Source organism: Lactuca sativa, chromosome 9, assembly GCF_002870075.4.
Source record: "Lactuca sativa cultivar Salinas chromosome 9, Lsat_Salinas_v11, whole genome shotgun sequence".
Classification (NCBI taxonomy): domain Eukaryota; kingdom Viridiplantae; phylum Streptophyta; class Magnoliopsida; order Asterales; family Asteraceae; genus Lactuca; species Lactuca sativa.
In genome coordinates, this window is record NC_056631.2 from 79,781,140 (window position 1) to 79,853,228 (window position 72,089).

General features: G+C 37.1%; 1 protein-coding gene and 1 non-coding gene across 2 annotated transcripts; one reads left to right on the top strand and one right to left on the bottom strand.

Annotated features, from left to right (window-relative positions):
- Positions 1–29,909: 29,909 nt before the first annotated feature.
- LOC111902140 (uncharacterized) lies at positions 29,910–32,719 on the top strand. Its single transcript, XM_023898009.2, has 3 exons — positions 29,910–30,061; positions 31,241–31,354; positions 31,444–32,719. The coding sequence occupies exons 2-3, from the start codon at positions 31,250–31,252 to the stop codon at positions 32,686–32,688; spliced, it is 1,350 nt and encodes a 449-aa protein (XP_023753777.1). The 5' UTR covers positions 29,910–30,061; positions 31,241–31,249; the 3' UTR covers positions 32,689–32,719.
- Positions 32,720–41,632: 8,913 nt separating this feature from the next.
- On the bottom strand, positions 41,633–41,739 carry LOC111902143 (small nucleolar RNA R71). Its single transcript, XR_002853689.1, has one exon. It is a non-coding gene; the product is annotated as a small nucleolar RNA R71 (small nucleolar RNA).
- Between the last annotated feature and the right edge of the window lie 30,350 nt (positions 41,740–72,089).

Below are 72,089 nucleotides of genomic sequence, written 5' to 3' on the forward strand. Positions count from 1 at the left end.
AGTGACGTGTCCTTTAGATAAGGGATCATATATATTCCTCCATTCTAGATATCGTATAAACATGAGACATGGATTTTGGTCATTCTCTCAGTCTATGTTCTGTTTCCCGATTTCTGATTTATGACGACCATGACTGATTGAACAAATCAAATCAGTCCTGGCTTGGCCAAGCACTTTAGGGTGTCATCACTAAATCATCGAGGGGCCCACATATATCACTTTTATCCCACTTTGGGTAAAAGAAATGTATAAACTTCGACTCAAATTCTCGCTTGAACCTACTGATCGAATCACACACAACAATAAGTTTTATAACACCAAGTTACTGGTGCGTTTACTCATTATCAATGTGCAATTGACCAGCAAATAACAATTCACACGTCTCGGTTTCAAGAATATACAATGTTATCGTCTCACTAATCACCTGTGATAAATCCATGAAGTGATTTAAGTGAGTGTGGGATTAATCCAATACTCTAATCTTATCAAAGCACTCATGAACTCTGCAGCAAACTTGCGCTATGCCTAAACACTTTAGACAATCTACAGACAGATTCATGACAGTCTTCCTTCATACCTACTTCCAACGTATGACCGACTGTGGAGGTTCGAATAACCCGGTTATTCTGGAAGTCAAAACATGCAAAGAGAAACACAATGATAACACTTAATCCCATATGACCCCAAACTTGTGAGTATAAATAAAACACCTTTATTTAATCACCATATTGATTACTCATTATTCATTGATTAATGTTTCAGATAATCAACTTTATACTTGAATTATAGCCACAATTGCCCCATGCTCCAAGCATGCACACTTTGGTTTCCTATGGTCCATACTTTGTGAAATAGATCAATTGAAAAACTTTTCCAATGAAACTCATTTCATAATCCCTAATCCTCATAATTAGTGTAAGAATACAAAACTCTCGCCACTACTAGAATATGTTAGATTCTAACATTTTATGCAACGGTCATTTCGTAATGTCCTGGTTTCCTCATTTATTGTTTTTTTGTTTGTGGTGTTGGCGTTGAGTTGCGCCATGACAGTTGTCACGACAGCTGTTACAACGGCTTGGAAAGTAGCGGAGTCTATCTGCAGAACTGGTGTTTCGCCGGTGTGCTGGTTATTCCCATAGGAAGACATGATTCTATTGCATGATGAAAAGCAAGTTCGTGAGTAACTATGGTCATTTCTAGTTGTATTCTATCTATTTATATTTACATATAAATTTCACGTTTTGTTGTACAATTCTCAATGTTTCAAACTACATCCCTATGATGTATTTATGGTAGAGAATAGAAATAGGTATTGTACAAATGTTAAGTTACCCTAATAGATTATAGAAATCAAATCCTTAAGTTGGCTCGGATTTTATAGGTTTTGGAACGGCGTATCTTGCTTGATTTATTATTACTAGTTGCGATGAGCCTAACACATAGTGTGAGTAGTGTAATCACTAACTCACTATGTTATATATTAATTTGTTAATTATTAGAGTGACGCATAAGGTGTTCTGCTACCTCGTACGCCTCGTGAGTGGTTTCCTCTGCATTTCTGTCCTTGTTATGATTGTCCTAGTTTCAGTTGTAAAGTTTCGTTGCCTCCGGGCATCCGTATGGTGTTCTTGTTTCTCGTAGATATGTTGAATCTTGGCTCCATCATGCTTCGAGTTTTGTCACGGATCTCCATTACTTCATAATAGAGAGCCCGACTCCGGATGTTCGGGCGAGCCTCTTATGTCTGCTCTTAATAGGGTAAGGTTCCTTGATGGTTTCTCCAACTCAATACTCTTCTGCTGACTGTTGTAGTGGAGTGGCTACATCTACCTATGTTGTTAGTGCGAGAATGGGAAGGTCTAAAGAATCTATGAGATTAATAAATGTATCTTTATTGAAATGTTTATGATGATCCTTACCAGGTCCTCCTATATTCACGTAGTGTGTATGGATTATATATAATCTTAACGTACACACTCAGTAATTACAGACTTACCAGTGGCGGTCTTTTAGTTTTCACATAAGTTAATTATGGTGCCTAAAATACTCCTATAGTATTTTAATTATATGTTTGATTCTAATGTCCTTTACATGTGGAGTTGGTAAGTTTTAGACTTGTTGCAACACCACTACCACTCCCAAACACATGTTGGTCGTATCTCAAATAAATATAGATAATCAGGCTATATTTATCCCAGATATGATTACATAACTGTCTAGGTTTGACTGTAGTGTCCAACATCTAAATACTTTTGTTTTGTTCTTATTATGACATTGTTCTAGTATATATATACTTTTATAAAATAATTATATTTTTAAAGTATACTTTTAGTCATAGTGTTTTAGTCCTATTGTATTTATAGTTGTATATCTTGTATGGTTTGATATACTAGTTCACTATAATCAATGCTCTGATACCAATCTGTCACACCCCCGAACCAGGACGACAGAAACGTCCGGGGGCGGATGACGTCATTGTACAATATCATAACAATTGAATATGAATGAATCATAGCATTCCAAGCGACATACATTAAAAATACACACTTACATAGTTTACATTTTTTACTTGTTCACCGGTTACACAATAGTGACAAGAAGTAAAATTTCATAAAGTCGCACCACTTGATCTCATAGCAGAGCTGATTACCTGTTACTGGTTCCCTGAGAATACAAGTCGTTTTGAAAAGTGTCAACTAAAAAGTTGGTGAGTTCATAAGCATTTTGTATAAAAATGGTTTTGTACTTGTTTAGAATAGTTCTCATAGTACTTTCAAAAAATCCGATATTTTCCATGAAAATGATTTATAGGTCTCGTTCCAAAACTGTGAATATATACATGCATGTCCTTTGTTATCTTTTGTTTGTAAAAGTAAAGCGTACGTTCCCATAAAATCCAATATTTTCTGATGTAAGAAAAACGGTAGTCTTAAACCCTAAGACCGAAAGTGTAAGTGACTGAATACTTGAAAAAAATAATTTTCAGTTTTATAGTTTAATAAAACCAATGAAGTGTAAGCTTCCTGTAAACCAAAATCGTATTGTTAATCCCTATGTGAGTCGATATAACCATGCTTGATGTGACTGATATGCTTGTCATGACGTTCTTCAGGCGTCAGTTTCGGTAAGATATTTTTCACCCTAGACTGGCCTCGTCTAGCTGTAGCGAACAACTCAGGTGTAGAGGTGTCAACCCCGTATAGATCTATACACAGTTACCTCGCTCTCCCTCTAGGAGACTCTAGTTATAACAACAGGACTTACGGTGTTCGCTAGGTAGGTATGGTGAAGGAAAATCTCACAAGAGCATTAACATATTTACGTGAACTATGACTCCCTTTTACTTGCAAAATAAGATAATTATGCCTTTAAATAATTATGTGTCATGTCACTAAGTCGACTCTTCTTATTTTTATAAAAATCCAGGTAATTTATAAAAGTGGGGTAATTTTTATAAAAAGATGATATTATTTATAAAAAAAATGTGATATTTTTATAAAGAAATTATGGTATAAATGATGTATAAATATTTAATTTGAATTATAAAAACTCAAATTGTTAATAAAATCATTATTATCAAAAATAATAATATGTTACATGAAAATTAGGTTGATCCTTAAATTCTTTTCGTTAAAAGTTGGGCGTTTTAGGCCGGGTATGGAATTTGTCGTATTTGGTGATGAATTCACAAAAAAATTGTATTTGTAGCCTTTGTTATGAATTTGTCATGTAGTGTAAGGATTATGAATTCCACTACACCGTGTTATGAATATTATTTATACTAAAACAATATAAAATTGAATTATCGAATTGTTATGATACTAACCTTATTTAGGTTTTATGTTCTATAATTTCCAATAAGAGTGGTGCTTTGTATTATAACTTGTCACTCGTACATTGGACGCATTAGGGAATATCACAATTCACCTAAAATTCTAACAATTCACCTAAAATTCTAATACAAGTTGAGTTGACCTGGTTGACTTTTGTTGACTTTCTTTGACCCAGAATTGACAGTTGTCACATGTACCATAGAGTATGAAGAGCTATTGAGCTTTTGATTGATGTTTGGGATGATATATGGTTATTTGGTGGAGTAAAGAGTGCATACAATACCTCTCTTTACTCCATGCATAAAAACATTTCTCTCGTCATTAGCACACTACAACTGTTTTTTCTTGTCAAAATCAGTATCTGTGGTCAGTTGGCTATGGAACTGGAAACTTGATCACCTTAAATTTCGGTATATCAATAAATTGGTTACTGGAGAAATGATGCAAGGAGTGCCTCTCCTTAAATTTGACAATGACACGTTATGCCCTACTTGTGAGTGTGTAAAGAAAACAAAAGGAAGTCATAAGTTGATTGTAGATTCCTCAATATTTTGAGCCCTTATAACTACTTCACATCGATCTCTGTGGTCCATCAACTGTAGGCAGTCTTCATCACAAAAATTAAATATTAATCATCGTTGATGACTACACCCGTTTTACTTGGGTTTTCTTTTTAGACTGAAGTCAGAGACACCACTGACTTTGATCAACTTCATCAAGGAAATTAAATTATAGATCAAGCTTCCCATCAGAAAAATATGAAGTGACAACATAATGGAATTCACAAATCGACTTCTAAATGACTTTCTAGTGTCCAAATGAATCAATCACAATTTCTCAGCATTGTACACACCGCACCATAATGGCGTGGTAGAAAGGCGGAATAGAAATCTAGTAGAAGCTGCGAGGTTTATGTTTAACTTCGCAAACTTGCCGCTCTAGTTCTAGGCTGAAGAAGTTACAGCAACATGGTTTGTCCAAAACAGAAGTATCATTACCAAACGTATCAACAAGACTCCATACGAAGGTTTGAATAATCGTAAAATCAATGTTCGTTTTTTTTTTCATATTTTTGGTTGTAGGTGTTTTGTGGTAAACAACACGGAGAGATTGATAAAGTTCGCACCCAAGTCAGACGAATGAATTTTCTTGGGATATTCTATTAAAAAAGTTGCATATAAAGTTCTGATATGAAGAACAAGGATAATTGAAGAAAGCTTTGACGTGAAGTTTGATAATTTCTATGTCCATAAAACAGTCCAGTCAACGAAACAAATTTGATCATGGATAACGACATTCCAATTCAATATGGACCCCTCAACATCGTTGAAGCTAACTATGATACTCTTTTGATCTTCCAGAGAATGCGAGACTAACAAAAATTCTAGTCTCACTTGCTGCTCAACTACAATACACGGAAGACTCTGGTCCTTCCATTACTGAAGACTCCTTGCATGGGACTTCCACCTTGCTATTTGAGGGGGAAAGCATGCCTACTAATCCGAAGATTATCACAACCATCAAGGTTCCAGTCTTAGAAGAAGTTAATCCAATAGTCAATAATCAATCGCATGCCTATAAAGACTTAGAAGATTTTAAAGAAGAAGACCTTGATGAAATAGAAACTAGAGATGAAGTTCCAAGGATCACCCTTGCATCAATCCAGGGGGAACCACAAATCAAGGGGAACCGTCAACTTTGCAGGGGAAATCTTCATCATCAGTTACGCAACTGATTCCTGCGGTCCAAGATCTATCCGTGGGATGTTCACAAACCGAGGGGGAACAAGTTCAATATGTTCAAAGAGAAGATCCTCCTAAAGTTGAATAAATTCCATCCAATGCAGGTGCTGAACATCATCAATAACGTCTACACTTCTAGACTAGAGATCATCCATCTGGCCAAATAATAGGAGGCTCTTCTGCTAGTATTAGAACTCGATTCTCTGAAGAATTGACCAAACATTGCACTATGCAATTTTCATTTCATCAACTGAGCCCATAACGATTAAAGAAGCCCTTCTGTATCATTACTGGATTGTCGTAATGCAAGAAGAACTTGCAGAGTTCGAGAGAAACAAAGTTTGGAAACTCATTCCTAAGCCAAAGGGACATATCGTAGTAGGAACTCGATGGGTTTTTCACAACAAATTGGATGATACGAGTGTAGTAATAAAAAACAAAGCCTGACTTGTATAAAATGGTTATAGCCAGTTGGAAGGAAGTAACTACAACGAAACTTATGCTCCAGCTGTAAGGCTTAAGGCCATACACATCTTCCTGGTGTATGCGATGCATAAAAGTGTTAGAGTACATAAAATGGATGTAAAAAGCGCTTTCCTCAATGGTGAAATGAAAGAAGAGGTATACTTACAACAACCTCAGGGTTTTAAGAATCTTGATATTCCTCATTATTGTTACAAATTGGAGAAAGTTGTTTAGGGCTTGAAGCAAGCACGAAGGATTTGATATGAAACTCTATCTATGTTTCTTGTCGAGTCTGAATACAAAAGTGGGGTCATTGATCCTACCCACTTTCGACGTTCAAGTGAAAAGCATCTAATGCTTGTGCAAATCTATGTGGATGATATTATATTTGGATTAACTGATCAAGTTATGGTAGATGACTTTACAAAGCTCATGATGAGCATGTTTCAAATGAGTAAGAATGGTGAGATAAATTTCTTTCTAGGATTACAAATCAAGCAAGTCCCACAAGGAATATTCATTCATCAAGAAAAGTATACCACCAAACTATTAAAGAAATATTCCATGGATATTTGTTCTTTGAGAAAGGTCCCATTGGCCCTCGGTTACAAAATCACAATTGATCCCATCGGAGAGTCAATTCATCAAAAGATATACGAGGAATGATTGGTTCACTACTTCACTTGACCGCAAGTAGGCCAGATATTGTCTTTGCAACAAGTTTGTGTGCCAGATACCAAGATGATCCCAAGGTATCTCAACCGAATGCAATCAAACAGATCTTCAAATACGAAGATACCTCAAAGGGAGTAAAGCATTGTGTCTTTGGTACCCATCAGGAAAGAACTTCAGTCTGCAAGCCGTTACAGACTCAGACCATGTGGGATGCATGTTAGACCACAAAATCACTTCTGGAGGATGCCAATTCCTTGGTGTAAGATTGGTGAGTTGGTCATCACAAAAACAAAATTGTGTATCACTTTCCACTACAGAGGCAGAATATGTTGTTGTTTCTTCTAGTTGTTCACAAATCTTATAGATGGAAACTCAAATCATGGATTACGACAACATAATGATTTGCATACCAATTTAATTTGATTTCAAGAGTGGCATTGAAATTTCTCACAATCCCATCCAGCACTCTAAGATGAAGTACATTGAATTGCGGTATCACTTCATAAAGGATCACATTCTCAAAGGTAATATTGAATTAATTTTTGTTCCTTTAACATGAATAAATAGTTGATGTTTTCACCAAAGCAATTGATTCCACAAAACTTAATGGAATTTTAGAAATGTTATGAATGATGAATCCTAACCCTCAGTTTTTATTGAAGGGATAAATGGAGCAGACTGCAAAGTTTTCACATCTAACAAATAGATATGCCTCGCTCATCTTGTTATCACAAAATATTTGAAGCACATTTAGTTGTCTATTCTTTAAAGTTTATCCATTTAAGTCTAACTATTGAGCACAAACTTCATAAATTATTCATCGCCAAACGTTGTTCATCGAAGATTATTTATGATCTATGTACTCTTCAGGTCAATTTATTATTTTTATCATTAACCTCGCCATCAAGTTGCTTGTCGGTACAAGATTATACCGCAACTGCAGTTGACACATCATATCACAATTCTTCCTTCAAGAACGAAGAAGTTGTCTTTCCTATTGGTAATAAATAAAATTTCAAAGGATGTGTGCTATTTAATGAATTGAATCAAATTAATATGTTTTCAAAAGAAATGTTTTTAGTCTGATTCATTTAATTCATTTAATGCATTTTATCCTTTTGTATCTTTTCAAAACTGTCATGGACACATGTTTGTCCACTTTTGAATAAAATAAGGAGATTTTCTATTTTAATAAATGATTTGCTCACCAAACCTCTGTGATAAGACTGTGCTCCTATCAAATTGTCAACCGGTTTTTGTCCTATTCCCCCATGATCTCTAACGGTTACCATTAGACTTTACCACGTTTAAAAGAAAACATCATCATGATCATTTAATGCACCCATTCCTGCATTTAATGACCATTACTTCAAAATATCACGTTTTAATTTAAAATAATTCAAACGGATAAAACTCTTGTTTTTTCACAGTTGTAAAAAATATTTCCGTTTGAAATTCGGAGGTATAAAACCCTCCCTTTCCTCCCCAATAAAGCTTTATGCTTTCTGAGCTCTTTGACGATCTACATCTCATTCTCCTCTTTCTAAAACCCATTTTCTCGTAAGTTCTTCAAAATTTCTTTTTTTGCAACCATGGTGAAATTGGGAGTCTCAAAGAAACAAGCCAAGCCAACTACCTCCACCTCCACCATCAAGAACACTGGTCCTTCCATTGCTTCAAGTAACTATAAAGCAATCTTCAATGATCACGATCACTATAATGAAGCAATCAAACTGATGATCAGATACCTTCCAAAGCACCCCCATTTTGGTCCATTTGATGTTATCATTGATGTTATTCGAATGCCTTTTTTCTTCAAGTGTGTTTTCTCTACATACATACCTGAAGAAGATCTTGATCAGATTTGTTTCAAGTTAGCCAATGATTCAATGGTCGTTCTTACAAAATCCAAGTTCTTGGATGCGATCAATTTAAGGGTTATGTCATCAAATGTGCTCAATAAGCCTAGCAACGATGATGTGTTTAAAGTACTCTACAAGATGAGGTACCGGAAAAGATTGAAAGGTGTTGCAGATTTTAAGAAAGGAAAACTTCCGACGGTGTGGCAATTTGTTTGTCATTATCTGATTTGTTGTTTATCTGGAAGAACCGGTGGAACAGGTGCGATGGGAAAACAACTCTTAGATCTACTTTGGAGTATCTTCACTGGAGAGGCCGTCAACTCTGAAACCATCCTTTGGGATGATTTCATCCAATACATTAGGAGGAAGACGCCAAGAGAAGGTCTGACTAAAGTAACCTCAACGAGGTTCTGGTCACCATGCATCCGCAATTTGCACAACGAGGCTCACGTCAGCATCAGTAATGATATCAATCTCGTCGCTTGCAGGGATCTCAAAAGGTACACTCTTATAAAAGATCAACCTATTTTGGACATATTAGGAAGCTCCTAGAGCATATTTTATCTGAGATAGGAATGTTTGACCATGCCATAATCGATCATATTGAGGCTATGGGCAATATTCAACCTTATCGCTCTACCCCACCTAACCTCACACCGCAAACTATTATACCTATCTGAGATCCTAAGTCCAAAAAGACAAAGACCAAATCTATAGCGAAGAAGAAGTCAACATCGAAGAAGATTGTGAAAAAAGGCACTAAGGCCCAAAAGAATACAAAGAAAGATACCGCAAACCATATTGGTACCGAGGATCCAAGGCCGACTAGATAATTAATACACACTAAAGAACCTAGGCATCTACCAAAGAGCCCATCAATGTGGTCGATCCTATTGACACCGAAGATCAATCACTATCTGCTTCACAAAATCTTTTTTGCAAAAGAAAGTTAAAAATCTCCATCCACCTAGCGAAAAGCGACCCAAACAAACCACCAGAGTCTCTCAAAAGACTCCAAGTGTAGTTGGATTCAACATTGAATCACCTGATAGAACCCCATCCATCCACTCTGTTACAAAATTGTATCGATTTCACCAACACATGGAGACAAAACCCATTCATAATTCCAAGTGAATTCTGAAGTCGATAAAAATCCTAAGGTCTCCAGGATTAGACAGCTGCATGTATTTACTCTTGAGGAGTTGCACTCTATTTTTCTTCACTTTCACATATACTGAAAAACATCTCATGCACCGCAGGGTCCCTTTTAGAGACCCTAGCCAAAAAAGGACCGATGCCAAACTGGGTTTTAGACTAAGGAGACCCACGAAATCCTAGAAATCCAACATTAAAACTAAGAGGATTAGGCACGGAGAGCACCAATGTGCAAGGATTCGTGAACCAGGGGGACACCCCGATGGTAACTAGTTTCGATTCACATTTTTAGGTCACAGTTGGGAAAATTATCATCCCTCAACGGAGGAAGGAAGAAAGAACTTATAGCATTTCAAAAGGCAGTACGGGCTGTGGTTGATCTAAACGGTCCACATACGTCGGTATGTATTAGGTCCAATAGACCCTCACCCCTTTCACACGTACTCGTGAAGGGTGATTTAGTCATCTTTCCAAGCAAACAAGACTCGCATGTGTCATCTTCCCTAAGGTCGAATGACTCCAACACTCCATCATTTTGGAGTTGGGCTATGCGTTTCTTGTTGACATGTCCAAGACGACAATGCCACAAGGATGCTCTATCCATACTATTGGAAGAATCTATGTTTAAAACATCATTTCCTAAGTTATCAACAATCATAACAATTTCATAAATTCCATTACATGGTATAGCTTCAAAAATAAAAGACACCATTTAGATAAGCCAAAATAGAACCATTCTCATTATTAAAAGAAAATCTAAAACCTTGTCTAAACAAACCATGAAATGAAATGATGTTTCTAGCCATTTCTGGCGAATAGCAAATATTGTTCAAATCTAAACATAAATTATTCCTAAGCACTAAAGAATACACTCCAATCTTGGTCACAGGCCACGATCTTCTGTTCCCCATGATTAGATTGATCCTTCCTTGCTCCACATCCCTACTTCTTCTTAGTCCCTGCACATTAGAACAAATGTGATAACCACAACCGGTGTCAAGAACCCAAGAAATAGCATGATTAGAATCGTTAGATTTAATTGTGTATATACCTGCGAAAGACGACTTGATCTTTCCTTCCTTGATGGCTTGCAGGTACTCTGGGCAGCTTCTCTTCCAATGTCCTATCTTATGGCAGTGGTGACACTCTGCCTCCTTAGGGTTAGGACAGGGCTTAGCAGGATCAACTTTGATCCCACTAGAAGAGGCACCATCTCGGGCTTTAACCTTGCGATAGTCCTTTGACGAAGCCTTCCTCTTCTTTCCCTTTCCTTGACCAATAGCCAAGACAGGAGCAGCGGGTGGATTGGGAGTTGGTGCAACAGACTTGTCTTTGAAGTTGCTCTCAGCGACCCTCAAGAGACCTTGGAGTTTGCTTAGGGTGACCTCCTCTTTGTTCATGTGGTAGGTCATCCTAAATTGATTGTACATCGGAGGCAAAGAGTGAAGCACCATGTCGATCGCCAAGTCTTTCCCAAAGTCAACATTTAACTTGCGAAGGCGGTCGACATACCTTTGCATCTTTTGCAGGTGCACGGTAAGAGATTCTCCATGACCCATCTTAGCGGAAATCATGTTAGTGAAAATCTCATAACGCTCTTGTCTCGCGTTTTGGTGGTATCTCTCCAATAAGTCTTGATGCATTTCGAACGGGTACATGTCCTCATAGGAATTTTGGAATTCAGAGTTCATGGTGGCTATCATGATGCAATGTACCTTCGTTGCATCGCGCTCATGAGTTTCAAAAGCGGTTATTTCAGCCGGAGTAGCGATTTCAGGGTTGATCTTATCGAGCTTCTCATCGAGGACATACTCCTTATCCTCATAGCGAGCAATTGTGCGAATGTATCTTATCCATTCGCTAAAGTTCGTTCCATCGAAGGTGACCTTTTGGCAAAGGCTCATCAATGTGAAAGAACTAGCAACAGCGTTGTTTGCGTTCGACATCTAAAATTAGAAAGGACAAAGGTAGATTAGAATATGAATCCCTAATTATTACCCAATAAGAAAAAATTAGGGCTAGGATCCAACAACAATATTTACATATTAGAAAAGGGATGCCGTAATCCAACATGCAATTAATATGAAGGTAAGTGAATGACGATTCACTAATTCTCCACTATAAAACCTAACTATAAGACCTAAATGTATTGAGAATTCCTAGGTTCGGATGAGATTCATTGAAACTATTCAATGGCATGTTTAAATCTCGATATGCCCCTCTTGTTTGTGACTGAGATACCGAGGATCACAAAGCGGCTGTGAATTACCATGCAAATTCACATGGTGCCTTCATTGTAACGATCACCTATTCGATGTGCCGGTAAACCACACACGCTCCATCGAACTATGATAAACAATGAATCACCCTTTGCCACCTTTGCTTAGAACCAATTAGTGTGCCGGTAAACCACACACGCTCCACTAACTTCTTAGCAAGGGTGCAAAGTGTAATTTCATGGGATTGCATCAATTCACTTTTCCTAAAGTAACTAAGATTGGGAAATTTTAAAAATATGTAGTTACTTTATATTTCTTATTATACTTTTAATGAGAGGATAAGGTTGCCCTATCCTACCTGTTCGGCTAACGACCCTCCACCGATCAAGCAAGCGGTGGGTGTGAGTGTACACCCATTAAGCGCCATTTTATAGGCCGCAACCTTATACCCACCTTATAGATCGGCTTCGTGAATGAGGCCTACTAACGGTAAAACTAGCATATTTAGTCATATATATATATATATATATATATATATATATATATATATATATATATATATATATATATATATATGATCCTTGTAATATTATATTAGTATAGGGTTGTATTTTAAACCTTTTAAAATCTAGGGATTGAAATTTAAATTGTCTAAATTAAAACTTTTAATCACAAAATATAAATTTCAAAACTTGAGGATAAGTTTTAAACATTTAAAACATGGAGGATCAAATAACAAATAATTTTAATTAACAATTAATTCCCTAATTATCTATATTTGATTTATTCAAGATTTCATGCAAGATAATTACCAAATAAATCAAAATAATTAATTAATTATCATATAAGGAAATTAAATATTTTATTAGTTGATAAATATCTTTAATTAGATCAAGATTATAGTCATATATATCAAAAAATCGGATTAGAGTTGATCTAATATGATTAAGGTAAGTTGCCATAAGATAATCATGAAAAAATCCCGAATCTGGCCATTCCTGACGCTTGGACTCGCCGAGTGCACCAAGGGACTCGCCGAGTCAAGCCAACTCGCCGAGTCCACTATGGAACTCGCCGAGTCCATGACTCGGAAACACAAAAATCGAATTTTGCAGTTAAGTTTCAAACAAACAAGCAACAATTTAATAGAAACCAAGCTAGGCTCTGATACTACTGATGGGTTTTAGCCATAAGAACTTTCCTATGTGCGCATGCAAAACCCTAATGCTTGGATCTACGCTTTCTAATTAAGCATGCTTTGAATCCAAGACTTCTAATGACTAATTAGGTGTAATAGCAATACTAAATCAGATCTAGAATCATACCTTTGAATCTCTTGTTTGATCTTGTTGTCTTGGAGCTCTAGAGTCACAATTGTCACTCCTCTAATGGCTTACAAACACCAAATAGCAAGGAGGATGATTTTGAAGAGAGGAGAGGGGAGGGAATTCAGCTAGGGATTCTTTACTTTAGATCAAGTGCCGATTTCCCTTTGCCATAGGGTCTATTTATACTTGTAGACTCCTTAAGGGTTACAGCTTAAACCCTAATTGGATAATCTTCTCTTAAAGCTATCCAAATCCATTCCTTAGATAGTCTTGGACGATTTGAAGCTATCCATAGCTTCTAGAATCCGTCCACTATCTATCAATTATGGATTTACAGTCTAAGGTTTAACTATCAAACAATTGACAGTTTATACCCTCTTATTTAATTAACCTCTTTAAGTCACCAAATTAATACCAATTAATTTATGACTTATATTAATCAAATAACAATATTATTATTTTTTATATTATTCTCATAATATATTAATAATATTTATTCTCTCTTAATAAATCATCCTATCAAGTTGCTATGGTGAAGGCAACCCAAAAGGACCATGCACAACCGGGTAAAATACTTGCCTAATATAGTTGCAGCCTTAGACACTATTCCAACAATCTCCCACTTGGATAAGTCTAGTAACTATATGCACAAGTACAATTCGATTTGCAATCGTAGCTCTCAAAGACGCTGTCAAACTCTGATCTAATCAATCTTGTCCTTTAGATAAGGGATCGTACAGTCCTCTGTTAGATATCATGCTGACAATTCTATGGAATGATTAGTCAAGCACTTAGGTTTCTCGATCTCTGATTTATTTGAAATAGAACTTAATCGAACACATCAATTCAGTTCTGACCGGGCCCGACACATAAGTCAAATCAAATCATCGAGCGGCCGAGATATCGCTTTTACCTTCCTAGGATAAAAGTTACAGATAAACTTCGACTTATATGCATTTACTTATTCATTAACCAACTCTACACAACAATGCGTTTTATAACACTGAGTTACTGATGCGTTTTCGCATTATCAATGTACAATCAATTAATAAATAACAAACCATATATCTAGGTTTTAAGACTATATGATATTATCGTCTTGCGATCACCCTTTTATATCATATTCCATAAGGTGATTCCAGCAAGCGCGGGTTTGTTCCAATGCTCAAAACCAGTTCATAAGCACTCATGAATGTTGCAGCAACCCTTTGCTATGTCCAACACCATTTAGACAATCTACATACCAATTCATGACAATCTTCATTCATATCTACTTCCAACATATGAACGATTGTGGACAATTTGAATAATATGATTATTCTTAATAAACTCAATTATTCTGGAAGTCAAAACATGCAAAGTGAAACAATAGTTAAACAATTAACATAAGATAGTAATATTACTCATAAATAAAACTCCTTTATTTAATCATCAAATGTTAATTACATTTATCTATTACATGTTTCAAATACAATCTAATCTATGCTAATATCATCCTTCAGCCCAATACTCCTAGCATGCTGCAAGTGCTTAACCCTACTCAGTCCCTTCGTAAGCGGATCTGCTAGGTTATCTTATGATGATATCCTCTTCACTATGAGTTGTCGTTCTTCTACACGATGTCTAATAAAATGATATTTTCTGTCGATATGTCGTGATCTACCATGATCCCTCGGTTCCTTGGTCAAGGCAACCGCTCCTTCATTATCACAGAAAATCTCCATGGGCTCCTTTATGACAGGTACAACTCCAAGATCACCGATGAAGTTCTTCAGCCATATTGCCTCCTTCGACGCTTCGCTCGCTTCAATGTACTCTGATTCACACGTTGAATCAGCTACAGTTTCCTGCTTGGAACTCTTCCATGTCACTGCTCCTCCATTCAGGGTAAAAACCCAGCCCGACTGCGAACGGTAGTTGTCCCTGTCGGTCTGAAAGCTGGCGTCACTATACCCTCGCACCTTCAAGTCATCACTCCCTCCGAGGACTAAGAACCATTCCTTTGTCCTCCGAAGGTACTTAAGGATATTCTTCACCGCAATCCAATGGGCTCTGCCAGGATTCCCTTGATATCTGCTAACCATGCTCAAAGCAAAGGCTACATCAGGTCGAGTACAAGTCATAGCATACATGATTGAGCCAACTGCGGAAGCGTATGGTACTCGGCTCATTTCTCCTATTTCAGCTTCGGTACTCGGACTTTGAGTCTTACTCAACTTGGAATTACTTTGTATCGGTAATTCTCCCTTCTTTGAGTTTTCCATACTAAAACGTTTTAGTACCTTCTCTAAGTAAGTGTTCTGACTAAGTCCTATTAGTCTCTTACTTCTTTCTCTTACTATCCTTATTCCCAAAATATAAGAAGCCTCTCCGAGGTCCTTCATAGCGAAGCACTTCCCGAGCCAGGACTTAACTTCCTGCAGAGTCGGGATGTCGTTTCCTATGAGTAATATGTCATCGACATATAGAACGAGAATGCTAACTATACTCCCACTGGCTTTGACATATACACATGATTCATCTTCGCTTCGTACAAATCCAAACTCTTTGACTTTCTCATCGAAGAAAAGATTCCATCTGCGAGACGCTTGCTTAAGTCCATAAATGGACTTCTCAAGCTTAGACACTCTATTTGGAAGCTTCGGATCCACAAACCCCTCTGGCTGAGCCATGTAAACATTCTCAGCCAACTTTCCGTTAAGGAAAGCGGTCTTGACATCCATTTGCCAAATCTCATAATCATGAAATGCGGCAATCGCTAGCATCACTCTAATAGATTTTATCTTCGCAACCGGTGAGAAGGTCTCATCATAGTCAACTCCGGGAGTTTGAGTCAAGCCCTTTGCAACCAATCGCGCTTTATATGTGTGTACGTTTCCATCCACGTCGGTCTTCTTCTTGAAGATCCATTTGCACCCAACGGTCTTACGTCCGGTGCACGGTAAGAGATTCTCCATGACCCATCTTAGCGGAAATCATGTTAGTGAAAATCTCATAACGCTCTTGTCTCGCGTTCTGGTGGTATATCTCCAATAAGTCTTGATGCATTTCGTACGGGTACACGTCCTCATAGGACTTTTGGAATTCGGAGTTCATGGTGGCTATCATGATGCAATGTACCTTCGTTGCATCGCGCTCATGAGTTTCAAAAGCGGTTATTTCAGCCGGAGTAGCGATTTCGGGGTTGATTTTCTCGAGCTTCTCATCGAGGACATACTCCTTATCCTCATAGCGAGCAATAGTGCGAATGTATCTTATCCATTCGCTAAAGTTCGTTCCATCAAAGGTGACCTTTTGACAAAGGCTCATCAATGTGAAAGAACTAGCAACAACGTTGTTTGCGTTCGACATCTACAATTAGAAAGGACAAAGATAGATTAGAATATGAATCCCTAATTATCACCCAATAAGAAAAATCAGGGCTAGGATCCAACAACAATATTTACATATTAGAAAAGGGATGTCGTAATCCAACATGCAAATAATATGAAGGTAAGTGAATGACGATTCACTAATTCTCCACCATAAAACCTAACTATTAGACCTAAATGTATTGAGAATTCCTAGGTTCGGATGAGATTCATTGAAACTATTCAATGGCATGTTGAAATCTCGATATGCCCCTCTTGTTTATGACTGGGATACCGAGGATCACAAAGCGGGTGTGAATTACCATGCAAATTCACATGGTGCCTTCATTGTAACGATCACCTATTCGATGTGCCGGTAAACCACACACGCTCCATCGAACTATGATAAACAATGAATCACCCTTTGCAACCTTTGCTTAGAACCAATTAGTGTGCCGGTAAACCACACGCGCTCCACTAACTTCTTAGCAAGGGTGCAAAGTGTAATTTCATGGGATTGCATCAATTCACTTTTCCTAAAGTAACTAAGATTGGGAAATTTTAAAAAAATTGTGTGTAGTTACTTTATATTTCTTATTATACTTTTAATGAGAGGATGAGGTTGCCCTATCCTACCCGTTCGGCTAACGACCCTCCACCGATCAAGCAAGCGGTGGGTGTGAGTGTACACCCATTAAGTGCCATTTTATAGGCCGCAATCTTATACCCACCTTATAGATCGGCTTCGTGAATGAGGCCTACTAACGGTAAGACTAGCATATTTAGTCATACATATATATATATATATATATATATATATATATATATATATATATATATATATATATTATTCTAGTAATATTATATTAGTATAGGGTTGTATTTTAAACCTTTTAAAATCTAGGGATTGAAATTTAAATTGTCTAAATTAAAACTTTTAATCACAAAATATAAATTTCAAAACTTGAGGACAAGTTTTAAACATTTAAAACATGGAGGATCAAATAACAAATAATTTTAATTAACAATTAATTCCCTAATTATCTATATTTGATTTATTCAAGATTTCATGCAAGATAATTACCAAATTAATCAAAATAATTAATTAATTATCATATAAGGAAATTAAATATTTTATTAGTTGATAAATATCTTTAATTAGATCAAGATTATAGTCATATATATCAAAAAATCGGATTAGGGTTGATCTAATATGATTAAGGTAAGTTGCCATAAGATAATCATGAAAAAATCCTGAATCTGGCCATTCCTGACGCTTGGACTCGCCGAGTGCACCAAGGGACTCGCCGAGTCAAGCCAACTCGCCGAGTCCATGACTCAGAAACACAAAAATCGAATTTTGCAGTTAAGTTTCAAACAAACAAGCAACAATTTAATAGAAACCAAGCTAGGCTCTGATACCACTGATGGGTTTTAGCCATAAGAACTTTCCTATGTGCGCATGCAAAACCCTAATGCTTGGATCTAGGCTTTCTAATTAAACATGCTTTGAATCCAAGACTTCTAATGACTAATTAGGTGTAATAGCAATACTAAATCAGATCTAGAATCATACCTTTGAATCTCTTATTTGATCTTGTTGTCTTGGAGCTCTAGAGTCACAATTGTCACTCCTCTAATGGCTTACAAACACCAAATAGCAAGGAGGATGATTTGGGAGAGAGGAGAGGGGAGGGAATTCGGCCAGGGATTATTTACTTTAGATCAAGTGCCGATTTTCCTTTGCCATAGGGTTTATTTATACTTGTAGACTCCTTAAGGGTTACAGTTTAAACCCTAATTGGATAATCTTCTCTTAAAGCTATCCAAATCCATTCCTTAGATAGCCTTGGACGATTTGAAGCTATCCATAGCTTCTAGAATCCGTCCATTATCTATCCCATATGGATTTACAGTCTAAAGTCTAACTATCAAACAATTGACAGTTTATACCCTCTTATTGAATTAATTTCTTTAAGTCACCAAATTAATACCAATTAATTTATGACTTATATTAATCAAATAACAATATTATTATTCTTTATATTATTCTCATAATATATTAATAATATTTATTCTCTCTTAATAAATCATCCTATCAATTTGCTATGGTGAAGGCAACCCAAAAGGACCATGCACAACCGGGTAAAATACTTGCCTAATATAGTTGCAGCCTTAGACACTATTCCAACAAAAAGGACCGATGCCAAACTTGGTTTTAGACTAAGGAGACCCACGAAATCCTAGAAATCCAACATTAAAACTAAGAGGATTAGGCACGGAGAGCACCAATGTGCAAGGATTCGTGAACCAGGGGGACACCCCGATGGTAACTAGTTTCGATTCACATTTTTAGGTCATAGTTGGGAAAATTATCATCCCTCAACGGAGGAAGGAAGAAAGAACTTATAGCATTTCAAAAGGCAGTACAAGCTCGAAAAACTAGATCCATTCAACTTCAACAGAGAAAAGAAGAGGAACTACGTCAAGTTGCAATTTATTGGACCAACTGGATCAACAACTGCAAAACAATTTATGACTTGGAGACTACTCAAAATTATGATGATGGAGGAGACGATACAAAGAGTTCATGAGGAAACAGGAAATCAGGTTGAATGAGCAAATATAGTTGATGAACCAATTTTTAATGCAAATTCTAACTTAGTTGGCACTAAGGTTCAGATCAGTGATGAACCAAATTTTGCGTATGACCTGAGTGAGGATGAAGTTCAAAAGCAAACCAACAACACAAAATTTCCTATGTACCTCTTCGATGATGAATTGATTGGTTCACAACACTCCACTTCCAAGCCTAAGCCAAAAATGAAAAAGAAGCTTATAGTATCAAGGAAAGAGTTCCTTGATCTCAAAGGGAAAGTTGATAAAATCCTTACCGTAGTCACTAGTGTTCAACCACCGCATGCACCAAATTTCAATCAACTACAAAGTTTAGAGCAAAGAATGACGGAGATGGAAACAAGAGAAACGTTTACTGTAGACAAAATCTTGTTGCGAGTTTAAATGGGACTCAAGAAAATGGATGTTTAAATATAAACAGACCATGAAAAGTTCATAAAAAAGGAACACGAGTTTTTGCAGGAAATAACCGCGTTAAAGGAGAAGCTCGTATCTGAATCTTAAGCGCATAAACAAAAATGAACTTCCTCGTCGATGAAACCCACAAGGCGTATGAAGCAGGATATATAGAGTTGCAACACATGATACAAGGACTGAGAAGATTTGTCTCTGTAAAGGAAACAATCAAAGAGATCCTTTGTATCTACAAGGATATTTATGATTACATCAAGAATCCCAATATGATGAAAACAAATGATGTGTGTAGAAAGATGCAGATTAGCTTCCTCAAAGTCTGTAGGAAGCTCGATGAATTAAAAGCAATGTTTGAGGAGAAGTCTAAGCCTTCTTCCTCAAAAAAGGGATAGGTCACTATAGAGTTAGATGAAAGCTCCACTAAAGAAAGCTCAAAGTCACCTTCCCCTCTGCAAAGAACTCCGACTCCTCCTCACATAAATGCAACTCATCCCGCCAAGTCTCCATATTCTTCTCCAAAACAAAAAATCCAACTCCACCATAATCACCCAAGAAAACCTTGCCTCCTAAAGAACCAACTCCAGAAGCCTCCATGTCAGATGACAACTCTTATGACACTCAGGTGAACAAACAAAAACTGAAAACCCTAAGCACGAATCTTAGTCAAATAAAATGGAAATCGTGGTGTGTACGATGCGATCATCCTGAGCTCTTCCCCTTCGATCCGGAAGTACCTGAAACATAAACCGAAAACCCTAAGCACGAATCTTAGTGAGTTCCCCAAAAAACCACATACCATACATACAATGGGCCTTGCCCTACAATCATCAGGCCCCGCCTGGAACAGATCTGTCTGTAACATGAATTGGGCCCCGCCTAATCATAATCATCAGGCCCCGTCTGACATCAAGCCCCGACCGATATACATATATACACATAAAACACATGCAAGAATCACTAAGATAAAAACATGCATTACACTCCTCAGGCCCCACCTGGCATCGAACCCCGACATGTATACATATTACATACCATACATGCAAAAGTCACACAGACCACTATCATACTAGCCATAATAAATTATGGGCCCGCATTGGTGCCTTCGACCCGCCAAACATAGTGAGGAGACTCACCCTAACTGCCGAAGAATCAGATAAATGATTGGGCTGTCGGACCAGAGGATCCTCGCGCTAACTAATCAAATAAAATCGCAGTTAATAACTGGGCCATAAAGCATATCTAGGAATCTAATTCATTAGTCCCAATATCCAGGGTAAAAGACCATTTTACCCTTCCCTTACTTGGCCCAAAACCGAGACCCAACTCAATGGCACTAAAAAGCCCAATAGTGGCCTAAAATCCTAAAGGGCACCCAAAGCCCAATACGAGCCCAAATCCAAGAAGGACCAAAACCAAACAATGACCCAAAATCAGAAAAGCAAATGGCCCAACAAGGCCCAAAACCCTAATAGCCCAAACGTGGCCCAAAACGCAAAATTCCATTACTAGGCCTAGTACGCTACGCATACCAGGAGTACGCCCGAGGTACTGGGTAGCTTGCCTGGTCAGGGACTCGAACGCGTACGCTTGCCTACGCCCAACGTACGCATCCATTAAACAATTTTTTCTTATAACCAGACTTCTAAACTTTAGATCCAAGCCTCTGGGGATGTCTTAATCCATAAAGTCGAAGACTTTAAGCCTCTTCATGGCTCAAATGAACCCAAACCCTACTTTTAGCATTCTACTTTCACCAAATGGACCTAAACACATGCATGGTTGATCCACAACCATCAAAATGCTAACTTTATGGACTAGGAACCTCAGAAACATCAAAAGAAGCAACTTCTAACTTATGGAGTGGAAGAAACCTACTAGATATCACCATAGAACCAAAAAGGTACCAAAACTTCATAAAAACTAGATCTAAGCATACAAGGAGAAAGTTCCAAGCTTTATAACTCAATGAAGCTATAAAATGATGTGTGGAATCTAGATCTACAAGCTCTCTTTTGATCAAAGCTCCTTCTTCCAATCTCTTCCTCCTCAAATCTCACCAACACACACTAAAAACACACAAAAGAAGGTCAAATCTCCTTAAGAGGGGCTAGGGTTTCAAAATGGGGCTCAAAGGGCAATGGAGGCTGAGAAATGAGAGGATAATGGGTCATAATGTTGTTTAAATAGGGTCCAAACCATAAATTTAGGGTTTGTCCCTTGAGTGCGTACGCCATGCGTACGAGAAGTACGCCCAACATACTCCCCTCTTTCCGAAAATGGCAACAATGCCCCATAGGGACCAAATTTGCAAACTATTTACACACTACGGGTCAAAAATAGGAAGTACCTTGAAGCTTGTGTTACAGTTGGGGCCCAAGACGAGCAGCCACAGAGTAAAAATAACAATGAAAAATACAAGAAACAAATAACTGGTGTACTCAAGACAACCAGGATCTCCCGTAACTACAGCTAAGAAAGAGATATAGAAGGGAACAAGAAAATCCTCATAGAGCAGACAAAGGAGAAGAAGATGGATCGACCCCTTAATCCATTCCCTGCTAGGGTTTATTGGTGATGAAATCTAACCCCTAGAGAGTTATTTCAGACAAGGGATTGGCCGAGCGAAGACCAGGAAAAATCCAATGCTCGCGAATAGCGAGTCAACACCACAAATTGAGAGTGAGTCAAAAAATCTACAAAGATCAAACAGGAACCTTGTAGTACCAAAATCTTAATCGACAACAAAGAACAATTTCGATTTAGGAAAAATATGCGGAAACCCTATATCGAAATGTAGAACCCTAGATTTTCACAAATTGCGACCCTAAACTATAGATTTCAAAAGAAACTCCAGATCGACGAAATCTGCAAAGATTTACAAGGATCTATAAAAGAAACAAGGAAAAATGAAAGATACCTTTCAATCAGACGAACCGCCGGACCACCGCTAAGAGTCAGAAAAGAATAATTAGAGCCCTAATGCTCTAATACCATGTAAAAATTATAAAAACCAAACATTCACACAACATCAATGCTTCTTATATCATTTTGAGGACAAAGAACCAAAAGGTTTTCAAGTACTTACACAAGAAACCTCACTACAAAAACACCTACAGTACTCTCGAAATATGAACACTCAACTTAATTTACTACTCGATCAAAGATTATAAAAAATAAATAATGAAACCCTAACTGTACAAAGTTTGATACAGATGAAGGAAAACGAAAGAAAGTTCAACAAGTGTGTGTGTGTGTGTGTATGTGTATGTATGCTTTGTGAATAATAAGTAGAAAACACACACGATATACATATATATATATATATATATATATATATATATATATATATATATATATATACCCGGGTCAAAATCCGACCCAGTAGCTGAAAGATCTGTGTGTTTATGAACCATATTTAACTCCCCAGTCCACTAGTATCACCTCAAGTATGAATTATCTCCTCAAACAAAAACTCCATCATTTAGCATCCTAAACATATTACAAAAGTAACCCTGCAACATAGAAAAATATACAATACAAGAACTATCCAGGAAATGTTAAGTTCAGTACTTTAAACCTTATATTTTCAACACATATTACATCCACGACATTCTTATGTATCAAAACAAGATAGTTTCAACTTGAGGATAAGATTGGCTTAATTATTTAAAGATAAAATATACTATAGATCAAGTCAAGTTCAAAGGTTTAAATTGAAGTTAACGATGAGATGTCTAAAGTCAATATGTGCACCAAAGTATCCTGATATGCTCAAGTTATTCTGTTATGCTTATCTCCTGATTAATATTATTATGATGTTTAGCCTAAAGATTTATAAACTTCCATGTGTGTTATAATTTATAAGGATAATTTGTTATAGCCTTAATAGATTACAACGGTGTGCAGATAAACTAGGTGAGTATCAATTTATTCTTTATATTCTTTGAAATTTTTTATCAAATATGATTTTGGTTTGACCATCTTTCATATTTTAGGGTGTTAAATTTACTACATGGACCAACAACTGTTATCCTAGCATGTTGTAGATTAGTTTATTTCTAAGGACATGTCTCTTAAATGTTTTTGCTAATCCCACTCCATAGTCCGCATGTCTATAGTTAAACAAAATCAATCAAAAGCAAGCATCAAGTGTCCCCTTTTTTCAATGAAAAGAACTTCACTATGTTGTTGAGTAAGACTATGATGGTTTTTGAAACCATGGAATAAAACATACTAGAAGTCCTCAATAATTCTCTTATCCTTTCTTAATTTCTAACTTATATACTAAAGTAGTCATGTTGCTAATGTAAGAAGAATCAACTTACCAACAATTAAAATCATTGAAGTTGATAAGAAAAAACATCAAATTAGATGTTAGAGTAAAATCTGTTATACATAATGCACTTCTATATGGTGTTTTACTTCAAGTGGAAGGATGAAACTCTACCACAAAGATGTTGGAAATTCTAATAGTATCTTATAATGGATCAGACGAGGTAAATTCTTATTAATAGAATAGCATAAATCAAAGATATGAGTTTTTCTTTGCATAAAAAAATGAGTCTTTTACAACTACATTTAGTTTATCCAACTATCGTGTTAATGAATTAAAGAAATTCAAGATTGATAAGACTTGAAATACTTTGGTTCACAAATCAATCATGTCTATGTGCTTAATAATAATGAGAAGGTCAAGTTTATGAATCTTCAAAGTTAATTTGGAAACATAAGGAAACATGAGCAGTCTAAGGTTCAAACCTTTACCATTGTAATTGCGGTTTATTACGCATTACTGTCTTCTTTTCAGGGTTGAACAAGCACATAAAAAGGGAGCATTAACGACATAAAGGAAAATCCAAGGATAAATTTATTGATTTGGCAACTCAAGTTGCCTTTCTAATTAAATAGTTAAACGAATTTTGTACTAAAGGAAGCTGCCCAAATCTAACCGAAAAATATTTGAAGGTGGTTAATCTTCAAGGAATGAAAAACCAAAGCAACCTCAAACGATGCGGGCTACAAGTAAGGATAAAACATCAAACTTTGAAAAAGATTGCATGACCAAAGTTTTTGGCATAATAGACTTTTTTGAAGCTAAGTACAAAAGGATATTAGCTTCTTTTAAGATAAAAAAGTAGTGGATATAAAGTGTTGATTATTATGGAGGAAAACCGAAAGTTAAATTTGTCTCATTTAATGATGAAGAAGTTTAAACACAACTTTCCAACTTGTGTTTGATGGCTAAGAATGATGAAACTAGTGACAAATCAAGTGCTTTTGAAGATACTCTAGCCCAAGTTGTTAAGGTTGTTCAATAGTTAACTGATATCCATATTCTATTTATCAACTTTCAAAGTTAAAATTTCAATTATTTTAATAATAAATATACCATTTTTTTATTATATGTATGTTGATCTTCAAAGGTCTCATAAAAGTAAAATTCAAATTCAAAAGGAACTTGATAATTTGAAAATAAAATTTATAAGTAAAACTTGAACTTGTAACTATAATATATGAATTAATTAAAGTAAAGGTTTCTAAATGACATTCTTGTATGCGAAAAGGAAGTTACAATTTTTAAGAGTCCATCAAAAAAGAAATTTGAATTCACTAGGGACATCATGAACAAAAGTAATAAAGCTAATACTTGAAAGATACAAGTTTTGTTTAAGATAAAATTAATTTTAAGATGGATCACATTGCCTAGCCAACTACGATTGCAAAACAAGTTGAGTTGTCTTAACAAATCAAGTAGATAAGCATGTCAAAGCTGACAAAGTAACCAAATACTTTATAATTATAGTGAAATAACATACTTAGCCTTCAACTATACATTTAGAAAAGGATCTAAAAAGATTAAACAGTTTGAGCCCTAAGTTTGTCAAACACAAATAGATTGCCGAAACTGGTATAAAAGTGTATGATGACTGTTTGTCCTAAAAATATCACCACATTTTTCCTCTGCCAGGTTATAAAAGTGAAAATGTTACAATTAAACCCATTTCAAAATAGGTTTCCAAAGGTTTTTAACTTTTTGTTATATGAGACATGGTGATAAACACATAAGGTACTCAGATAGTGGTTTCTTTTATCACATAACTGAGCTAAATTCCCTTATAATATAATATGTTTAGGAAGATGGACATGATGTTACCTTCAGATATGAGATTAAGGACAAACCATAAGACACAATGTACTTCAATGCCAATCAGTTGTGTTTAACAAACTATCATATGTCAATGGACTTATATAGAACTTGATCTCAACTAGCCAACTAAGTGATGCTTAATATGGAATTAATTTCAATAAGGTTTAAGGGAACATAAACGATGCAAACAAGAAAGTGGTAGCTCCTTCTCAGAGTAACATCTGCATACTTAATATGTTGGTATTTATAAATGGTGTGTAGGTTTTAGTAATGTTTTTAATTTGGCAAATTTCATGAAAGACACTAACATTAATAAAATTATGATTTTGACATCGTGTTTTCTTTGTTCTCAATTAAGTTACTAAGTTTACAATTTTGTTGTAAATTTAATCAATCGACCGGTTTGCTTCGGGTGTTACATGTTTTTCACTTACTGATTAGGCAAAAAGTTGGCGTGGTTTCCATATATGATTTTAGTTGGCAAACATATATATTACATTAAATTCGTAAGGAGATTTGTACTCACTTTCCTTTATTTTTTCTTCTTTTCTTCTCTCATAGCATCACAATTTTGTGCAATGACTTTCCAATGTTGCTCAAGTGGTTCATCACCCCAAAGTGGTGTAAGCAAGACAATTAAAGTTTCCTTTAGGAGACATTACTATGGACAACCCACCTTGTCTTAGGTGCTGTTTGTTTTTTCGAAGAGAAATTGCTTGAAGTCTGCGGACCACCTTTTCAATCCTCTGTAGCAGAAGAGGTGGAACAAACGGCTGCAGCATGTAATAAAAAATATGTTTGTTTTTTAACGTTTGCAGACTGCTGCTGTAAGTTAAACTAAGGCGTGAAGAGGTTTGAAGCAGTTGGTTTAGTGCTGCGCCACGCAGCACACGCGCATCAGTTTTTAAGTCAGAAGTCTTCTGAAAAACAAACAGCTGCGAATGGCCAAGTGCTGCGCGTGTGCTGCGCGACGCAGCAATAAGTGGTTTGAAGTGGTTTTTTTAAAAAAACAAACAACACCTTACTTACACTACTTTGGGATGATGAACCACTTGAACCAGCTTGGAAAACCAGTGTACAAAATCATGATGTTGTGAGACATAAAAAGAAAAAAGAATACATATCTACATTAGGGTTCAATTTAACATAAATATTTGCCAATTAGGAACATATGTGGAAGCTCCATCAACTTTTTGTCTAGTTAGCAAATAAGAAATATTAAACATCCGAAGCAAATCATTCTATTAGTTAAATTTGCAACAAAATTATAAAGTTAATGAATTCATAAAAAATACGAGATTAAGATCAAATATTTATATAAACTTAATGTGTTATCTAATTTGTCCTTTTTTTTTTTCAATCACTACGAGGCATTTTGAGTCTCAACAAAAGAGATATTGCCCTTCACTTATTTTAATAACTAAGATCAAAAATTGTAATGATGCATTATTTTAACATGTACATAACTTATTTTCAAGAAATTAGATAAAAAGTTAATAAATAATAATTTATATATTTATTAATTTTTAAATATAGATATATAAAAGTTATAGTATTCATCATTTTATTTTGAATACTTATTAACTAAAATACATAATAAAGAAAACCATTATATTATATTTCGACTTTTTTGTGGTCTAAAGTTTAAACCACGAAATAATCAATATATAGTGATTTTTTAAAGTTAGAAAGGTTAATGTCATAAAAACCTTTAAGTTTCAGGGTTTTTTCGGTTTTACCCAAAGTTGAATTTTATGTCCGTTTTTACCCTAATATTTTCGAAAAAATGTTCAGTTTTACCCTTTTACCGGTAATAACAGGTTTTCCAGGTTACCATTAAATTAAATTTACAAAAAAAAACCCCTTAAGTTTACCCTTTTTTGCGCTTTTACCTTTAAGTTTATAATTTTTTTTTTACACTTTTACCCTAAGTATTTTTTTCAAAATATATGCATTCATGTAGAAAAATCGTATTTATATACGAAAAACTGTTTAATTAAAAATTGTATTTATATTTTTAATGTTATATATATATATATATATATATATATATATATATATATATTTGTTTGTTTGTGTGTGTGTGTTTGCAAGGTTATACCATTTAAAAAGATAATTTATATTTTTAGAATTATAAATACGTGTTTTATAGATATAGTTTTTAGAAGTATAAATACACATTTTTACATTATTATATATAAATATGTATCTATACTTCTATAAATATATTTATATTTAAAAAAAAACATATATCAAAATACATAGTTACACTTCTAAGAGTATATGTATATATTTATATAAACATGTTTATGATTCAACAAGTTTTTTTTATTGATATGTATATTTTTAAATGCATAAAAATATATATTTGTAGTTCTAAAAACATATTAATTTGTGTTTTTTTTACATCTTAAATGGTTTATCCAAGAAAAAACCCATACACACACACACACACACATATATATATATATATATATATATATATATATATATATATATATATATATATATATATATATATATATATGGCAAAAATGAATATATGGCTGTCATATATATAAAGATATGTATAGAACCAATAAAATAATATCGTTTCAATAGAAAAATCACTGGTTATATTATTCCAATTTTTTCATATTGTGTTCCAATCCTATTTTATCTATTTCCTGATGCAACCCTACCATATTTCGTTTGTATATGCGTACTCTATAAGCCTTCACGTATGTATATCTATATGGTGTTTCAGTGAGTCTTGCATAATGGTTTTTTTTTCATTAATAATAATGCCCTCGGGTTTATAATCAAGAGTGAGATTGTCGTTGGTTCTCTTAATCCATTAGTTTTTAATCACTATAAGATTCCTTTATTCATTTTCCACAATGGGTTCAAGGAGTAGCAACTGTTGGTGAAATATCATGATATACTTTCAGTTTGAAAAATTAAATTTATAAACTTAAATTAAAATGATTAACAAACAAAATTTCAAATAAAAGATGCACGGAAAAAAAGATTTGATTCATTTGAGTTAAACTATATATTTTTGGTGGTTCTATACCTAACATTAGGTACATAACAGCCACATATTCTCCATGCCATATATATATATATATATATATATATATATATATATATATATATATATATATATATATATATATATATGAAGAAATAACATTAAAAAAAATGTAAATACGATATCTAATTAAAATTTTTTCGTATATAAATATAATTTTTCTGCATGAATACATATAATATGAGAAAAAAATACAACAGGTAAAAGTGTAAAAAAAGTATAGATTTAAGGGTAGAAACCCATGAAACTATATTCTTATAAAGTTCAAATGTTGTATTTTAATTGTCATCGTACAACGAGTGAAATGACAAACGGGCAACAAGCTGTGCCGCTAAGCCTTTTTAAATGGTAAAACTAATTCTTTTAAAGAATAAATCCGAAGATCTAGGGGATATAACATTACTATGCATGATTCGTTGTACTCTTTTAAGAAGCTCTACCGCATCCGGTGCGAGAAAACCAAACGTATCAAATGCAAATGGTATGAACACGTGTTGATTTTCCACGCACGATCTCTCATGTTTGGTGACTTTGTCTGTGGCTGTTTTTAAAGTAACATGTCCCGCTGTTGTCACCGATAAAAGGGTAGAAACGTAAAAAACTATAAACTAAAGGGTTTTTTTGCGAAAATAATATAATGGTAACCTGTTATCACCGGTAAAAGGGTAAACCATATATTTTTTGAAAAATGCTAGAGTAAAAACGTACATAAAATTCAACTTTAGACACAATCGACAAAACTCTGAAAACTTGACAGTTTTTATAACATTAGCCCAAGTTATAATGGATTACATACAATGGAAAAATATAAAACGTAAGTGGTTTATTAACGAAAACGAATAAAAATTAATACATAAACTGATTAAAATATACCATATGTTTTTTTTGGATTTTGACAAATTACCAACCATCAAATTATAATCTGGTCAAAAAGTAAAAATCGTATTTAATAATTTCAATTTTCAAGATAATGGGCGGAAGAGCAAAGAGTCCCCGCACAAAAAATAAAAAGCCACTCAAATACACAATTCAAATTGCAAATAGCAAAAAAAATCCCCGCTTCCGCCCTCCGCTCTACTCTGCCCCACCGCCGTCGCTCCTCGTCGCTGCTGTGTTCTGCCGGTTGCCAACGTTTTGACTGAGGATGCCATAACAAGGTAATTTTCTACTTCTAATATCGAAATCTACCATCTGTCATTTGTTAATACTTAAGTTAGGGTTTATTTCAAATGTCGACCCATCTACAATCTTCCATTCTTCATTTCTTCGAATCTACTATTTTTTTGTTGTCGTGTTAAACAATCGATGTTCATGGTTCTGTTAATCTGCTAATTTTTGTTAATATTTTGTGGAATTATTCGAATGCCTAATAATATTTTGTTCGATGGAGGTGTTCATAGTGAAATTTTCTTTCACTTTATCCATAATTTTTTTATTTTAGTTAGTAGATTTGTTTCTAATTACCCATTATATATGTTTAAAATTTAGATACTACTTTGTTATAAAAATTTGGATAAAGGTAATTAAATCTAGTGATTGACTTTAAAATGTGGGTTAATCTATTCCCACCCCTGCTTTCTATATATCGTGAATACTCCTCTTTTATACTTTTATTAATATTAAGATTATATATTGCCACTAAATTTATATTATACGAAAAGAATCCCTTTTATTTAGTTATTATGAATACATAAAACCACACATCAGACAAATGTTGCTTTGTCGACAAGGTTAAATATGTCATAAAAAATTTTCAAAATTTAAAGTGGCCAGAACAGAAAGTTATGAAAATTTAGTTGTTTTAGTGGAATGTTTGATGTCAAAATTTTCACTAGTCATAGTCGACATTAAATAATTTTAAAAATGATTATTTTTATTGTCGAAACTAAAAGATGATATGAAACAAAAAAAATCAAAATATGATGGATTTAGGTAATTTGCCCATCGTTATTATTATTTTTTTTATTATGTCAAATATTTCTTTGTAGTATATACATAATACAAAATATTAATCGGACATAACAACACTACGATTGTATACAAAATATAGCTAACAAACTATTTGTTTTTTTTTTTTTTTTATAAAATACTATTTTCATATAGAAACGCCATAAATTGATTATGAACACAAAGTTCCAGATACTTACCTTACTTTCTAATAACATTTTTATAAATTAATAATATTATGGTGAAAAAACAAATAATTTGTAACCCATTTACGGCATTAACCCAATTAGCTGTTATATAAAACAAATATGACTGACCAATTTCTGCAATCACTATTCGCTTTTATCCTTCCTTATTCATCACTTACAAATTGTAATATTTATCAACAGTTAAAACAAATGATGGATTTCCACATAAATGAAGTAAAAAGTGAAGAAAACGAAGTAAACAGTGATGAAGGACATTCTGTTATCAACACTACATCACCATTTTCCACCAACATGGTATGTTATACAAAGCTCATTATTAATTATCATATCAAGTTCATTATTAATTATTTTATTTTGTTAACGAAAACAAATGTAAATTTCAGGTGTTCAATACTAGTGAAGATCTAAAGAATTGGGCCCAAAATGTCGCACGCTCTCTAGGTTATGTTATTGTTACAAGAAGATCCAAGCCTAATCTAGTTGTACTAATGTGTGATCGTGGTGGTATATACACAAGTAAAAATTCCTCTCGTAAAAATATATTTTCAAAAAAAATAAATTGTCCGTTTAATTTGGCGGCAAAATACTCGAAGGCGAATGATTTTTGGACGTTAAGGGTGATATGTGATGAACATAATCATGAACCTGCAGAACGTGTGGAGAGTCATGCATATGCAAGACGACTGTCTGATGAAGAAACTCGTTTGGTGGAAGAATTGACAAAAAAGAATGTTAAACCGATGGATATTCTATTAGCATTGAAGGAACAAAATAAAAATAACGTGTCTTCTTTACAAACTGTATACAACGCACGCCAAAAATTTCTAAGAAGTTTAAAGGAGAAAGATGCATCACAAACTATGGTTTGTGATATCGATGCTCATACGTATGATGAGTGTTTGAGAAATAATCGTGTTGATCCACCGATTGAAAAACTCTTTAGACAAAGTTGTTTGAAAAAGGAAAATGTTTTGGGGAATTTTGAACCTTTGAGACATGGTTCTTGTTCATGTTTGTGTTCGTACATTAATCAATTCCCGAATATGTTCGAGAGGTACATAACGGAAGTACAAGATGTAAAAAGTGATGGAAATTGTGGATTTCGAGCAATAGCTGTTTGTCTTGGTTTTAATGAAGATGCATGGCCTACAATTCGATCTGATTTAATGGATGAGTTAAACACACACAAGGAAGAATACGATGAGATTTTTGGAAGGGAATGTCGATTACAACTTCATGACTCTTTGAATTTCTTTCGTACAGATATTGATGCGACATTTGAGTATTGGATGACTTTGCCTGATATGGGTATCCTGATTGCTTCAAGATATAATGTGGTATTACATTGTTTAAGTGTTGGAGATAGCTTGACATATTTACCACTTTGGTCTACTCCACCAACTTGGCATGAACGTGTTGCTGTTGCAATTGGACTTGTTAATGGAAACCATTATGTCAAATTAACATTACAAGCAGGGTACCCTATGCCTCCTATTGTGCCTCAATGGACTCATTATAGATATGAGTGTGCATCTTCATGGGTTACTCCGTATATTACTCAACTAGACATGTATAATCAATGTTATCATTCTCATTGTAATTTTGAAAAAATTACTAAAGATACTTAAAGGCGTAATATGAGATAGCTTCTATTTTTAATTATCTTGTTTGTCTTATTTTTGTAAAATGTTTGAGTACGGTGGATTAAACATACTGCTTACATGTTTAAAGCAATGTAAGAAAACTATTTCATGTTCATAAATAAGTTGCCAACAAAAAACTTAATTAATGACCAAGTTTTGATTTTAACCAAATAACATCCTCACAACTTGATAATACAACAAACTTGTTGCAAATATAATTATAATGTAATGCCCACTATAGAAGAGTTTTTTCACATTGTTTTTTTATGGCCCACAATAGCAATCATATATTTAAAATAATTTTGTATAAAACAATCTACAAAAAATTAACTAAATTAAATAATAATTAATTTCTTTAATTGTGGAAAGGTTAATCACAATCATCAAGAAGATCGAGTATTGGAAGTGAAAAAATGGTTTTTAATGCAGTGTCACGGTTCATTAAAGTGGGCACAAAGTTGGGACACGAGATGAATGGATGAATGAGAATATGTCATATGTCATCAATAATAAAGGAAATGGGTGTGTCTCTTGTTAATAAATGAATATTTTATCTATCAACGCTTGTAGTATATTGAATAAGATGAAAAGATACAATTGGGAGTGTCTTTCCTTGTTATACACGTGACTCGGGTTAGCACGATAAATTTGTTTCTTTTAAAGAGTTGTGGAATTTCTCTTTTGATATAGCTACAATAGTGCTAGAGGGTTATTAGGTGGAATTTTGTCTATTTGGGATCCAATGGTGTTTGAAAAAAATAAAATTATTGGTACCGATAATGTATTGATAGTAGAGGGGAATGTATATTTTATAAATTCCCGTGTTATTTAGGGGGTGTTTGGATAAATAGTTTTTAACTTATTAGTTTATTGCTTATTTGCTTATTGTGGTGAGAATAAACAATTTTTTAAAATGTGTTTGGATTAGCTTATTGCGGTGGGAATAAGCAATAAACAATAAGCATTTGAAGTGTTTGACAAATAAAACAACTTATATGACTAAAATGATCAATAAGCAATAAGCATTCCTTCCATTGCTTATTAAAATCAGTTTATTTAACTTATTCCTACCGCAATAAGCTGATTTTTAAAGACTCCTATGTTGGTGATTTTAGTGTCACCATGTCATTTTAAGTAACTGGAACTAACATGTGAGCTAAGGGGCTTCATGATTTGTACTCTGATACATGTACGGGGTTGTGCGGAGTGCACGCATGTATAAGATCGAGTCAGAAGCCGGTTCGACGACTAGTCGAGGGTCCGGGGGCAGCACCCTTGGGTCCAGGGTTTCCAAAGGGGCAGCGGCCCCTTTGGCGGGGTTTAAGGGCAGCGCCCCTAGCGGGGTCCAAGGGACAGAGCCCCTGGGTGGGGTCCCGCCAGGGGAACTTAATGGAAAACTCAATTTCTTGAGAGTGATTATGGTAAAACTAACAAAACTCGTTAGTTTTGGTAACCCTAATCCGGATTAATATTATTGACTTCCAATGCAACTAATGACGGCCCAACCCTAATGAAACCCTAATCGTGTTTAGTATATAAACAACTCTTCTTTTCAGAAGGGGGCCACGTTCTTTAGCTCTCGTTTTTCATCACACATTCACAAAACCCTTTAGCATAATAGCTTACGTTTTCTGTGCCTAGAAACGTAAGTGTCCGCTTGGATTATCCTAGGCTGAATTTCTTGTAACCCAGGCATAGGGTAGAAATATTAGTTTGGAAAATGATATCACGATCCAAGCTGGTATCCAGATCTCCACCGCAAACCCTAATTTTCCCAACATCCTATCCAAAACACTTAAATTTGCTTATTGCGTTGGGATTAAGCAATAAACAATAAGCAGCCTATTTTTCCCTTATCCAAACACCCCCTTAGTGAATATGTACGCTCCACAGGATTCGTAGTAAAAGTTGGTATGGGAGTAATGAGTATACAATGTTTATGAGAAGAAATAAGGGTGCGTATATCGTCTTTGGAGATTTTAATACAATTAGAAATGAGTCTGAAAGATTTGGTTGTGTGTTCTTTCAAAGAGTTAGCACAAGATTATAATGATTCTATTAATGATAGTGAGATTCTTGAAGTGGCTATGGGGGCTTTTTTCTTTTACTAAGGTGAGTCCAAATGGAACAAAACAAAGTAAATTAGACCGGTTATTTGTTTCAGAAGAGGTGTTTACTCATTTCTCTCATTTTTCTGCTTTGAATCAAATATTTCGGATCATAGACCCGTTTTAATAGTCAAATGTTGTGTTGGATTTTGGACCTAGACCGTTTAAAATGTTTTCCTCTTGGATATATGAGCTAGATTTTGATCATATTTTAAAAAATTCTTGGGGTTTGGATTATAGTGCTACTAATGGAGGGGCTAGTATTCGGTTCAAGGATAAGCTAAAAAGGCTTAAATAGACTATAAGGGGATGGTGAGGTTTGGAAAAAACTAAAAGAAATTCTTCCTAAGTTCAATTTTTAAATAGATTAAAAGATATTGATAAAGTAGTGGATGATGGGTTACCTTCGAATGAGATTATGGAAGAAAGATGTTTTGTATCAAGACTCAACTATTTGAATTAGAAATATATACAGATGAAACATGTGGCTCAAGATTAAATGGAGTATAAAAAGATGATGAAAACTCTAAAAAAAATCATGGTATATAGAATAGAAAACTTATGCAACTTGATATTTAAGGTGTGGACGTAGGTTTGGATTGGATGACAGAGGTTACTGTAAAAGAATTGTTTTTCGAATTTTATGAAAAATAGTTTAAAAAGTTTGCGGTCATCCTGAAGGAGAGGAAGAGCTCTGGTTAAGCAATCCCTTTTTCTTTTTCTTGAAGCCTCGGTTTTTCAGGAAGAAGTAAAAATGGCAGTGTGGGCTTGTGGTAGCGAAAAAGCCCCGGGTCCATATGGTTTTAATTTTGAATTCATAAAGCGGTATGAGATTTGCTAAAATCGGATATTTTATAATTTATGGCTGATTTTTTCGAAAATTCTAGAATACCTGCCGGTTGCAAATTTTCTTTTATTACTTTGATCCTGAAGGTTAGTAGTTCGGTTGTGGTTAATGATTTTAGGCATATTAGTCTTATATTTGTTCGATATAAGATTTTGGCTTATGAAGTAGTTGAATGGTATAAAAAGAAGGAAAAAAAGATCGATGACTCTAAAATTGACTTTGTAAAGGCTTATGATTCGACGAGTTGGGAGTATTTAGATTGTGTTATGCTGTTTTTGAACTTTGGATCCAAATGAAGAACTTGGATACAAGCTTGTCTTTAGTCGGCTAGGGATTCTATTATGATGAATGGTAGTCCTACGAGTAAGTTCTACAGAGGGGGTTAGACGTTACTGAGACATGGAAATCCTTTATCGCCTTTTCTTTTTCATTCTTCTTATGGAAGGGTTAAATATAACCATTGAAGATGCAAATGATGCGGATATTTATTCCGGAGTGCAGATTGACAGACGTGATTTAAAGATTTTTTATTTTCTTTATGCAAACGATGTGATTATTCTTGGCGATTGGGATAGTTAGCAAAATTTGATTTTTTTTTTTGAATTGGGGTGTTATGGGATGAGGTTAGTTGTTTTGCAAAGGCCATGGGATGTAAACCATATAAACTGCTTTTTTTACTTATCTTGGTTTACCGGTTAGTCAAAACATGTCCAAATAGGAAGTTGGGATCTAGTGAAATCAAAGCTTCATAAAAATTGTCAAAATGGAATGTTACAACTTTATCGATTGGTGGCCGAGCTATGCTTTTGAAATCGATTATGGGTGCTATTGGTATATATATTATATTTCTATATTTCTCCTTTCGTTGGTGGTTGCTAAAGACCTTGAATCGAGTAGATCAATTTTTTGGGGGTAGTGATGATGTTGTTAGTAAAATGCACCAGGTCAAATGGGTCTTAGTGCTAGCAGAAAGATGCAAAGGAGGGTTACGTGAAGCTTATCAGCTATAAATGTTAAGTTACTACAAAAATGAAGATGGCATTTTCTGAATAATATTTCTATGATTTGGGTTGAAGTTATTAAAGCTTTGTATGGTGATCAAAGAGGTTTCGAGATGGGTCAACATAGGGCTAGCAGTTATGGGCTGTGGGCTCATATTATTTTATCTAGTTCTCGGTTGGTGGAAAAAAAAATTATAGATCACTTGGTTTGAAGAGGTAGATTGGTAATGGTTGTTTGACTATAATTTTGACAAATTCTTGGGTAGGGATCAAACTTTATCGACTTCTTTCCCTCAGCTATACCATATCGACACAAACCTAGAATGCTCGATTTTTTATATGTGGTCTGATGCTGGATGGAAATGGCAATGACATCGGGATATTAGAGGAGGAGTCGAGTACATTCAATTAAACGACTTGTTGGTGGTGCTACAAGTTATTGTTCTTTCGGATTGTGAAGATAAATGGTGGCGGGATATAAGGGATTGTGGAACTTTTTTGTTGCTGATACTAGAAGATGGACTGATAATCATGTTCTACGATCTATTGACTTACATACGAGATGAAACATTTTTATACCTAGAAAGGTGAATATTTTTGTTTGGCGTGTCCTGTTAGATCGGCTTCCTTCTAGTGATAATTTAGACAAAAGAGGTATCAATATTCCTTATACTCTTTGTCATGTTTGTTCAATAGAAATTGAGCAACTAGACCATTTTTTTATCTGTGAGGTGGCAGCTAGAACGTGGAATGCAATGTTTTTTTGCTTGAGTTTTATCCAAAAAATGTTGCTTCAAAGAGCTATGTTTGATGCTTTTGTGACTATTCTAGTTATATGTAAAAAAATGAATCATTGATGCGGTGACATGTACTACCCTCTATTGATGACAATTCTAGTTCTTTGTAAAAAAAGGAATCATTGGTGCGGGGATATGTACTACCCTCTGGTATTTGTGGCTATTTTGAAACGATCAACTTTTTGTAAGTAAGAAGATTATAAAAGATCAAATTTTTGATGCGATAAATGAATTTTTTTCTTATGGTTTCGTGATAGAAATAGTAAATGTTCTGTAAATTGGGTTTGTTGGTTACAACAATGTAACATCCAAATGCAAGTACTCGATCCAACAACATTTTGAATTAAATAAAAATGATAAACCCCAAATTAAGGAGGGTCACGACGTGAGACATAAGGTCTAATGACGTGACATTCGACTGAAACGCATGACCATTTTTTAGGCACACGACGTGACACATATATGTTCACGTCATGAGATCAGGCTAACCCTAATATTGTGTTTTGCTCCATATTTAAGGGAAGTAGGAGGCTAGGGTTTGCACACCCTCATCCTCCATCACCCCCTTCCTGCCCAAATCGTTTTTAGCATCCATTGGTGACATTGAAGAGCTCATTGAAAGATCTAGTATGCTCAAGAATCATATTAAAGTGATATTGCTAATTAACATAGGATACTAATGGGCCACACTAACAACAACTTGATATAATTTATTATTTATTAGAAATTGATTTTAATAAATATTCAATAAACTCTTATAATTAATTGGCAATTATATATTTCTAGGAAATAATAATTTTTATTAGCAAATAATATTACATAATTCATATGGTATGAATTATTAAGTCATGTACAACATTTTGGACTAGATAAATTGTTTTGTCTTTTACAAAAAATTAAAGTCTATATTTTATAAACTTTGTTTATAAAATATAAAAGTTATCTATTCTTTTAGGAAGATATGGATGAAACTAACTAGGTTAGTCCAGACATGGCTATTTAAATAATCAAAAGTAAAGTCTATACCATACAAGCATGGGATTCATTCTATCTAGTAGAAGCATGGGGTGCTAATATTGCCATATTTATACATATTTTTAGGCAATATTTGAATACATTTTGATTAATATTTTGGTTATTTTCATAGATAAGTGGTACTTATAAGATGTAATTGTATTTGCAGCTAAAAGAAGTCACCTTGAAGAATAAGGACTAAAGGCGACAAGGATTGGAACTTTGGAGGTTTAAAGCTTAAAAGATGAAGAATTCAGCAAAAAGACGACCTCACGACGTAATCAAGCCTCACGTAGTGAGTATTAATGTTTTAGAAGATAAACATCCAGAGGCAAGAATCCTTGTTCAATACGGATAAATACTAAGCTCACGATGTGAGAATCCTTTTCTCACGACATGAGGAGGTTAAAATCGAAATTTATAAATAGTCTTGATGCTTACAGATTTTAGAGGTTGGTTGGAGAGAAAATAGTTTCCAGAAGTCGTTTTTCATAGAAAAAGAAGATGGGAATCTAGTAATTTCAACCAAGGAAGAAGAAGAAGATCATACTTAATTCTTAGTTTGGTACATTATTATGCTTTTAATTATGAAGATTGCTTGTTTGATTGTTACTATGAGTAGCTAAATCTAGCTGCTTATGTTAGCTAGATGAAGCTGGAACTCATGGTTTAGTTATGTTAGTACGGATTTTTCTATTTGGTTAATGGCTTATGTTTGATTGTTTAAACCTAGCATGCTGAATTTGATACTAGATTGCTTTAATTCAAATACTTGTTCTTCAATTATGAACTTCAAAAATCGCACAACTTCTTCAAATTAAGCTCATTCACTGCTTCACTTTCGTTCAAGACTACAAAATAAGATCAAGAACTAGAGAAACACATCTTCATTCGGTTAAAGTAAAATAAAACTAAAAGGAAAAATAAAACTAAAACTAAAACTAAATAAAAAGAAAAGAAAATGCAAACTCTAAAAACATTTGGTTGCCTCCTAAGAAATGCTTCTTTTTAAACGAGTCGTAAGTCAGACTCCTTCCCAATCTACGTTGCGCCAGGTGGAACTGTAACCTCCATGTTCTCCATCATCTTGAGCCTTATTCTCTTGTAGGCAACCCATCCATTGAATGCCTTTCTTGAGCTTTCTTGCATTGTTGAGTTGACATCTTCTTTGTGCTTTCGCTTGGGTACTTTCCTCATTCATGTGTCTTTAGCTTTTGTCTTGTCTCTTTCTAGGTTTTTATTATCAAAATTGGACTCATCACTCTCTTCTTCTTTTTCTTCAATCAACTCTGTTACTGGATTTGGTGGTCTTGTAAAAGCAAACACCTCAAAAATCATTGGTGTTGACATTAGAGGTTTCGAAGGCTTTTCTTCTTTCCAATTGCTCTTTAAGTTCTTTATGCTCCATGAACATTGTGTTTCCTTGATTTATCAAATTTTCCTTGGCACAAAATAGGAACGGAAGAGGTGGTCGATACGGCTCAACAACAGAAAAATCATAATAGCTTAGGTAAGTAGGGTGTCGATCACAGGTTATACCTATCTAGTTTTAATTCATATTCTGTGTAGTTTAGTGACCATTAATCTGCATGAATTTGATTACCTAGTAATTTAGTGACCATTAGATTATTAGAGCTAAGATCGAACCAATCTTAGATAAGTAATTAAAGTATTTGAATTTGGATGTGCTAGAGAACACATATTGTGAACGTAATTGTGTTTTTTAACTCAATCTTACATAGCTCCAATCCTGTTTAATAACTGATTATGTGTTAAATTAAGTATGACCATGCATAGCTCTACATGAATTAATTTAACATTGGTAAAATTGGACTCAAATTGCTAATAATATATTAATTGGTAACCAACGGAAATTATCCATAATAAATAGCTAACCATTGAGGGAAAGTGGATTTGAACTAACATAAGTGTTTTGAATATTGATCGAATAGTTGTTAAGAATTTAAGTTTGTCTAAACTTGCAAAATTAGATAAAAAAAACCATTTTACTTTTGCTTAGAATTTTAGGTTAATTTAATAGTAAGTAGCTTAAACAATTCATTTCGTTCCCTGAGATCGATACTCGACTGTTTGTGCTATACTATTTGTGAAATGGTACACTGCCCTGGGTCGGATAGCTAGTAGGATAGGAGGTAAAATTAGGTGTAGCTATTAGAAAACATCGAGTTTTTGGTGCCGTTGCCGGGGAACGGCTTATTTGATTTTTAATTTATTTGCTTTAGGTTAATCGATCCTTTTTGTGGGGTAAAACCTAAAAAAAGTTAAGTGTTTGGATTAGTTTTCATTTCAGAACTGAACTCATGATGCGAGCTTAGTAAGTTACGTTTTATTTTGTTTTTCGTTTCTGTTTAGTTTAGCTGCGACAACATGACGTGGTGCTCTATACCACGTCATGGTGGACAATCTGTAGGTAGTCTTAAGCAGTTTTTGTTCGTTTTTATGTTTTTATTTTTGCTTTTGTTACAGTAGTTCATGACCCGTAGATCTAACACACTTTTGATACCACCACTTGAAGATCCAGAGTCATCCCTTCACAAAATGACGGATAAGAATGTAGGAGAAAACCAACCACCAAAGAAGTCGCCTTTCAAGGATCTTAAATCAGTTTTTGGGAAGAAGAAAGAGAAGAACGTGGGAGAGTCGAGCAATCAAAAGAAAGAAGAAAACAAGATTGAAAGCTTTGAGCAAAATCCTAATCCAAAAGATTCGGATTACGAGACCGAACCCGAATTCAAGTTAGAACATATTGAACCCGAAGACAAGCCGATAAACTTGATGGCAAACATTGCTGATATGTCCATGGAGGCATATAAGAAGAGAATCCGAGAGGACACCGGTCCAGGTCTTGTGTAGCCCGCCATTCCGCTGAAGGGAAACATTCTGTCCGCACTTAAAGAAGTACCATTTTCCGGGAAAGACCATGAGGATGCATATAAACACCTTGATGTTGTAAACGACATAGCGGATTACTTTAACTTCCCTAATGTTCCAAGAGAGACGACGCTTTTGAGAATGCTTCCCGTTACTTTCAAGGGAGCTGCTAAGGATTGGCTAAACGCACTTCCACCTGGTGTAATTACTACTTGGGCACATATGCACGAGCAATTTTTGGAACACTTTTTCCCACCTTCAAGGGTTGCTAAATTCAAGAAAGCTATAGCAAATTTCGAGCAAAAACTGGGGGAGTCACTTTATGAAGCATGAGAACACTACAAGGGGTTGATAAGGAATTGCCCCCAAAATGACTTGAATGAGAAACAAGAAGTGTTTATATTTTATGATGGGGTTAATGCCATGACGAGACAACTCCTTGATTCTCAAGGAACCTTAACTAAGAAAAATCTGGCTGAAATCAAGGAGTTAATTGAAGAGTTTTCCAAGCATTCTCGTGAGTACCATAATCCTAGACATGATGGGGCAAAAGGAATAGGTAGTGGGACTTCTGAAGACATGGCTGTTGTTTTAGCTATGCTAAACCCGATGGACTGAAGGATGACAAAAATGGACCAATCAATTCATACTATTAGAGTCGGTTGTGAAAGATGCAATGGTCCACACTTGACAAAAGAGTGCCACTTAGATGATAGTGAAAATAAGAAGGCTCAAGTGTTTTACTCGTGTGGAGATAAGTATGATGAAGATTGGAGGAAACCAAAGAAGGAGTGGTTACCATATGAAGAATATAAGAAGCAAAAAGAAGAAAAATATAGGCAGAATGCCCAAGGCTTCTACCAAAAATAACAACTGCTACTGGAGGCTTCAGAGAAAAGACACGATGAGACCGATGCGGTGATAAGGGAACACCAAATTCTCAGGAAGGATCAGCAATCCTTATTAAGGAATCACGAAGCATCGATTCAAAATATCGAAGCTCAACTACGTCATTTAACTACTTTGGTACATGAAAGATTATCTCCAAAAATTCTCGAGAAAATACCTCAACCACATGTTATAGTAATAGAAACCAAAGAGGATACCATCTCTGAGTTCCTTGAAGCACTTGAAGTCGATCCACACCCGTACAGACCAAAGCCGGAGAAGTATAAAGTTGAAGAAAAAAATGTTGCTGAAATATCAAACTCACGACGTGAGCATTCAAAGCTCACGATGTGGGCAGGGTCTGATCAGAAAAATTTTAGTAATGTTCAAGCTTATCGTCCTCCGTTACCATTTCCGTCTCGAGCTCATATTCATCCACTGGAACAGGAACACTTGAAATTTATGAAGCAAGTGAAGGGTATTTCATTCAACACCCCTTTCATTGAATCATTGTCTAAAGTTCATGAATATGCTAAGTTCTTGCAAGATCTACTTGACACTCGCCAACAATTAGAAAAGAATAGCAAGGTAATCCTTAGTGAGCAAAGTTCTAAAGTAATATTGGGAGAGTTACCAAAGAAAATGGGAGATTCTGGACGCCTCACGCTTCCGTGTGAATTTGGAAATAATACACAGACTTATGTTTTAGTTGATTCTAGAGCTAGCATAAATCTAATATTTATCAAAAGCTAAATCTTTCGGATTTGAAGGGTACAAGAATGGCAATTCACATAACCGTTCAATGACACATCCAAAGGGGCATTGTGGAGGATATTTTAGTGAAAATTGGGAAATTTGTTTTTCCAATTAACTTTGGTGTTTTGGATATGAAGGAATATGTTAATGTCCCAATCATTCTTGATCGCCCTTTATTAAATACTGCTCGAGCCTTCGTCGATATTCGCGAATCCAAACTTACTTTAAGAGTGGGAGATGATGAAGTTACTTTTGGAGTTGAAGAGTGTAATGCCCGTAGATCAAGGCTAGTTAATTTAGAGACGATAAGCGTCAAAAATGAATTTTTTGACGAAAGATTATTTAGAAGGAGTAATCTTAACTAAGTTGTAGTATATGTTACAAGGATTATATACATATAAAGAACGCCGAAATCTGAGTTATAACGAAGAAGTTATGACCTGTCGAAGTTTTGCGACAGAACCGGCACGACATAGCGCGACGTAAATAGTGAATTTATGATAGAGCGGCATTTGGATTTATCGATCTAAACGAAAGTCGTACAATACGTTAAACCGAGAGTGTGCATGAAAAGAACGCCCAAATCTGACTCTGTATGAGGAAGTTATGATTTTTCGAAGTTTCGGTTTAGCAGTGTACTACCCGAAGTTCGAATATGAGATTGAGCGATATTTAGCCGAAACAATCTAAACGAGAATTGAATATCTCGTCGATAGTAGTCCAACGGTGAAAAGACAGACGAAAACGGACGTCAGACGATGGAGTTATGATTTTCTAACAGAGCTTTCCTTTCTTGGCCTACTAAAAATAATATAATAAAAATAAAGTCAAAACTAGCCGATGAAGTCTAAATGAAAGTTATAGATCGTGTTTTTACCTACGCTTCGATATAAGAAACGTCGAAAACGGAGTTAGTATGTGGAAGTTATGAATTTTTGAAGTTCGGGGTGCAAAACCCCAAAACTGTCAGAGACCACGACGTGAAAACAGTGTTCACGACGTGGACTGGCTTCTGACGCCTTCTGCAGCCTGACAAAGCAAGTGGACGATGACGCATGCAATGACGTTTATGCCCACGATGTGGGAGCACTATTCACGACGTGAAAATCGAGAAAACAACAGATTTGAGGGGGCAGTCGTTTGTGGTTGCCAAATCTCTTTTCTCTCACCCGTATTACATTGATTTACGTGCAAAAAATACCCCCGAAGCCCCGGTATCATCCTGAGACCCGAAGTAAGTCCCAAAGTCTGAAGATCCCGAAAAGAAAAGAGTTTCCAAGCACAAGCTCTACCCGTGAGAAGCCCGGTGTGTGAAGATATCCCGGTTTCACCGGAGAATTGCTACTTGAAGAGCCGTAGTGTGTCCGAGCATAGTCTAAACAAGTGAGTGTATAGTCCCTTTCATAAACACGATTTTAATACAAGTATCGGTTGAATGTATTACATCTATGTTATGTGTGAGTGTATAGTCCCTTTCATAAACACGATTTTAATACAAGTGTTGGTTGAATGTATTACATCTATGTTATGTGTGAGTGTGTAGTTACTTTCTTCTAACACATAGATATGAAGTATTTGCTATGAAATACGTGTTATGTGTTTATATATTGTTTGTTTATTTGAGATGGATGTTGGATGACTGTTTTATACATGTTTGTATATGATTTAAACTATATATGTAATTTATATCTACAAATATGCTGGGTAGAGCATGGGTAGACGAAATAGTTGGTGTGTAATGAAAGATGAGTTTGAGGATGAGACATAAGATGATATAGATCATGAGATGAGGGTGACAGGTGAAAATGAGTGAAACCTTTACCCAAACGATGACCCTGTCATTCAGCAGAGTAGGGATGACAACCACGGATAATTCTAGACAGTCTAGTGGAATGCTGGCAGGTTCATAACCTGTAGGTGTTGCGAACGATGTGTTCACCGGTGTACTCTAAAAACCATGGCAGCTATAGATTTAGGCCCCATTTTATACGCATCTTTCCAGGTCCAAACAGATCTTTCTGTCTTAATGGACCGGAAAGACTGTTTGATTTGCACAAAAGATAGGGTCTTTCCCGATAAGATATGTCTTTCCCAGAAAGCCCCAAAATCATATCTTTCTGGCTGAATGGGCTGGAAAGACAATTATACACCAAACCCGCCTCTTTCTTTCTTTATTGGATTATTAATTTTTTTAAATAACTTTTTTTAAACTAATATTTTTTATTGAAATATTACTTTTTTTTTCATCATTCAGCACATTCAATCAGATGTACAATCAAACAGCATGGTTTCTTTCCCAGTCAGAAAACTTTCCCAGATAGCACTTTACCAGACATCACTTTCCTAGACAGAAACTATCAAACGGGACCTTAGTGCCTTATATAAATACAATGGTAGCTAGGGATTTAGTACTATGTAGATGAACCTTGGTAGCTATGGATTTAGTATTGTGTAGATGAACCTTGGTAGCTATGGATTTAGTACCGTGTAGATAAACCTTGGTAGCTATGGATTTAGTACTTTGTAGATGAACCTTGGTAGCTATGGGTTTAGTACTATGTAGATGAACCTCGGGCAGCCATGAACTTTGTGCCAATTCCTTAGGTCAATCCTTAGGAATGAATGAAGGAATGATAGTTGATTCTTAGGGTAAAACCTTAAGAAATAAAGAAGATAATGGGGATGGGTAATTGGGTTGATTGTTTGATGATTAAATATAATAATTATATTATTGTGGGTTGAAAATCCTATATGCTCACCAGGCTCCCAAGCCTGACCACTCAGTTTTCTTTGCATTACAGGTAATGGCACAAGAGTATAAGTTGGTGGACTTATCGAGAGATTTTGGATTATAGATCAGTAGTTATAATTAACTGTTGTAAGGTCTATTTTATACTGTTTATGCTTTTGGTCTGTATCGGAACATGACATCCCGAGATTTTATTATTTAATGAAAAGTACATTCTCTTTGAGAAATGTTTTGATAAAGTTTTATCATATCTTGTTTGGGAACAAATTCCGCAACTATTTTCTTTAAAAGATTACTCTGATTTATAAAACAAAGCATAAACAAATCGGTCTTTTCTGGCCATGAAAAAAGGGGATGTCACTATTGGTATCAGAGCATTAGTTTAAGCGAACTAGGAATTTGTAGGAAATTTCTAGACTTAAACTTAGGATACTAAGCGATGATTGTGAGTTGAGTGTGTCTTTTATATTTTGGGTAGTACATCTAAATTGACACAAGAACTAGTTTATTTAGTAATGATGCCTAAAATGCTTTTATGTGCTAAATGCTATATGGTTTCCACATATGAAATTGTTTGTTCGGACCTATGGTTTGTTGTCGACCGGATCTGGAAACCTTATATGTTTAGGATTCTAAGCGTACGAATACGGTATTAGAACTAGCATGTATTTTTTCGGAGTGATAAGGAGATTTATACGTCTATCGTAAATAAAACTTTCTTATCTTAAATTCTCACTCGACACACCGAACGTCTGCTTTGGTGTATAGAACTTTATGGTGAAGACTCGTAGAGAATTGAGTAAATGGAGGAAATGAAAGGCTTATGATAGTGAATGACACCTATCGGAAGATATCGTAAGAGTGGTATCTTGCCTGTAGAATATGTCTGATAAAACAACGGAACGTTTAGAGGGGTACGGTATGTCTGAAGTACACCTTCGATTGGCAGGATGATGGAACGATTGGTGTAATTCTTGAAGTTGTCCCATCGTCTGGAATTTCCATCACCAACCGAGTTGAAGTAGAATTCATGATTGAAGATACGCATGGAAGAAGTCCTAGTAGAGTCTAGGAAAATTTTATGATTAATTGGACACATTCGTATGTGTTAAATTTTTTTGTGATTTTAGGACTTGGGGAGTGCGAGACAATACTTGGGACGAGTATGAGTAGGTGTGAATAGTAGTAGAGATCTATACTACTGGAAGCACAGGACTCATGCTTGGATCAGGGAAAGTCACAAGGTTACCAAGAAGCTAGTAATTGGTCTCCTTTTATTCAAGTATGTCATTATCATCATTTCGGTAATGACTAATGAGATGATTGTTATTCCGACCCTAGTGGTCATATCAAATTGAGTCTGACTACGATGAGTTTGTTACATGGTTCAGAGGACCAAGTTCGATGTAGCATTTGACTAAAGTCAGAAGATTAAAATCAATGCGGTCATTGGTAACACGCTCGTTATTAAGAAGTTAGTAGCTAGAAATGCTACATGCTAAAAGGTGATTATATCACATTATAATATTAAGGAAGGTATATTCCATTCTGGAATTTGACTCTAAAAGAATTGAGTCTAAGCGTTGCATCATACGATGAGAGGTCATTAGAGCACGACCCATCGATCTGTTACAATAGATAAAGGAAAGTATTTATCCTAAGAAGAAGGAGTCCTCAATAAGGATTCATTTTGTAACTCATATGTTACGATTGAAAGTCCAACATAGTACGAAGAGCAGGTGCAAGATTGAGCATCACCTGTGGTCAAAAAGTCCAAGAATTAGATACTCATTCGAAGAAAAATAGAAGTTACAATGAAAATATATAACGTATGGAATCATTATACAAGCCTTATTTTCGTTGATGATTCTGGGAAGTAGTCATCATAAGGGGGAGATAATTGTAACGCCCGTAGATCAGGGCTAGTCAATTTAGAGATGATAAACGTCAAAAATGACTTTTTTGATGGAATATTATTTAGAAGGAGTAATCTTAACTAAGTTGTAGTATATGTTACAAGGATTCCGTACATATATAGAACGCCGAAATCTGAGTTATACCGAAGAAGTTATGACCTGTCGAAGTTTCGCGACAGAACCGGCACGACACAACGCAGCGTAAATAGTTAATTTACGATAGAGCAGTATTTGGATTTATCGATCTAAAAAGAAGTCATAGAATACGTTAAACCGAGAGTGTGCATGAAAAGAACGCCCAAATCTGACTCCGTATGAGGAAGTTATGATTTTTCGAAGTTTCGGCTTAGAAGTGTACAACCCGATGTTCGAATATGAGATCGAGCGATATTTAGCCGAAACAATCTAAACGAGAATTGAAGATCTCGTCGATAGTAGTCTAACGGTGAAAAGACAGACGAAAACGGACGTCAGACGAAGGAGTTATGATTTTCTAACGGAGTTTTCCTGTCTCGGCCTACTAAAAATAATATAATAAAAATAAATTCAAAACTAGCCGACGAAGTCTAAATGAAAGTTGTAGATCTTGTTTTTACCTACACGTCGATATAAATAATGTCGAAAACGGAGTTCGTATACGAAAGTTATGAATTTTTGAAGTTTGGGGCGCGAAACCCCAAAACTGTCAGAGACCACGACATGAAAACAGTTTTCACAATGTGGACTGGCTTCTGACGCCTTCTGGAGCCTGACAGAGCAAGTGGATGATGACGCATTCAATGACGTTTATTCTCACGATGTGAGAGCACTGTTCATGGCTTGAAAATCGAGAAAACAGCCCTATAAATAGATTTGAAGGGGCAGTCGTTTGTGGTTGCCAAATCTCTTTTCTCTCACCTGCATTACATCGATTTACGTGCAAAGAAATACCCCTGAAGCCCTGGTATCATCCCGAGACCCGAAGCAAGTCCCGAAGTCCGAAGATCCAGAAAAGAAAAGAGTTTCAAGCCGAAGCTCTGCCCGCGAGAAGCCCAGTGTGCGAAGATATCCCGGTTTCACCGGAGAATTGCTACTCGAAGAGTCGTAGTGCTGACCGAGCATTGTCTAAACAAGTGAGTGTATAGTCCCTTTCATAAACACGATTTTAATACAAGTATCGCTTGAATGTATTACATCTATGTTATGTGTGAGTGTATAGTCGCTTTCATTAACACGATTTTAATACAAGTATCGGTTGAATGTATTACATCTATGTTATGTGTGAGTGTGTAGTTACTTTCTTCTAACACATAGATATGAAGTATTTGCTATGAAATACGTGTTATGTGTTTATATATTGTTTGTTTATTTGAGATGGATGTTGGATGAATGTTTTATACAGGTTTGTATACGATTTAAACTATATATGTAATTTATATCTACAAATATGTTGGGTAGAGCATGGGTAGACGAAATAGTTGGTGTGTGATGAAAGATGAGTTTGAGGATAAGACATAAGATGATATAGATCATGAGATGAGGGTGATAGGTGAATATGAGTGAAACCTTTACCCAAACGATGGCCCTGTCATTCAGCAGAGTAGGGATGACACCCACGAACGATTCTGGACAGTCGAGTGGAATGCTGGAAGGTTCATAACCTGTAGGTGTTGCGAACGATGTGTTCACCGGTGTACTCTAAAAACCCTGGCAGCTATAGATTTAGTGCCTTATATTAATACAATGGTAGCTATGGATTTATTACTGTGTAGATGAACCTTGGTAGCTATGGATTTAGTACTGTGTAGATGAACCTTGGTAGCTATGGATTTAGTATTGTGTAGATGAACCTTGGTAGCTATGGATTTAGTACTGTGTAGATGAACCTCGAGAAGCAATGGACTTTGTGCCAATTCCTTAGGTCAATCCTTAGGAATGAATGATGGAAGGATAGTTGATTTTTAGGTTAAAACCTTAAGAAATAAAGAAGATAATGGGGATGGGTAATTGGGTTGATTGTCTGATGATTAAATATAATAATTATATTATTGTGGGTTGAAAACCAAATATGCTCACCAGGCTCCCAAGCCTGACCCACTCAGTTTTCTTTGCATTACAGATAATGGCACAAGAGTATAAGTTGGTGGACTTATCGAGAGATTTTGGATTATAGATCAGTAGTTATAAATAACTGTTGTAAGGTCTATTTTATACTGTTTATGCTTTTGGTCTGTATCGGAACATGACATCTCAAGATTTTATTATTTAATGAAAAGTACATTCTCTTTGAGAAATGTTTTGATAAAGTTTTATGATATGTTGTTTGGGAACAAATTCCGCAACTGTTTTCTTTAAAAGATTACTCTGATTTATAAAACAAAGCATAAACAAATCGGTTTTTTCTGGCCGTGAAAAAGGGGATGTCACAAAGACCGGTTTCAAAATGGTGATGCTCAATATGAAGTCTTCAACACAGGAGAAGGAAATGAGCTTGAAGAGTTGGAGAAGTTAATGGAAGATGAGATTCAACACGTGACACGTACAAAGCCACGCACATCGATTCATATGGTTATAGAAGTGATTGCATATAAAGCTCCAACATCTTGGGTGAGTAAGGAAAGTGAAGACCATCTAGTTGTAACATCCGGATTCCCTGGTATGGTCATTTGATTTTTTATTTTGAGATATGAGGAGTGATTCGACGAGTTGATGCCCTAACTCGTCGAGTAGGATCGTGAATGATGACTCGGATTAATGAGTGGACTCGACGAGTCAGTGAATGGACTCGACGAGTCCATGCTATTGGCAGAAACCCTAAATCCTTGGGCCTGTGCCCTATTTAAAGTTCCTTATGGCCTTCATTTACAGCTACCCTTCCAGAGAAAAGAACCCTAGCACATTGGAGCATGTGAAGTGAGAGAGAGCCATCTTGAGCCATTTTGTTGTGATTTTGTTAAGGAGGAGAAGTGATCCAGCAAGAAGGACCAAAGGAGGTTGTTGTTCTGAGACTTTCAAGCAAGGAGGCTTCACTTTGAGGTAGCAATTCGGACCTTTTCTTCTTTATTATGTAGGTATATTGAGTCAAGGGTTTCTTTACCCTTTCTTCAGTTGGAATAAGAAGCATGAGAAGTCCCAATGAGAAATAGACCTTAGATCTGGACCTTGAGAGGTCCAGAGAGTCCCAATCATCCAACTTTATGGAGTCCCTTTTGGGTTTTGGACCTTGGTTGTCATATTAAGAGCTAAATCATCAAATAGATCCATATGAGTGTTGCATGAGCATAAAGATTGGACCTTTACGTGACTTTTGAGTGTTTAAAGGTCAGATCTATAAGTTAGAGAAACATATCTGACCTTAGAAGGTCATTTGGGAGTTGCCATGGAGGAAACTCGCCGAGTCCATGAGAGAACTCGACGAGTCGAGTCGGGTTGCCCCGCGATTCATAATCAACAGTAACCCGTCGAGTCGAGTGAGGCCTTAGAAGGATTCAGAAGATGTGCATGAACTCTCCGAGTCCCATGAGTGCACTCAATGAGTCTGGTCAAAGTTGGACAATTGACTTTCGTTGACTTTTAGGGTTGGTCAACATTTGGGCTTTTGGGTCTTGAAGGGGTAAAATGGTCTTTTACCCTTCTAAGGAATTAAAAGGTGGATTATCTTATCCTTTGAGAGTCGTTCTTAATTATATGAAATTTTTATGTGATTAGGCAGAGGCTAGATCAGTATTCGAGATTCAAGATTTATCCGAGTTATCCAAGGTGAGTCTTCGATCAGACCGGACTTGAGGGTCCAACGAGTTAGACCGGATCGGAGGGTCCAACGAGCTACGGGACTGGAGGGTCCCGCTGAGACACATTGACTGGGGGGTCATACCGACTTATAGCCTCAAGTGACTTATGTGCTATATGTGGTGTTTTGGGGAACTCACTAAGCATTTATGCTTACCGTGTTATGTGATATGTGTTTTAGGTGCTAGCGAGGATCGCGGGAAGGCGCACGCCTGATCTGTATACACTAATGGAGTCTTTTGTATTTGAGATTCTAGGATGTTTTTTTTATTGTGATGACATTTAATACATTGAGTTTTGAAATCTCTTATGTGATGTGAGATGTTTTAAAAATGAAAAAATTGTTTTTCGAATTTATGTCGTTACAAGTTGGTATTAGAGCCTTGGTTTGAGGGATTCGGTTGCACCTTCGGGCGTATCTGAACTCAAACTGAGGATTTGAGAAAGTTTTTCATAAAAGAAACAATTTTTCTAAGAAAGTAAAAGATTTTGAGAAAAACATAACGGAGCAGTGTGTATGATCATCCAACGCCCGAACGGTCATTTCCCATAATACCCTTACCCTATGTGTTATGAGATATTATGTGATATTCTATGCATGCTTGAGTAGGCTAGGTATTCATATCTAGGACTAGAGTGACCTGTTTTGTGATGCCTTATCCTAGGAGAGTACTGCTACTATGAGCTCTTTGAGAGTGAGTAGGTAGCAGTGAGGAACTTACGAGTGGTCTACTGGAGGGTAGCCTGTGCGTAGCGAGATATAGAGTACTTGTGATCTGGGATCCTAGGACGAGGACTTGGAGTGAATGCTGATACGTTGTGGAAGGTAGTATAGGGCTTGTACTATTGGAAACACCGGATCAGTGGGGAGTCCAAGTAAGAATCCTTAGGGTACTAAGGATTCTTGTAGGGTTGAGTGATCGGGTGCGAGAATACTCGAGCGAGTCTTTGATCTCTTTTATGTTGTGTTTCAGAGACATCATGGTGAGTACGCGCCACGCTCCAGAGAGCAGTGGTGCCAGCGATGAGGAGATTTGCATGATGATTCATGAGGAGGTGGTTGCGGACATTCGAGCTGAGATACCAGAGATGTTTGGGTCTATCAAGTAGGGATGAAAGTGGGTCCAAACCCGGACCCGATGGACCCGGACCCGGAAAACCCGGAACCGGTTAACGGGATTTTATAGAACCGGAAACCGGACCAGTATATAGGAACCGGTTCCGGTTCGGTTCCGGGTATGGTTCCGGGTAAAGTGGGTCTAGAACCGGAAAACCCGGAAACATCAAAGTGGGTAGGTTGGAACCGGATAAAGTGGGTTTAGACCCGGAAAACCCGAAAAAACCGGAATTTTTTGGTAATTACTTAGAACTTAGTGGATCGAACTTTAAAAATTTTCATATTGATATCCCCACTTTGGGGGGCTGTAACTTATTGATATGAAACCACAATTAACAAAATTAGAGTCTAAAATCATGTACAAAATCTAAAATACACTCTGTAAAAACCCGCATGTCAATCCGAATTTAAACGAATGAGATATACTTGTGTTAATATTTTCACATAATACAAAGTACAAAAACAAATAGCTGAAAAGTTGAAAATTTTCAGTTTTGATATCCCGACTTCGGAGGACTGTAAATCATTGAATGTTAAACCAAAAATGACAAAATTATAGTCTAAACTCATGTACAAACTGTAGACTAGAAGTTGGAAAAAACCACATGTCAATCCGACTTCAAACGAATTAGATATGCATGCTTTAAAACTTTCACCGAATACAAAAAAACTAAAAAACTAAAAACTTTCAGCTTTGGTATCTCAACTTTTGAGGATTGTAAGTCAATGAATATAAAACTAAAAATGAAAAATTTATAGTCTAGAATCATGTACAAACTCTAAACTACATGTTGGGAAAAACCGTATGTCAATTGGAGTTAAAACGAATAAGATATGCATCTTGTAAATGTTTCACAAAAAGTGGTTCCGGCCCTAAAAGTGGTTCCGGTTCCAAAAACCGGTTCCGGATTTTAGACCCGGTTTACCCGGACCCAATGGACCCAAACCCGGATTACCCGGAACCCGGATAAAGCCAATTTTTAAACCCGGAACCGGACCCGGTTCTATATATTCCGGTTCTAACGGGTCCGGTTCCGGTTCGGTTCCGGTTCCGGTCCGGTTTTCCGGTTCTAAATCTCATCCCTACTATCAAGACCATGATGATTGAGACCTTTGACGAGCGGTACGCTGCTCTTACTGATGCTGCTGTTGCTACGGCCACCGCAGCCGTCAGCGCTGCTTGGCCGCAGGTGGTGACTCGTTGCTATACCGGGAGTTCAACAACACGAAGCCACCAGAGTTTGATGGGACTCAGGATCTGATAGTAGTGATGAGGTGGATCTCTGACATTGAGGGATGCTTCTACACCTGTTCTTTTCCGGAGCATCTGAGGATACGGTTCGCGCTGAACCAGCTTTGCTTGGGAGCGAAGGATTGGTGGAAGTTTGTGATGGTTGACTTCACTCCTGCAGAGATTACAACGGTGACCTGGGAGAGGTTCACCACCATGTTCCGAGATGAGTATGTTCCCCATATGGATAGGGAATGTTTAGCCCATGAGTTCTTGTCCCTCAATCAGGGGACGGAGTCCGTGACTACGATTACACAGATGTTTCATGAGAGGGCGTTGTTTTGCCCTGAGCACGTGTCTACTGAGCAGGCACGTATGAGCCGATATCTGAGCATACTGAGGAGGGACATCCGGGAGTTCATGGCGAACTCGACATACCGAACATTTGCCGAGCTCCAGCAAAATGCCCGAAAGAGGGAGATTAAGCTAGAGACTCAGGCCAGGGAGGAGGCCGAGTCTTAGAGGAGGGACAGGAGACTGGTGCAGTCTCATCCGGCAGCCAAGCGGGCAAAGCCTGCTGACGCGAGATTTGGGGGTCAAAAGGGCTGCACTTGTGGGAAGTGCGGCAAGAGCCATGAGGGAGTATGTAGACCAGGGGTGTGCTACAAGTGTGGCAAGGAGGGGCATTTCACAAGGGATTGCCCCAAGGGGTTTGCAGTTTGTTTTCACTGCAATCAAACCAGCCATTGAAAGGCGGAGTGCCCACAGCTTCTTCAGGGATCAGCACAGGGATCTGCACCTGCTTCTAGAGGTACTGAGGTCCGGCCAGCGAAGGCAGAGGCACCGAAGGCTCGCAGGAGTGTAACGACCCGTCTCTGGTATGTTGTTTCCATGTTATTTATTTAGAAGTTTTCAAGAGGGACTCGGCGAGTCTATAGCCCGACTCGTCGAGTAGAGACGGGATTTCGAGCACGTGTAAGTCGGCGACTCGACGAGTCCATATTCGGGACTCGGTGAGTCCGCCTGCCAGGAAGAAACCCTAAATCCCCGTGTTTGCTCACTATTTAAGCAATGTTATGTGCCCCAACTCGCCTCCTTCACCCTCAGAGAGCTTGTGAGAAACCCTAAATCATTCCTTGTGTGATTAAAGTGTTTTTGTGTGGATTCTTGAAGGATTGAAGAGGAGAAAGAAGAAAGGACCCAAAAGAGGAAGTGTAGAGCAAAGATCCAAGGCCAAGTCAGAGTTCATTGAGGTGTGTCTCGGAATTATTCTGTTTTGTGCTTAAAATCTCCATTAGAACACCTCTAAGGCTAGTTTAATGTATTTTCCAAACTTATTAGTTGTATGGATGCCTTGTTGGGTCGAGATATCCCCAGATCTGTTCATTTAGGAGTTTTAGAGCCCTGATCTATTGCCTTTTTCGAAGTTGCCTTGCATGAGAACCCTAGATCTAGCCTTATTATGCCTTTTGAGCCTTTTAATCTTCATGGATGCTTATGGGCACGTAAAGATAGAATCTTTACGTGTTAATCGAGCATAAGAAGCCCAGATCTACAAGTTATATGCGCTGGATTCAAGCAGAATCGAGTTTTTAGTAAATGCATGCATGCGACTCAGCGAGTCGTTCTTCGGACTCGGCGAGTCGAGCCGCGAGTCCCCGATTTTTCCCCTTTTGAGTGATTCCGAGTGTGGACCAGTGAGTAGTAGAATGGACTCAGTGAGCCGGAGGTCAGACTCAGTAATGGAGGGACTCGACGAGTTGTTCATACAACTCGGCGAGTCCAAGGCAATCTTCATAGATTCAAGAACAACTCGTCGAGTTGTTCATACAAATCGGCGAGTCGGATGCAAATAGCCTGAGTTCTAGAATCGAAAGGGAACTCGTCGAGTTGATGCCATACTTGACAAGTAGCAGCGAACAGGGTTGAGAAGTGAGAGTAGGGACTCGGCGAGTTGGCGGCCCAACTCGGCGAGTCAGGTCAACTGTAAGTTGACTTTGACCGGGAGAGTTGACTTTAGCCAGGGGTAAAAGAGTCGTTTTACCCCAAAGCAGTTATTAGTATTTGATTGAGTGTGTTTGTGGAATTGTAGCCGGGGAGATACCGGAGCAGCAGTAGATAGCTTCCAGAGCCATACACTCAGCAGCCAGTTCATGAGGTGAGTTTCCTTCCAGTAGGAACGGGTCTAAGGCCACAATGCCGGCCTGTTTAGCTAGCAGTAGTTTCTGGACCTCGGTCCGATGCAGTAGTTAGTATGTTTGACGCCTTCGTGGCTCAGACAGGTTTGCGTGTTATGTGTTCCGGGTTATGGCCCAAAGTAGTATGTAGTATGTTTTGTTGAGTTAGTTGATATGTTTATGTTATGCTATGTTCAGTAGTTCCAGACTTCTGTCCGATGCAGTTAGTTCCGGACTTCGGTCCGATGCAGTTAGTTCCGGATTTCGGTCCGATGCAGGAGGCAAGGCCTCAGTAGTTCCGGACTTCGGTCCGATGCAGAGGGCAAGGCCCTGGTTAGTTCCAGACTTCAGTCCGATGCAGTTCCCGGACTTCGGTCCGATGCAGAGGGCAAGGCCCTGGTTAGTTCCGGACTTCGGTCTGATGCAGTTTCCGGACTTCGGTCCGATGTAGTGGGCAAGGCCCAGTAGTTGTTATATGTTTGTATGGTATGTGGTAATTTGGAGGAGCTCACTAAGCTTCGTGCTTACAGTTTCAGTTTTGGTTTCAGGTGCTTCTGCAAGTAAAGGGAAGAGCTCGGGATGATGGCATCGCACACACCACAACTTCGGTTTTTGTCCTGGGAGTTGATTCAGTTTCTTCGATATGTTTTGATACAGTTGTGACACAGTTTTTCTCACAGTATTTTATTATGGTTTTGAGATACGCTACGTATGGTTTTATTATGTGATACTCAGTTTTATGATCTTTGTTATATTAAAAATGAAATTTTCGGGTCGTATTTTTGGGATGTTTCAAGGAGAGCCTTCCAGTTGACAGCAGAGGAGGTCCGCGCAGCGCCCGACGTCGTGGCTGGTATGTACCCTTTTATCTTCTATTGTTGAGTTTGAGATTTTGTGCTTATATTGTGGTATGCTTAGGTACTTTTCTTGTGAATTCTGTACCTGCTTTGGTGTTATTTGACTCGGGTGCGAGTCGATCTTTCGTGTCATTAGCGTGCAGTCAGCACATCAGTATTTGACGAGAGGTGTTGAGTCGACCTCTACGAGTTTCTATAGCTAACGAGTGAGCAGTTTTTGTTACCGATGTGATTCTAGGATGTGTGCTCGAGATTTTCAGTGTTGAGTTCCCGATAGATCTGGTACCGATTGCGATGGGGGATGTCTGTGTCATCATGGGCATGGACTGGTTGAGTCGATTCGGAGCTGTTATCGATTGCGAGCATCAGTTGGTGACCATATGAGAACCTAGTGGGGGAGTACTTACGGTGTATGGCGAGGGTACCCGATCTGGGTCATCATTTTGCTCGGCTGCCAGAGCGAGGCAGAGTCTACGGCAGGGCTGCAGAGGGTTTGTAGCCTACGTGATGGATACACGAGTTGCTGCCGAGAGGCCGAGTTCAGTCGATGAGGTCCCGATAGTGTGTGATTTCCCGAATGTTTTCCCCGAGGAGTTGCCGGGTGTGCCTCCGGAGAGGCAGGTGGAGTTTCATATTGATTTGGTTCCGGGCGCTGCGCCTATTGCCAAGGCACCCTATCACCTTGCGCCACTAGAGATATAGGAGTTATCCTTACAGCTTCAGGAGTTGCTGGGGAAGGGATTCATTCGACCGAGTAGCTCACCGTGGGGAGCACCGATCCTTTTTGTCAAGAAAAAGGATGGTTCACACCGGATGTGCATTGATTACCGGGAGTTAAACAAGTTGACGGTCAAGAATCATTATCCACTAATGAGGATCGACGATCTGTTCGATCAGTTGCAGGGTGCATCTTGGTTCTCCAAGATTGACTTGAGTTCGGGTTATCATCAGATGAGGGTACGGGATGAGGATATCCCGAAGAAGGAGTTCAGGACTCGTTATGGGCATTAAGAGTTCGTGGTGATGCCTTTTGGGCTCACCAATGCACCCGCATCGTTCATGGATCTCATGAACCGGGTGTGCAGGCCGATGTTGGATTCTTTGGTGATTGTGTTCATCGACGACATTCTAGTGTATTCGAGATCCAGAGAGCAGCATGAGGAGCGTTTGAGAGAGATCCTTAGAGTGTTGATATCGGAGAGGCTTTATGCCAACTTCTCCAAGTGTGATTTCTGGTTATGGGAGGTCCAGTTCTTGGGACACCTCGTTAATCAGAATGGGATATTGGTCGATCCGGCCAAGATTGAGGCGGTTATGAGTTGGGAGGTGCCGAGATCCCCCATCGAGATCAGGAGTTTTCTAGGATTGGGCGACTATTACCAGAGATTTGTCAGGGAGTTCTCCAAGATTGCCATTTCGCTCACCAGATTAACCCGGAAGGGCATTGCTTTTACTTGGGGTCCCGAGCAGGAGACCTGGTTTGAGACTCTTTGCCAGACATTATGCGGAGCCCCGATATTATCCCTTCCAGAGGGAATGGAGGATTTTGTGGTATACTATGATGCGTCTATATCAGGGTTGTGAGTAGTGCTCATGCAGAGAGGGCATGTGATAGCATACACATTGAGGCAACTGAAGCCACATGAGACGAGGTATCCCACCCACGATTTGGAGTTGGGAGCAGTAGTGTTCGCCCTCAAGATATGGCGCCATTATTTATATGGGGTTCAGTGTACCATATACACGGACCACAAGAGCTTGAAGTATCTGATGGATCAGCCCAATCTGAACATGCACCAGAGGAGATGGTTGGATGTGATAAAGGATTATGATTGTGAGATCCTGTCCCACCCGGGCAAGGCTAAAGTGGTATCTGATGCTTTGAGCTGCAGGACGGAGAGTGCCCCGATTTGAGATATATGCATGAGGATGACAATGATGACTCCGGTATTGGATACCATCCGAGAGTCCCAAGCAGAGGCGGTGAGACCGGAGAACCGAAAGAGAGAATGGGTGATTGGGCAGGTATCTGAGTTTGTTACCGATAGTCGAGGGATTATGACCTTTCATGGTCGAGTTTAGGTGTTGTTTATGGGCGGGACACATAGCATACTAATGGAGGAGGCGCACAGGTCGAGATTATCGATCCATCCCGGGGCCACTAAGATGTATTTGGACCTAAAAAGAGATTAATGGTGGTCTTGTATGAAGAGGGATGTTGCTTGGGTAGTGGAGAGGTGCTTGACCTGTCGTCGAGTTAAGGCCGAGCACCAGCGTCTACATGGCAAGTTGCAGCCACTAGAGGTTCCCCAGTGGAAGTGGGAACAAATTTCTCTGGATTTCATCACCAAATTACCGAGTACCACGTGTGGTGTTGATACAATTTGGGTGATTGTGGACCGGTTGACGAAGAGCGTTCACTTCCTTGCGATCAGTGAGAGCTCTTCTGTAGAGAGGCTGGTAGAGATATATGTGAGAGAGGTGGTGGTGTGGCATGGAGTGCCAATTTCGATTGTGTCAGACCGCGATGTACGTTTCACTTCCTGGTTCTGGAAGAAGTTCCATGAGGAGTTGGGTACGAGATTGCACTTCAGTACTGCTTACCACCCCCAGACGGATGGCCAGAGTGAGCGGATGATACAGACGCTTGAGGACATGCTTCAAGCATGTGTCATGGACTTCGGTGGGAGTTAGGATTCATACCTACCTTTAGTCGAGCTTTCTTACAACAACAACCATCATTCGAGTATTGGTATGCCTCCATTTGAGCTATTGTATGGGAGGAGGTGTAGGACCCCTATCTGTTGGGGCGAGGTGGGGCAGCGAGTGATGGGTAACATTGAGATAGTTTTTAAGACGACTGAGCAGATACATCAGGTTAGGCAGAAGTTGATGACATCCCAGAGCCGCCTGAAGAGTTACGCAGATAGGCGGCAATCCGAGCTCGAGTTCCAAGTTGGAGATTTCGTACTCCTGAAAGTATCTCCTTGGAAAGGAGTGATCCGATTCAGGAGAAGGGGAAAGTTGGGGCCTCGATACATTGGTCCTTTCAGAGTGATTTCCAGGGTGGGCAAGGTAGCATACCGTTTAGAGTTACCCGAGGAGTTGGGTCAGATTCATGATACCTTCCACGTATCCCAGTTGAGGAAGTGTATAGCCGATGAGACGGCGGTAGTGCCGCTAGAGGATATTCAGGTGGATGTGGGCATGAACTACATTGAGAGGATGGTCGTGATCTTGGATAGGAAGATCACGGTTCTGAGGAGCAAGAGGTGCCCCTGGTTCAGGTCCAGTGGAAACATCGGAGAGGGTCCGAGGTGATCTGGGAAACAGAGTCGGAGATGTGGGAGTAGCATCCGGAGTTGTTCGAGTACGACTTCGAGGGTGAAGTCTGATTCTAGTGGGGGAGAATTGTAACATCCGGATTCCCAGGTATGGTCATTTGATTATTTATTTTGAGATATGAGGAGTGACTCGACAAGTTGATGCCCTAACTCGTCGAGTAGGATCGTGAATGATGACTCAGATTAATGAGTGGACTCGACGAGTCTGTTCTGTTGGTAGAAAACCTGAATCCTTGGGCCTGTGTCCTACTTAAAGGTCCTTATGGACATCATTTACGACCACCCTTCCAGTGAAAAGAACCCTAGCACATTTGAGCATGTGAAGTGAGAGAGAGAGAGAGAGAGAGAGAGAGAGAGAGAGAGCCATCTTGAGCCATTTTGTTGTGATTTTGCTAAGGAGGAGAAGTGATCCAGCAAGAAGGACCAAACAAGGTTGTTGTTTTGAGACTTTTAAGCAAGGAGGCTTCACTTTGAGGTAGCAATTCAGACCTTTTCTTCTTTATTATGTAGGTCTATTGAGTCAAGGGTTTCTTTACCCTTTCTTTAGTTGGAATAAGAAGCATGAGAAGTCCCGATGAGAAATAGACCTTAGATCTGGACCCTGAGAGGTCCAGAGATTCCCAATCATCCAGCTTCATGAGGTCCCTTTTGGGTTTTGGAGCTTGGTTGTCATATTAGGAGCTAAATCATCAAATAGAGCCATATGAGTGTTGCATGAGCATAAAGATTGGACCTTTACGTGACTTTTGAGTGTTTAAAGGTCAGATCTATAAGTTAGAGAAACATATCTGACCTCAGAAGGTTATTTGGGAGTTGCCATGGAGGAAACTCGCCGAGTCGAGTCGGGTTGCCCCACGATTCATAATCAGCAGTAACCCATCGAGTGAAAGGTTAACTCGACGAGTCGAGTGAGGCCTTAGAAGGATTCAGAAGATGTGCATGAACTCTTTGAGTCCCACGAGTGCACTCGACGAGTCTGGTCAAAGTTGGACCGTTGACTGAGTTGACTTTCGTTGACTTTTAGGGTTGGTCAACATTTGGGCTTTTGGGTCTTGAAGGGGTAAAATGATCATTTACCCTTCTAAGGAATTATAAGGGGGATTAATCTAGCCTTTGAGAGTCGTTGTTAATTAGATGAAAATTTTATGTGATTAGGCGGAGGCTAGATCAGTATTCGAGATTTGAGACTTATCCGAGTTATCCGAGGTGAGTCTTCTCAGTATACATTACCTAGAGCCGTACCTATGTGCAGACCGCAGGATCTTATGTGTTATGTGTATGTGTATGTCTGAGATTTATGTGCATTGTGTTATATGTATGTTATGTGTTATATAGACCGGACCAGAGGGTCCAACGGCTCATGAGGCCAGAGGGTCCTCGATCAGACCGGACTGCAGGTTCCAACGAGCTAGACCGGACCGGAGGGTCCAACGAGCTACGGGACTGGAGGGTCCCGCTGAGACACATTGACTGGAGGGTCATACCGACTTATAGCCTCGAGTGGCTTATGTGTTGTATGTGGTGTTTTGGGGAACTCACTAAGCATTTATGCTTACCGTGTTATGTGATATGTGTTTCAGGTGCTAGCGAGGATCGCAGGAAGGCGCCGACATGATCTGTACACACTAACGGAGTATTATGTATTTGAGATTCTGGGATGTTTTTTTATTGTGATGACATTTAATACATTGAGTTTTGAAATCTATTATGTGATGTGAGATGTTTTAAAAATGAAAAAATTGTTTTGGGAATTTACGTCATTACACTACTATCTAGTGACGATGATGAAGTTACTTCAGAATTTAAACCACTAACCATGGATGAGGAAGTTAAATCAATAGAGTTGAAAAAGGAAGAAGGAGCAAAACCTCAAGTTGTGGTAAATAAGGGAATTAAGAGAAAGCTTGAAGAGAATGATGCAAAGGTTAAAAAAGAAAATTCTAAAAGTGCCTATCTTAGACGAGTTCAAGCTTACAAAAGAAGTTGGAAGGAGTAGAAAATACAATTGGTGATGGACACTTCGAAAAATTCAACGTGAGGCGGCACGGAGTCCGACTCATGACTCCAACAAAAAGAAGCACTTCTCGGGAGGTAACTCGAGCTTGGTTTGCGATTTTCTTTTCGTTTTGCATTTTCTTTTAGTTTTTGCATTTTTAGGTAAATTTAAAGATATTAATCATCTAGTCTTCTAATTTATAGTAAAAATCAAGTGTGGGGTCCTTGATGTTGAGTGGTAATTTTATTTGATTTTTTTTTTAAAAAAAATGGATTTTTAATGAAAAATTCAAAAACACGTTGTGGTCCAAGGCCCACTTCGTGTTCAATTAAAATGGCCCGTCAATTTTTTAGCCCAGACATAACTCACGACGTGAGCCCTTAAGCTCACGATGTGAGCTTCACAGACACGGGACCACAACTTAAATTAATCAGATGAACATTTGACTACCACTTTTCATTACTCACAAAGTGAACTCGAATCTTTGGTCCCCCCACACCCGATTTCGGCTAAAAACTACCTTCTCTCTTACGTAATCTTCACATAAGGTAAGCAATTCATGTTTTTTATTCTTTATTTTTACCAATTTTATAATTAGGGGTTAGGGTTTATGCTAATATGTTCAAGATTTGCAAATACCTATGATTATGTGTGAAATCCATCTTGCATGTCCCTGATTTGTACTTAGAATTCATAGTAGACAAAACCCTATGTGAAAATTGCACTTATTTTTCCCAGAATTGATTCGATTTTAGACCAAATTACGAACTACCTTTGCACCAAACTCACACCGTGAGTTTGACCCTCACGACGTGAAAACTGAAGAACATAAATGCTTTGTTTTCTGATTAATATTTAATGGTTGTTGGTTTTTGGTTTTGTTATTTTTCTATTTTTGAAGAAATATGGGTCCGAGGAGGAATGTTGAAGAAGCACAAGGTGGTGTTTCCATCCTACACCTATTTTATGCCTTCCTAAATAACATATTCCGAGAAGTGTACAACTGGTATAGTAATAGATTGGGATGGCTTCACAGACAAGATGGAGTTTGCTTTGCGCATCGTCCCAGACGAACTGACAAAAGTCGACCGGTACGCAAAGGGACTCCCTTGGGAGTATGCGGTGCCAGTGCATCAGGCACCTACTCTAGAGGCATCTATTTGGGCTGCCAAGTCTGTTGAGAATATGATCAAGGGGAGGAATGACAGTAAGGTTGAAGTTGGCGAGAAGAGAAAGTTAGAAGGAACTTCAGGTTCTAATGAGAAAAGAAAATTCTCGAAGTCTGAAGGAGGAGGAAGGGATGAGGCAAGGTGGTGCGATAAGTGCAAGAAGAAGCACTCAGGAAAATGTGGCGTGGAGGTGACATGTTTCAAGTGTGGAAAGCATGGGCACTACGCCGATGAATGTATTTTCAACAAAAAGGTGTGTTACGAATGTAACGAAGAGGGGCACTTCAAGCAAGACTGCCCAAGGAAAAATCAAGCAGCAAGGCTAGAGGCGCCGCCAAAGCTAAAGGCAAGAGCATTTCAAATGATCCTTGATGAAGCAGATGGCAATGCAAGGAATCAGGAATAAAGATCTTATATCTAAAGATCAAGTTATAAAGTAGCGATATGAAAAGTATCATGTATGTAGCCTATTAAAGGCATAGTATAGGGTGAACTTGAACTTTTGTGTAATCGTTTCAAGGAATTAATATAAACCTTAGTTTTGATAACTGATGTGTTGAATGATTGTCTGATTTTCTTGTATGGTGACTTGGTCAACTGCGGGACAATACTTGGGACGAGTATGAGTAGGTGTGAAAGGTAGTAGATGCATATATTACCGGAAGCACAGGACTCGCACTTGGATCAGGGAAAGTCACAAGGTTACCAAGAAGCTAGTAACTGATTCCATTTTATTCTGGTATGTCATTACCATTGTTTCGGTAATGACTAGTAGTATGGTTCGTGTTCCGACCCTAGTGGTCATGTTTAAATTTGAGTTCGACTACGAGGAGTATGTTATGTGGTCTAGAGGACCAAGTTAGATGTAACATCTGACTTAAGTCAGAAGGTTGAAGTTAATGCGATTGATAGTGTCGCGCTTGTTGTTAAAAGAAGTTTGTAAGTAAAAACGCTACATGCTGAAACGTGATTATATCACATTAGAATATGAAGGAAGGTATATTCCATTTTGGAATTTAACTCTAAGAGACCTGAGTCTAAGCATTGCATCATTCGATGAGAGGTCAGTAGAGCACGACCCATCGGTTTGTTACAATAGATAAAGGAAAGTATTTATCCTGAGAAGAAGAAGGAGTCCATAATAACGACTTATTTGGTAACTCGAGGGTTACGATTGAAAGTACAACATAGTACGATAAGCAGATGCAAGATTGGGCATCGTCTGCGGTCAAGAAAGCCATGAAGTTAAATACTCTTTCGAGGAAACATAGAATTTAAGGTTATTACCTAGGATGAAGAGATAGCGTACGGAATCATTGTACAAGTTCTATTTTCGTTGATGATTCCGGGACATAATCATCCTAAGGGGGAGATAATTGTAACAATCTTAACTAAGTTTTAGTATATGTTACAAGGATTCCGTACATATAAAGAACGCCGAAATCCGAGTTATAACGAAAAAGTTATGACCTGTCGAAGTTTCGCGACAGAACCGGCACGACACAGCGTGACGTAAAAAGTGAATTTATGTTAGAGTGATATTTAGCCTTATCAATCTAAATGAAAATCGTATAATACGTTAAACCATGAGCGTGCATAAAAAGAACGCCCAAATCTGACTTCGTATGAGGAAGTTATGATTTTTCGAAGTTTCGACTTAGCGGTATGCAGCCCGAATACTCGATTTGAGACCGAGCGGTTTTTAGCCGAAACAATCTAAATGAGAATCGAAGATCTCTTTAATTATAGTAAAACAATAAAAAGATAGGCGAAAACGGACATCGGATGAAGAAGTTATGATTTTATAACGGAGTTTTCCTGTCCCGGCCTACTAAAAATAAATAATAAAAATAAATTCAAAATTAGCCGACGGAGTCTAAAGGAAAGTTGTAGAGCGTAGCCTCTCCTACACGAGGATATAAAGAACGTCGAAAACGGAGTTCGTATGAGGAAGATATGAATTTTTGAAGTTTATTAAATATTTTCGATATTTAATTTAAATATATATTGGCCGATATTATCCATGGGGGGAGTCAGCGATCTTATCGTCGTTACGCCCCGCGTAACTAGGATTTACGCCCTGCGTAAATCGACCTTCCAGCCCCTATAAAAGGGTGTCGAGGGCAGCCGAGTAGTTTGCTCATTTCTTCCCTTTTTCTCGCGTTTTTGCATCGTTTTTCGTGCAAGAATTATCCCGAAGCCCCGGTATCATTCCCGAGCCCCGAAGCAAGTCCCGAGGCTCCGAAGATCCCGAGAAGTGAAATTCCCGAGCCGAAGCTCTGCCCGCGAGGAGTCCGGTTTTTGTGAAGATCTGCCGAAGAATACTACTTCTACAAACCGTAGTGTTGTCCGATCATCTTCTGATCAAGTGAGTGTGTAGTTAGTTTCTTCTAACACATAAATATTAAGTATTTTCTATAACATATATGCTATGTGTATAATATAAAGTTGTTTATATGTGTGGGTGTATAGTCCCTTTCATAAACACGGGTATAATACAAGTATTGTTTGAATGTATTAAGTATATGTTTGGGAGAGTGTGTGGTTACTTTCTTCTAACACATAAATATGAAGTATTTGTTATAAAATACGTGCTATGTGTTTATATATTGTTGTTTATTTGAGATGAGTATGGAATGAATGTTTTATATAGTTTTTAAATGAGTTAAACTGTATATGTATTTTATATCTACAAATATGTTGGGTAGAACATGGGTAGATGAGATAGTTGGTATGTGATAAAATGATGAGGTATGAAAGATGATTATGAATGATATTGGTAGATGCACCAATTAAAGAACGTCATAAAACTAGCAGATTCCTTGGAGAATAATATCGGCAGATGCGCCAAATAGAGAATGTCATAATACTAGCAGATGCGCTTATAGTGTAACGCCCGTAGATCAGGGCTAGTCAATTTAGAGACGATAGACGTCAAAAATGAATTTTTGATGAAAGATTATTTAGAATGAATAATCTTAACTAAGTTGTAGTATATGTTACAAGGATTCCGTACATATAAAGAACGCCGAAATCCGAGTTATAACGAAGAAGTTTTGACCTGTCGAAGTTTCGCGACAGAACCGGCACGAAACAGCGCGACGTAAAAAGTGAATTTACGTTAGAGTGATATTTAGCCTTAGCAATCTAAATGGAAGTCGTAGAATACGTTAAACCATGAGCGTGCATAAAAAGAACGCCCAAATCTGACTTCGTATGAGGAAGTTATGATTTTTCGAAGTTTCGACTTAGCGGTATGCAGCCCGAATACTCGATTTGAGACCGAGCGGTTTTTATCCGAAACAATCTAAATGAGAATTGAAGATCTCATTAATTGTAGTAAAACGATAAAAAGATAGGCGAAAACGGACGTCGGATGAAGAAGTTATGATTTCATAACGGAGTTTTCCTGTCCCGGCCTACTAAAAATAAATAATAAAAATAAAGTCAAAATTTTCCGACGGCGTCTAAAGGAAAGTTGTAGAGCGTAGTCTCACCTACGCGGGGATACAAAGAACGTCGAAAACGGAGTTCGTATGAGGAAAATATGAAATTTTGAAGTTTATTAAATATTTTCGAAATTAAATTTAAATATATATTGGCCGGTATTATCCGTGGGGGGAGTCAGCGACCTTATCCAGGTTACGCCCCGCGTAACCTAAGAGTACGCCCCTCGTAAATCGCAGATCCAGACCCTATAAAAGGGAGTTGAGTGCAGCCGATTCATTTGCTCATTTCTTCCCTTTTTCTTGCGTTTTTGCATCGTTTTTCGTGCAAAAATTATCCCGAAGCCCCGGTATCATTCCCGAGCCCCGAAGCAAGTCCCGAGGCCCCGAAGATCCCGAGAAGTGCGATTCCCGAGCCGAAGCTCTGCCCGCGAGAAGTTCGATTTTTGTAGAGATCTTCCAGATCTGCTGAGGATTACTACTTCTACAAGCCGTAGTACTGTCTGATCATCTTCTAATCAAGTGAGTGTGTGGTTACTTTCTTCTAACGCATAATTATGAAGTATTTTACACGAAATACGTGTTATGTGTATAATTTTGTTGTTATATGTGTGAATGTATATTCACTTTCTTCTATCTCATAGATCGGATTTATTCTCTATGAAATATGTGTTATGTGGGCGTGCTTCATCTGTTATGTGGAATAGGTATTGAATGAGAATGTTATACAGGTTTTAAACTATGTATAAAAATATATATTTTTATCTACTAATTTGTTGGGTAGAACATGGATAGATAGTTGATGTGTGATAAACAGATGAGAGGCCCCGATGTTGTTGTTGTTGATCTAGTTATTCAGCGAGTATGGATTAGACCAAGAGGTTAATTGTAGATCCGGGAATATGGATCAGGTAAAGAGATAAAACTTGTTATTAGTCCGGGAGTATGGATTAAGACTAAGTTAATTGTCCTTAGTCCGGGAGTATGGATTGGGCACAATTATTGATCCGGGAGTATGGATCAGATCAGGATTAGGGTATAGATAATTGTCCTTAGTCCGAGAGTATGGATTGGGCACAGTTATTGATCCGGGTGTATGGATCAGATCAGGATTAGGGTATAGATAATTGTCCTTATTCCGGGAGTATGGATTGGGTACAATTATTGATCCGAGAGTATGGATCAGATCAGAAGGTCAGTTTTAGATCCGTGAGTATGGATCAGGTGAAGAGGATAGTTTTAGATCCATGAGTAGGGATCAGGTAAAGAGGAAAATATTAGATACGAGAGTTTAGATCGTGTCTTTGTGAGGATCGATGGGGTGGGATAAGAGTTGCCTTTATATGGTGAAATTGTGCAAGTTTGAATGTTCTATATTTATAAATATATGATATAACATTGTGGGATGAAAACCCTATATGCTCACCTGGCTCCCAAGCCTAACCCACTCAGTTTTCTTTGTATCACAGGTACTAATACGAAGACATATTTCACAGAGAGATTTAAAGGAGATATAAATCAATTGTGTAATTAAATGTAAGTTCTGTTTATGCTTATATGTCTGTATCGGAACATGACATCTCGAGGTTTTATTATTAAATGAAAAATACATTCCCTTTGAGAAATGTTTTGATAAGTTATTATCATGTCTTGTTTTGGGAACAAATTCCGCAACCGTTATCTTAAAAAGATTACTCTGATTTTATAAAACAAAGCATAAACAAAATCGGTCTTTTCTGGCCGTGAAAAATGGGGATGTCACATATAGTATAATCTTGGCAGATGCGCTTATAAGATAATGTCGGCAGATGCGCCTAAAAGAGAATGTCATAAACCTGGCAGTCGCGCCTCATAGTGTATGACGTAATCCTGGCAGAGGCGCTTAAAGGATGATGTTGGTAGATGCGCCTCATGTAGCAATAGATTTTGTGCTAATTCCTTAGGTCAATCCTAGGAATGAATGAATGACGGGTAGTTGAATTCTTAGGGTAAAATCCTAAGAAATAAAGAAGATAATGGGGATGGGTAATTGGGTTGATTGTTTGATGGTTGAATATAATAATTATATTATTGTGGGTTGAAAACCCTATATGCTCACCAGGCTCCCAAGCCTGACCCACTCTGTTTTCTTTGTATCACAGGTATCGATACGAAGATATATTTCACGGAGAGATTAAAGGAGATGTAAAATCTTTAGTGTAAATAATGTAAGTTCCGTTTATGCTTATGTGTCTGTATCGGAACATGACATCCCGAGATTTTGTTATATAATAAAAATACATTTCTTTACAGAAATGCTTTGATAAATCTTTATTATATTTTGGGAACAAATTCTGCAACTGTTTTCTTTAAAAGATTACTCTGATTTTAAAAACCAAGCATAAACAAATCGGTCTTTTCTGGCCGAGGAATTGGTGATGTCACAGAGGCCCAGTTCTCACGATGTGAAGGTCCATATCTCATGTCGTGAGCCCCTTTTCAGTAGTATTCCCAAGCGCAATTCACACGATGTCACGTCGTGGGCCTTATACCCCACGCCGTGAGTTTTGATATTATACAAAATCAAGCGTTGTTTACTACAAATTCATTTAATGGGCCATTTTTATCATTACAGGATCTATCATAGGCTTGGTTGTTACTCTTTTTCTCACCCATGCAATGTTGCGTATGCTTTCCCATATTGATACTTTGAAGACTTTCTACGTCACATATATTGAAGATTTAAGTCTCATTTTACATTTTGACGACACATTTACATACTTCTGAAGATCCAAGTTCCATATTCAAGATGTTCAATATTTTCCACACGTGACGAAATAGATCTCTTCACTACTACCAAGGGGAGTTTGTTCCTTTTTCTCCTTTTTATTATTTTATATTATTTTTTTTGCATACAATGAGGGCATTATATGTAATAAGTGTGGGGTAGGGGGTCGAAAAAGTAAATTGCTAGAAATTTTTAAAATTTTAAAATTTTGAAAATTTAAAATAGGTTTGAGATAATAATCAAAAAAATTGAATCTAGTGATAATATTTAAACTTAAGTTGCTAGTATTATATGGGATGATCCAATAGGAGCTCAAATGTTTAATTGAGCCAACACATGTTATATTATATTTGTGGCTTTCCAAGTTTTAGTTAAAAGCCATGAGATATGAAAGGTAATCTGATAGTTTATATGGTATAATAAGTTTTGCAGCTTGTACCTGAAATCTATCCAGGAGAGCTTATGTAGTCATTGCACTTAGACTAATACCTCTAACAAATAAAGGTTGAAGTTAAGCTCCCTTGCCTAAGCATGTAGGAATTGAGTGAAAAAAGTGAAATATTTAAAAAAAGAAGAGAGAGAGAGAGAGAGAGAGAGAGAGAGAGAGAGAGAAAGAGAGAGAGAGAGAGAGAGAGAGAGAGAGAGATAGATAAATTACCAAAAAGTTGTAAGAATTTTGGAGCTATCAAAGTATGTAGATCAAAAGATCAAAATTCTGAAAAAAATAAAAAAAAAGCTGAAGATACAAAAAATCAAACAAAAAGATGGTGAATTCAAAGAAATCAAAGATCAATTATTCAAAGAAGTGAAGAATTCCAAAGAGCTCCATTATGGTATCAAAAGTTGTAATTTCTAGATTATGTATGCTTGGGTAGCTTAACCGAAAATACCTAGAGGTTAAGAAAGATTTATGAGAATTGATTTGGAGGGTTGAAGAAATGAGTATCATATAAGCTAAGGGGTGAAGGTTCATAAGGATTGTGAGTAGCTAGGATTGGGAAGTTATTAGGAGATTTAGATACAAATATACGCATTGAGGTCTTGGTATAATGGTTGAATTCAAAATGGATTGTTCTATGTGATGTTGGTAATGAAAGTTTAACTTAAAAATAATTAGATTTACTTGAGGGCAAACAAAAGATAAGTGTGGGGTATTTGATATTGCCATATTTACACATATTTTTGGGCAATATTTAAATACATTTTGATTAATATTTTGGTTATTTGCATAGATAAGTGGTACTTATAATATGTAATGTATTTTGCAACCAAAAGAAGTCATCTTGAAGAATAAGGACTAAAGGCGACAAGGATTGGAACTTTGGAGGTTTAAAGCTTAAAAGATGAAGAATTCAACAAAAAGACGACCTCACAACGTGAGGAATCAAGCCTCACGATGTGAGTATTAAAATTTTAGAATATAAACATCCGGAGGCAAGAATCTTTGTTAAATACAGATAAATACTAAGCTCACGATGTGATAATCCTTTTCTCACAATGTGAGGAGGGTAAAATCGAAATCTATAAATAGTCTTGATGCTAACGTATTTTAGAGGTTGGCTGGAGAGAAAAGAGTTTCCAAAAGTCGTTTTTCATAGAAAAAGAAGATAGAAATCTATTAATTTCAACCAAGGAAGAAGAAGAAGATCATACTTAATTCTTAGTTTGGTACATTTTTATGCTTTTGATTATGAAGATTTCTTGTTAGATTGTTACTACGAGTAGCTAAATCTAGTTGCTTCTGTTAGCTAGATGAAGTTGGGACTCATGGTTTAGTTATGTTAGTATGGATTTTTCTAGTTGGTTAATGGCTTGTGTTTGATTGTTTAAACCTAGCATGCTGAATTTGATACTAGACTGCTTTAATTCAGGTGCTTATCGGTTAAACACCCATGTATATTGTGTATGCTATATACATGAGAGTGAAGGCTTTCATCTCTCACACTCTCTAGGGCACAAAACCATAACATGCATCTTATGATGCATGTTCTCTAACTCTTGATTCATCTCTTGAATAACTTACTTGATTTTGATTCTCTCATGAAGTTCATATTGGTTATGAAATTCAAGCTTAAGAGTTAAGAGTTTTAGACTAGCATCTACATCAAGTTGGGTTCTTGTTGGTGTCTCTAAAGTTCATCATTCTTCATCAACTTCCAAGCCTCCCAATAGGATCTAAAGAACTACAGAGGTTGTTATTTGTTATTGTTCTTCTTCTTATTTGGTTGTGTGTTTTCTTTCCAAACTTTGTAAGATGATCCTTGGTGGGTTTAACTTGTTTATGTTATTCAAAATATTATAAGTCTTTCGTCGCTAAAAATCATGTTTTTGAAACTAGTTTTTAAATAAAAGCCCAACACTCATGTGGTGATTTTTGGCTCTTTGAAGAAGACGAAGACTCCTTGGGTGCATACTTTTGGCAATCAAGCTCCTACCTCCTCATCTTGAAGTGTTTTTAGACCTTTGTAAGTCCTAAAGGTCTTGCATTTATCTCGTATGCATGCTAGATCTAAGATTTATGATTCTCTTTTCATGGTTGGTTTGGG

What these genes read in the sequence shown, in the direction of transcription:
- LOC111902140 (XM_023898009.2), top strand. Translation starts at nt 31,250, where the DNA reads ATGATGGATTTCCACATAAATGAAGTAAAAAGTGAAGAAAACGAAGTA. An exon ending in CACCATTTTCCACCAACATG is followed by an intron (nt 31,355 to 31,443) that starts GTATGTTATACA and finishes TGTAAATTTCAG; the next exon opens with GTGTTCAATACTAGTGAAGA.